Source organism: Panthera leo, chromosome F2, assembly GCF_018350215.1.
Source record: "Panthera leo isolate Ple1 chromosome F2, P.leo_Ple1_pat1.1, whole genome shotgun sequence".
Taxonomy (NCBI): Eukaryota; Metazoa; Chordata; class Mammalia; order Carnivora; family Felidae; genus Panthera; species Panthera leo.
Genome location: NC_056695.1, coordinates 8,757,341 through 8,829,429, shown reverse-complemented (window position 1 = coordinate 8,829,429; position 72,089 = coordinate 8,757,341). Strand labels below are relative to the sequence as shown.

Genomic DNA, 72,089 nt, shown 5'->3' with positions numbered 1-72,089 from the left:
GAAACTCATAGTTTTGTGGAGGAGAGAGACATGGAAACCAAAATCACAGTTTGATAAGTAATCTGTGAAAGATGAGGCAGAAAACTCTGAACTGTATAGTTATTTATACTTCAAAATATTTCTCTTCTGACATACTTAGTTCATACCGTTTTCTATTTTCTGAGATCTTGAAACTACATTGAGAATTTATTAACTATATCCGTAATAGCATTTGAAGATCATTGTTCAATTTAATTCAATCAAAAAAAGTTACTGAGTGCCTGTTATTTGCAAGGCATTGACGAGGTTATGGGGAAATACAAAAAATAAGGGAGTAACAGTCACACTTGTACTTTTCTGTGAGTCCCAGAGGGGCACAAAGCATGATACACCTGCAAGGCCAAGAGAGTCACTTTTCTTTAGAATTCCTCATAGTGAAAGATGTTTTCTTAAAAGCACGGCACAATGTTTCCTGTGACAGAAGAAGGTCAACTAATAAATATAGAAAAGAAGACAACGCTAAATTAGAAATCACCATTTTGCAATCTCCGGTGTAATCATCAATTCAGGCAAGGATCATGGGTGGATGTTAAAATCACTGAGTGTTCTACACACCTACTGGTAGGACTACAATGCACGGTATTGACAACACTCGGTCCTGGCCAGGATGCGTTGCGACAGGAGCTCTCATTCATAGCTGATGGCAGTGCAACTGGTCCAGCCATTCTGAGAGACAGTTTGGCGGTTTCTCATAGCACTGAACACACTCTTACCATACAACCTCGTGACCACTCTCCTCGCTACTTACCCAAAGGAGTTGAAAACTTACATCCACAGAAACACCTGCACACAGGTGTTTTCAGTAGCCTCACTCATAATTATCAACTAAGATACAAGCAAGATGGCCTTCGGTAGGTGAATGGGTAAATGCGATGTGGTACCACTAGCCAATGGAATATGATTTAGCTATGCCAAGACACGAGCTTTCAAGCCATGAAAAGACCTGGAGGAAACTTAAACGCGTATTACTGAGTGGAAAAAGCCAATCCAAAAAGGCTACATGCTGTAACCACACCATGGAGTCACCATATGATTCCAACTATAGGTCATTCTGGAAAAGGCAAAACTATAGGTACAGTGAAAAGATCGGGGATTGGGGGTGGGAGGGATGAATAATAGGTGGAACACAGAGGATTTTTAGGGCAATAAAACTACTCTTGTGGTGCTATAACTGTGGATACATGCCAAAACCCAAGAACAGAATGAGCCCTAATGTAAACTATGGACTTGGGGTGATAATGATGCGCCAGTGCAGGATCATCAGGTGTAACACATGCACCTCTCTGGTGCAGATGGTGATAGTGGGAGGGGCTGTGCAAGTGGGAGATGGGGGAGTATCCAGGAACTTTCTATGCTTTATGCTCAGTGTTGCTGTGAACCTAAAACTACTCTCAAAAATATAAATATAGATTATATAGATAGCTATAGATATAGCTACAGATAAGATATAGATATATAGATACAGATATAGATATAGATATAGATATAGATATATAATACATATATTTTTAAATCATTAGGGAAAAAGATTGTTGGAAGCAATATAGTCACATGGCACACAAGCACCATCCCATAGACCACTAGTACTTATGATTACTGTGCTTTTATATTTTTTAAGGTTTATTTATTTATTTATTTATTTATTTATTTATTTATTTATTTTGAGAGAGAGGGAGCATACATGCATGAGTGAGGAAGAGGGGCAAAGAGAGAGGGAGATAGAGAATCCCAAGCAGGCTCTGCACTGTCTGCAGAGGAGCTCTGTCAGCAGGGAGCCTGACATGTGGCTTGAACTCAAGAACCTGTGAGATCATGACCTTAGCTGAAATTAAGAGTCCGATGCTTAACCAACCAAGCCACCCAGATGGCCTATTACTGTGCTTTTACAATGGGGAAAGCTTGTAGTTGCCACCTTCTCCTGGGGGTTAAATTCAAGCATCTAATAGTGAACAGCCTAGATATTATGACAGGTTGCAGTATGAACTGTTCAATAGTATATATGACATTTCTTGCCAAAAATGTTTCATCTGAGTGTAAGCAAGTCCTTAAACTTAAATTGAAGTTCACAGAAAATACAGGGGATAGAGATCCGGTTAAACGACACCATGAGAACAGTCAGACAAACAGAGAATACGAGACATTCTACAAGACACCTGGTCTGTTCTTTTCAAAAAGTCAGTGACAGGGGTGCCTGGGTGGTTCAGCCAGTTGAGCCTCTGACTCTTGATTTCAGCTCAGGTCATGATCTCACAGTTCATAAGTTCGAGCCCCATGTGGGGGCTCTGCCCTGGTAGTACAGAGCCTGCTTTGAATTTTCTCTCTCTCTCTTTCTCTCTCTGCCCCTTCCCACCTCCCGCCTCTCTCAAAATAAATAAATAAGCTTTTTTAAAAAATGTATCAATGACATACATATTAAAAAATTTTTTTAAGATAGAGCTATTCTAGGCAGAAAGTTATTATAGGCAGCCAAATGCAATGCCTGAAACCTGATTGGATCTTTAGGACAAGTGGGGAAATATGAATATGGATTAATATTAGATGGTATTGTAGACTTAATGTTAGCTTTACTAGGTATGATCATTTCATCCTAGTTACATATGATAGCTTCCCGCTCCAGAAATAAGCACTGGGCACCTGCATTTGTGACTTAAATGCAACTTAACTTTGAAAGGGCTCACCAAAAGAGAGGAGATAAAAAGCAAATAGGGTAAAATTTTAACCACTGTTCGATCTAAGCGTAGGTTTTTGGAACACTCACGTACTATTTCTTTAAGTGGGAGGTGTGTTGGAAATTTTTCACAATAAAAATGTGAGGAAAATCGTGTGTCCTGATCGGCAAATTGTTTAGACAAATCAACAACTGAGTGTCACTTCCCTAGCTGAGCTAAGAAATAGTTCTGTCCTCTTACTGCAGAAGGAATGACTTCCGTGCACCTGTTGGAGGGCGGACCAGTTGGCGGTGTTGTGCCTGTACATTACTTTAGACATGCGCCTTCACAGGACACACCTTTACCCCAGGCCTCTGTGGGAATTGAAAACACTGGGTATATGCCACACATTGTCATTATGTAAACATAGCTTAGACACAGCTAAATTCTTATGGTTGACACTCCTCTATCTGACAGCCACAGAAATGGTGAACGGTGGAAAAGGACACATAAAACCAAAATCATTTACGAGACAGCTTCTAGCATCTAGCTTGCTTCAGCCCCTCTAAGGACTTGTGTCACCACAGTGCAGCATTTTTGCAGGTAAAATTTAGGTCCTGTGGCCACTCTGGCAGAAATGCTAGGTGCCCACTGCTGAGGCCATTCTTCTCTGGACACAGTATATAAAACGGTTCCCAAAGAGGGGCGTGTGGTAGTTCTACTGTCATCTCCAACATTCTTCTTTTATTCTTCTTTTCTAGCTGTTTTTGCTAATTTTGCTGACTTTCTGCAGTGTGAAGCTTAAGAGGTGGTGGAAGCTCAAAGGAGAACCAAAGAAGAAAGAGGGACATGTGCTTGGGGGCCCAGCAGTGCGCACTTGTGAGAGCATGTATTTGGCCTGGCGACAAAGCCCCGCATTCACCAACAGCCAACGTGAAGAATGTGGCTCCCATGAACCCTTATGCAAACCCCTCTCCCAAGCCCTCAGCAGCTTCACAGTAGAGGCACAGTATAAAAAGTCGAGGATCCTGGCACAAAAACAGACACATAGATCAATGGAACAGAATAGAAAACCCAGAAATGAACCCACAACTGTATGCTCAATTAACCTTTGACAAAGCAGGAAAAAAAAATATCCCATGGGAAAAAGACAGCCTCTTCAATAAATGGTGTTGGGAAAACTGGACAGCAACATGTGAAAGAATGAAACTGAACCACTTTCTTACACCACACACAAAGATAAATTCAAAGTGGATTCAAGACCTAAATGTGAGACAAGAAACCATTAAAATCCTAGTAGAGAACATAGGTTGTAACCTCTTCAAAATCAGCTGTAGCAACTTCTTACTAGATATGTCTCTGGAGGCAAGGGTAACAAAAGCAAAAATAAACTATTGGGACTTCATCGAATTAAAAAGCTTTAGCACAGGGAAGGAAACAATCAACAAAACTAAAAGGCAGCCCATGGAATGGGAGAAGATATTTGCAAATGACATATACGATAAAGGGTTAAAATCCAAAATATATAAAGAACTTGTAAAACTACACACACACACACACACACACACACACACACACACCCCAAATAACCCAATTTAAAAATGGGCAGAAGACATGAATAGACATTTTTCCAAGGAAGACATACAGATGGCTAACAGACATGTGAAAAGATGTTCAACATCAACTTATCATCAGAGAAATACAAATCTAAACCACAATGAGTTTACGTACCTGTCAGAGTGGCTAAAATTAACAACTCAGGAAACTACAGATGCTGGTGAGGATGTGGAGAAACGGGAACCCACTTCCTCAAAAAGTTAAAAATAGAACTACCCTATGACCCAGCAATTGTCCTACAACTGCACTACAATTACTAATTGTAATTGCAATACAAACAATACTAAACCGAAGGCATGCATGCACCCTGATGTTTATAACAGCATTATCTACAATAGCTTAATTACGGAAAGAGCCCAAATATTAATAGATTGATGAATGGATAAAGAAGATGTGGTGTGTGTGTGTGTGTGTGTGTGTGTATGTATACATATATACATATAATGTATATACATATATATACATATATACATATATACATATAATGTATATATTTAATATATATATATAATGTATATATATAACGTGAGTGTGTGTATAATATATATATATATAATGGGATATTACTCAACCATAAAAAAGAATGAAATCTTGCCATTTGCAATGATGTGGATGGGGCTAGAGTGTATTATGCTTAGTGAAGTCAGCCAGGGAAAGACAAATACCATATGATTTCACTCAGATGTGGAATTTAAAAGTTTAAAAAACAAAGCAAATGATCATAGGGGGAGGAAAGAAGCAAACCAAGAAACAGACTCTTAACTATAGAGAACAAACTGAGGGTTACCAGAGGGGAGGTGGGTGGGGAGATGGGGGAAATAGGTGATGGGGATTAAGGAGGGCACTTGTGATGAGCATTGGGGTGTTGTGTGTAAGTGCTGAATCACTAAATTGCGATTACCTGCGGGAACTAACATTTCACTGTATGTTGACTAACTGGAAGTTAAATAAACAGTTACAGAAAGAAACAAAACAAGGGAAGGAAAGCTTTCCATGTCTCGAAGATGGGGACCTTTGTGATGACTGTCCACAAACCGAGTGAATTATCAGAGTCTCTTGTGCAAATGATAAAAACGCACGGCATTCTATAAAATGCTTTGTTATGTTTGTTATTTCCATATTTTTAACATTCTTGAGAACCAAGGATGGAACCAAGTAAGGAATACTTACTCCATTCTCACAGCCGATCCTCTAACCCAAAGCACTCAGGAAGGGCCAGACAAAGGAAAGGACGCCTTGGGATTCAAAGCACAGTTTATTGCACGTTATTTAGGGAAGCTCCGTGTATAGCGGTTAGAGGAGCGGGAGCTTTGGAATCACAGTCTGGGCTCAAATCTCACTTCCACTTATGAGAGGTACACCCCTTGGCGAGTTATGTACCTACCTGAGTCCCATGCTTACCCCACAGGGCTGTTTGGAGAATTAAATAAAACAAGGCATGGGAAGCGCATAGTGTTTAGTACTTGGTAAGTGTTTGCTCATCAGAATGCTTCTCAAGTTTTTTTTTCTAGCTGCCTGGTTGCCACAGCTGCCCAAGGACCTTCCTGGGAGTCGTGTCTCCTCTGGTCAGAGCTTCCTGCACCCAGGCTTACATAAAGCTTTACCTCTGTCCCCAAACTGAATACTTTCAGATGCCTGAGAGTGTGGTCTCTTAGTCCAGGGAATATTTCGGCAATGAATGACTAGAGAAATGTCAGAACTCTTGTCCTCAGAATGGTCTCAAGGCATAACAGTATGTTATTGAAAATTAATAGTTTTTACAGAGAGCTACATGAAGTATCTACTTTGAGAGCAAACTTCCTCCTACAGAAAAACCAGAAAGAAAGTCACGATCTTTTCTTGTTCTCCACATAAAAATCCTGTGACCCAGAATGCTTTCTGCATCACACTTGGATTTGTTTGGGGGAGGTTCCCTCAGTTTTACTCACAAATAATTGACATATCACTGTATAAGTTTAAGGCATATAGGATGATGGTTTTATTTACATATATTGTGAAATGATTACCACAATATATTAAACTAACATTCATCTTCTCATAGATACAATTTGAAAAAAACAAAACAAAAAATCTCCTTGCGATGAGAACTCATAGGATTTTTTTATCTTTTAACTGAAGTTTGTATCTTTGACTACCTTCCTCCAATTCCCCTTCCTGCCACCCTCCTCCTCTGCTAACCACAAGTCTGACCTCTTTTTTCTATGAGTTTGCACTTTTTTTTTCTTTTCTAGTTTCCATATATAAATGAGATCATATAGTATTTGTCTTTCTCTGAGTTATTTCACTCAGTACAATGTCTTCAAGATCCATCCATGTCAGATATCCTGGGTGGCTCAGTCAGTTGTGTGTCCAGCTCTTGATTTTGGCTCAAGTCATGATCTCAGTGCTCATGAAGGTTCATGAGAGTTCATGAGATCGAGCCCCATGTTGGACTCTGTGCTGACAGTGCAGAGCCTGCTTGAGATTCTCTCTCTCTCTCTCTCTCTCTCTCTCTCTCTGTCTCTCTCTCCCTCTGTCTGCCCCTGCTCTGCTCACTCACTCTCTTAAAATAAATAAATAAACATTTAAAAAAAGATCCATCCATGCTGTTACAAATGGTAGGATTTCCTCATTTTTTATGGCTGAATAATATATACATACACAAAATGGAATACACACACACATATTTCAGCTTCATTCTCCGATTATCCATTGACGAACACTTAGGTTGATTCCACGTCTTGGCTATTGTAAATAATGCTGCAGTGAACATGGGGGAGCAGGTATCTTTTCGAATTAGGGTTTTTGTTCCCTTTGGATTTCTTCCCAGAAGTGGAATTGCTGGATCACATGGTATTTCTATTTTTAATTTTTTGAGGATCCTCCATACTCTTTTCCATAATGACTTCATCAATTTACATCCCCACCAACGTGCACAAGGGTTCCTTTTTCTCCCCATCCTTGCTATGTGAAAAACATGCAACTGGACCCATATTTTACACCACTTACAAAAATTAACTCAAAATGGACTAGAGATTTAAATGTAAGACCTGAAACTCCCAGAAGAAAACTGGAAAAAAGCTGTTTGACGTGGATCTGGGTGATGAGTTTTTGATTAGGACACCTTAAGTACCAGCAACAAAATAAAAAATAAATAAGGGAGACCGCATCAACGACAGGGCAACTGTGCAAGAGTTAAATGAATTGAGACGTGCAAAACACTCAGAACTTGCATAACATGGGGCGCCTGGGTGGCTCAGTCGGTTAAGCAGCTGACTTCAGCTCAGGTCACGATCTCGCGGTCCGTGAGTTCGAGCCCCGCCTCGGGCTCTGTTCTGACCGCTCAGAGCCTGGAGCCTGTTTCAGATTCTGTGTCTCCCTCTCTCTCTGACCCTCCCCCGTTCATGCTCTGTCTCTCTCTGTCTCAAAAATAAATAAACGTTAAAAAAAATTAAAAAAAAAAAAAAAAGAACCTGCATAACATGTAGGAAGATTCCAGAAGTGTTGTTGCTATTGCTGCTGCTGCTACTACTTACTATGCCAGTGGTTATTTCCTCAAGCAGCTGTGGTCTGTGTTAACATGGGTTTTCTAGGTGTGCACATCTGCATGAAATGGTTGCATGAGTGTTCAAGTATAACACAATATGATTATCAAAAATCAAGAAAGTGTCACCAAAACCAAAAATTCCTCTATTATTTTTTGTTTAAAGGCAGGTCTGGGAAAAGGACACATTAGCTCCAAGAAAAGTCTGCTCTGATGGTAAAGGCCTGGACTCCATTCAGGAGACCTCTGTCCTAATCCTGAAGTTACCTATTTTATTAGGTAGCTCTGGGACCTTGAATAAAGCTACTCAATCTCCCCCACACACACACCCCGCCGCCCTCCTAGTCCTCACTATACAGTAGAAATAACTACCTGGCTTGACTTTCAGAGGGATATTTTAAGAATCAGGTAAACATATGTCAAGGCTTTCTTTGTACTACAATAATATTTCTATTTTATTGAACAACTGCCTAATGAAAAGCAAATTTCCATTAGATAAGAGATCATCAGGAGGCTTCATATAATGACTGGACTGAGAATCCAAAGCCTTGGTTTACCAGTTACATAACATTGGGCGAGCCAAGGCTCAAAGACCTTATTTCGTTAGCTATAAAGCTGTCCTACGAATCTGTGACCTCCTTGCGGGTCAAATTAGATGATGTGTAGGAAAGTACCCTGTGAATTGGTAATATTCTTGTTAGCATAAAATATTTTCATACTCACTACTTACATAATTCAGGAATTCAGTGACTATAGCTGTTGTTGCTGAAATACATTATTTTGGAGAGTCCAAGTCTCAAGGATAAATTCCCTTGCACCAAATGCTTTACGTGCACCACGCCTATGCCTTCTCCCTTGCCTTCCTATAGGAACAAAGTGATCTTTTAAACACATTAATCAAACCATCACACTCCCTTGACCAGAAATGTTCAGACGGTTCCCAATGTCCTTGGAATAATGTACGGTTCCCTGTCAAGGCCAGGAAGCAGGTCCACGATGTGGCGATCTTCTTCATCTACCTCCCCCCTCTCATTTTCTCTACTCTCTGCTCACTTCCTGTACTCCAAGGATCTTGATAAGACACCAGAGTACATCAAGCTCTTTCCTACAGGAGGGTCTTTGCCCAAACAGTTCTCTCTGACAAGAATACATTCTTTCTCCTGACTTTCACATTGCTCCTGCCCATCCTTTAGGCCTTGTGTAGTCTCTGAACTTGGCCCTATGGCTCGTCCTATTCGGTTGGCTTGATTCAGTTACATAGTTACAGTAGCAGGTACCAGTTAAGCACACATAGCCTTCTCGTTAAATGTCAGCAAACCTTGGGAGAGATGATGCTGAACATCTAAAACCAGAGAATCAACTTCCACGTGAAGAGTAGGAAAGGAATCTTCATTTGCTTCTATAAAATTCCAAAGATTTTTTTTTTTTATTTTTTACTGCTGTTATTAACTCCTGTATTCCAGGATTAGGAAACCAAGGAATGTCTCCACTGTGGTTCCTGGGTGACTCCGTCAGTTGGATGTCCGACTTTGGCTCGGGTCATGATCTTGCGGTTTGTGGGTTCGTGGGTTCGAGTTCCGCGTAGGGCTCTGTGCTCACCTGGAGCCTGCTTGGGATTCTGTGTCTCCCTCTCTCTCTGCCCCTCCCCTGCTCGTGCTCTGTCTCTCAAAAATAAATAAGCACTAAAACTAAATTTTAAAAAATGTCTCCACCAAGGTTTGCCTGCAGTATTTCTAATTACGGTAGATTTCCTTTTCTTGAGGTCCTCCCATTCTTCCACGGTACCTGGTCTACCAGGAAATGACCTTCCTTGATACCTATGAGGCTGGGAGGAGTCCTGTAAGCCCCAGAACAGGTATCAGTCCAGCTTCCTGGGAAATAAGCTTGGAAGGCATTGGTTCCACATATGGGCTATAACCACTGTCCCTAAAAACGGGAGTTTATCATATATGATCAAATGACACTTTTTAATGACACTTAAAAATGACACACCTGTGCTGTGGTTACACTATCAATGTCTTCGATTATATCCTGGCAAAGAGAAAGAAGTGGTTCTTATTGAACCTATAAAAATAAGTCCATGGCCATAAAAGAGGAAGGATCTCAGAATCTCAGTAATAGTCACTGTGCTAGAATCTGTCTACTGCCCTAAATAGGTTCATGGACAAAGGAAATTAATATTTTTCATGTTACCAATACAATGGCTTGATCATTTATGGATATATGCTGGTTACAATAAATTTCATTCCATATATTTGTCTAAGCTTAACCCATTATCAAGACGTTCATCTGAAATCCACGTTCAGAACTAGAATTAGTCCTCTGAGCACTTGTTAGTTTATAATCTACACTAAGATTCCCCATAAGACATTTTCTAAAATTCTGAGGCTGTCGGTTGGAACGAGATATCTTTCAAAAAGAGTTTTGTGGCAGCTTATGCAAGCATAGCTTCCTTCACTGAGGATCAGACACATATCAAGAAGAAAGGAAAAGGACTTCACATGCCCATCAGAAAATAGAACGTTGGGAGGAGACAAGATGGCGGACCAGCATGGAAGTTTTTTGTGTGTCTCACGTCCACTAAATACAGCCAGACCAACACTAAACCATCCTACACACCTAGAAAACTGATCTGAGGATTAACACAACCATCTGCACAACCTGAACCACAGAATTCAGCAGGTAGGCGGTGTGGAGAGGTGAACTTGGGGAGTGAGAAGCCGTGAAAGGTAGGGAACCACTTTTGTGGGGGGAGAGAGGGCAGAGACTGGGGAGGGGGAGAGGATATGGGAAAAGCACCCCTCTCCAAAAGCAGCTGGAGAGAAAGTGGAAAATTGGAAACAGCCACAGGGAATAAATGAAAAAGGGAGAAAGGAGAGGGTTTAAGTTCCATTAAGACTGTAAACAAGGGGGGCGCAGAGACCGCAACTCCGCAGCTCCCTACCTGGCGGTGCTCTGGTGGGAAGGGCGAATCCCCAGGAGCAGAGTGGGGTCCGGGAGGTGCTCGGGCCACACGGGGAGAAGCGGCTCCACTGCTGGAAGGACATTTGGTGGAGACTGTTGAAGCCACCTGGTCCCGGCAGACCCCGGAAAACGGCCACAGTCGCTGGTGCTGGAACAAGGTCGTCGAGGGTGAAGCCTGCTGCCAGGCATGTGTTGTGATTTTCCATAATCCCTGAGACACTGCCGCTACACTACCTTTTTCTCATGACCTTTTTCTGGGGTGGGCTGGCGCCTGGCCACAGTCTCGGGGCTCCGGCAGCAGCAGGGTCCCACAAGCAGTCCTGGGTTCAGCTGACATTCGGCCGTTGCTCATTCGGCCAGTGCTCGGAGAGACCCTCCCACAGAGGGGCGGAACGGGTCAAAGCCACAGTCCTTCGGAAGTAAGGGGCGGGGAAAATAGCCGCATCTGAGACAAAACTCAGGAGAGAGGTACTGTCTGGGGCTTGGTCACGGACAGTGAAAGAGTGGGGAGTGGACAGAAGCTGAAGACAGAGGACAGGTGCGCGATTGCTGATCAGGGAGAACAGACAGGGTAGCTGGAGGACGCCATTTTCACGCTCCCGCGCACGCGCGTACTTACACGCGCCGCCACCATCCACCCCGGGAGGCTAGCAGCGCCATCTAGTGGAGAACGGAGCCGTTACACCGAGCCTCGCCCAACTGGGCCCACCTCGCTGTTCAAGAACATACGTCTCACCGACAGCTTAGTTTATGGACTATAAGTCTCTACATAGACTGACTTCTAGGGGAAAACGAAGTAATTTCAGTCTGATTTCAATCTGTTAGCAGGTCCATGTATTCAATTTTCTTTCTTTTTTTTTCTCTTTTACACTACTTTTCTTTTTCTTGAATACAGAAAGAGAAAAAATTCATTTTTATTTTCCCTTTTTATTAAAAATATTTTCCTTTAATTTTTTTATTATATTTTTTATTTTGTGTAATTTTTTCAATTCTATCTTACTTCCATAATTTTATTTTAGTCTACTTCAGTGTAGTCACCTTTTCAAATTTTAAAACAATTTTCTTTTTTTTCTTTCTTTTTTCTCTTTATCGTTTCTTTCCTTTTTCTGGAATGCAGAAAGAGAAAAACTTCATTTTTATTTTTAATTTTTATTAAAAATATCTTTCTTTAATTTTTTCTACTATATTCTTTACTTTTGTGTAAATTTTTTCAAATTCTATTTTACTCCCATCATTTCATTTTAGTCTACCTCCGTGTATTCATTTTTTCAATTCCCAAACGACTTCCTTTTTATTTTCCCTTCTTTTTCTCTAATCTGTCAAACCACTTTCAACACCAAAACCAAAACGCACCTAGGACCTAGCATCATCTATTCGATTTGTGTGTGTGTGTGTATGTGTTTTTAATTATTAATGTTAATATTTTTTAATTTTGATTTTTTATTTCAATTTTTCTACCTCATTAATTCATTAATGAAAAATACTTTTCAAAATATATTTTTCAAAATATATTTTTTCAAATTCTATTTTACCCCCATCATTTCATTTTAGTCTACCTCAGTGTATTCATTTTTTCAATTCCCAAACTTCCTTTTTTTCCCCCCTTCTTTTTCTCTAATCTGTCAAACCACTTTCAACACCCATACCAAAACACACCTAGGATCTAGCATCATTCATTAGATTTGTGTGTGTGTGTGTGTGTCTTTAATTTTTTAATTTTAATTTTTTTAATTTTAATTTTTCTACCTCATTAATTCCTTTTCTCCCTTCAAAATGACAAAACGAAAGAATTCACTCCAAAAGAAAGAGCACGAAGGAACGACAGCCAGGGATTTAACCAACACAGATACAAGCGAGATGTCTGAACCAGAATTTAGAATCATGATAATAAGAATACTAGCTGGAGATTAGAATCCCTTTCTGCAGAGATAAAAGAAGTAAAAAATAGAATGAAATTAAAAATGCTATAATTAAGTTGCAATCATGGATGGATGCAGCGGTGGCAAGGATGGATGAGGCAGAACAGAGAATCCGTGATATAGAGGACAAACTTATAGAAAATAATGAAGCAGAAAAAAAGAGGGAGATTAAACCAAAACAGCATGATTTAGGAATTAGAGAAATCAGTGACTCGCTTAAAAGAAACAACATCAGAATCATAGGGGTCCCAGAAGAGGAAGAGAGAGAAACAGGGGTAGAAGGGTTATGTGAGCAAATCATAGCAGAAAACTTCCCTAACCTGGGGAAAGACACAGACATCAAAATCCAGGAAGCACAGAGGACCCCCATTAGATTCAACAAAAACCAACCATCAACAAGGCATATCAGAGTCAAATTCACAAAATACTCAGGCAAGGAGAGAATCATGAAAGCAGCAAGGGAAAAAAGTCCCTAACCCACAAGGGAAGACAGACCAGGTTTGCCACACACCTATCCACAGAAACTTGGCAGGCCAGAAAGGAGTGGAGGGACATATTCAGTGTGCTGAATCAGAAAAATACACAGCCAAGAATTCTTTATCCAGCAAGTCTGTCATTCAAAATAGAAGGAGAGATAAAAAGTTTCCCAGACAAACAAAAATTAAAGGAGTTTGTGACCACTAAACCAGCCCTGCAAGAAATTTTAACGGGGAATATCTGAAGGGAGAAAAGATGGAAAAAAAAAAAGCAACAAAGATTAGAAAGGACCAGAGAACACTACCAGAAACTCCAACTCCACAAGAATCATAATAGCAATAAATCCATATTTCAGTACTCACTTTAAATGTCAGTGGACTCAATGCTCCAATGAAAAGACATAGGGTTACAGAATGGATAAGCAAACAAGATCCATCCATATGCTGTTTACAAGAGACCCACTTTAGACCTAAAGACACCTTCGGATTGAAAATATGGGGATGGAGAACCATCTATCATGCTAACGGTCAACAAAAGAAAGCTGGAGTAGCCACACTTATATCAGAAAATCTAGACATTAAAATAAAGACTGTATCAAGAGATTCAGAAGGGCATTATATCAGAATCAAGGGGTCTATTCACCAAGAAGACCTAACAGTTGTAAACATTTATGTGCCAAATGTGACTAAATCAATTAATCACAAACATAAAGAAACTCATCGATAGTAATACCATAATAGTAGGCGACTTCAACACCCCACACACAACAATGGACAGATTATCTGATCAAAAAATCAACAAGGAAACAATGACTTTGAATGACACACTGGACCAGATGGACTTAACAGATACATTCAGAACATTTTATCCTAAAGCAGCAGAATATACATTCTGCTCCACTGCACATGGAACGTTCTCCAGAATAGAACATATACTGGGACACAAATAAGCACTCAACAAGTACAAAAAGATCAAGATCATACCGTGCATATTTTCAGACCACAACACTCTGAAACTAAAAATCAACCACAAGAAAAAATTTGGAAAGGTAACAAATACTTGGAGACTGAAGAACATCCTACTAAAGAATGAATGGGCTAACCAAGCAGTTAAAGAGGAAATTAAAAAGTATATGGAAGCCAATAAAAATGATAACACCACAACCCAAAACCTCTGGGACACAGCAAAGGCGGTCATAAGAGGAGAGTATATAGCAATCCAGACCTTCCTAAAAACGGAAGAAAGATCTCAGATACACAACCTAACCTTATGCCTTAAAGATCTGGAAAAAGAACAGCAAATAAAACCCCAAACCAGCAGAAGACAGGAAATAATAAAGATTAGAGCAGAAATTAATGCTATAGAAACCAAGAAAACAGTAGAACAGATCAATGAAACCAGAAGCTGGTTCTTTGAAAGAATTAACAAAATTGATAAACCACTAGCCAATTTGCATCAAAAAGAAAAGGGAAAGGACCCAAATAAATAAAATCAAGAATGAAAGAGGAGAGATCACAACCAACACAGCAGAAATAAAAACAATAATAAGAGAATATTATGAGCAATTATATGCCAATAAATTGGGCAATCTGGAAGAAATGGACAAATTCCTATAAACATATAGACTACCAAAACTGAAACAGGAAGAAATAGAAAATTTGAACAGACCCACAACCAGTAAGGAAATCGAATTAGTAATCAAAAATCTGCCAAAAAACAAGAGCCCAAGGGCCAGATGGCTTTCCAGGGGAATTCTACCAAACATTTAAGGAAGAGTTAACACCTATTCTCTTGAAGCTGTTCCAAAAAATAGAAATGGAAGGAAATCTTCCAAACTCTTTCTATGAAGCCAACATTATCTTGATTCCAAAACCAGACAGAGACCCCACTAAAAAGGAGAACTATAGACTGATTTCCCTGATAAACATGGATGCAAAAATCCTCAACAAGATATTGTTGCCAGATCCAACAATACATTAAAAAAAAATTATTCACCATGACCAAGTGAGATTTATACCTGGGATGCAGGGCTGGTTCAATATCCACAAAACAACGTGATTCATCACATCAATAAAAGAAAGGACAAGAACCATATGATCCTCTCAATAGATGCAGAGAAAGCATTTGACAAAATACAGCATCCTTTCTTGATAAAAAGCCTCAAGAAAGTAGGGATAGAAGGAGCATACCTCTAGATCATAAAAGCCATATATGAACGACCCAACACTAATATCATCCTTAATGGGGAAAAACGGAGAGCTTTCCCCCTAAGGTCAGGAACAAGACAGGGATGTCCACTCTCGCCACTGTTATTTAACATAGTATTGGAAGTCCTAGCCTCTGCATTCAGACAACACAAAGAAATAAAAGGCATCCAAATTGGTCAGGAGGAGGTCAAACTTTGACTCTTTGACTCCTGAAATCATTGTTTCACTATATGCTAACGAATTTGGATGTAAATTTTAAAAAATAAAAAAAAAGAAGAAAAAAGAAAATAGAACACTGAACACATTTACATTTCTTTCATTGAGTCCACCATCCAGCCCTATGGCTTTATTTCTGTTCTGGTTGATCCCGATCTGAGTCTGCTTTCACACTGTCAACTGCTTCTGGACTGAAGAGGCCCAAGGGACCAGATTCTGCCTCTGCTGTGTCCTGACGAGAGCAAGAATGTCTGCGGCTCACAATGGGAAGCCCATACCTAGAGTCCACTTTTGGCCAATCCCTTTCCAGACTGACTTTTTAGTGTTTCGTGTTGCCCTGTCTTCCACCAGACATCATTTCTGGCTTGTAACACCAGAGCCTTTGGGCACATGAGAGGAGCCCACACACTTCCTACTGATGACAAAATTGAATGCACCTAATTCCATTATTTGGGTAACCAAAAGCATCAGTTGGAGAAAGGAGAAACGTCTATTTTGGCATAAGACATGACCACTTTACACGGATTTGGTTAATTATTACAACAATCGCCAGAATGTACCAACAATCCCCAGAACCCTTCTCTTCATCCCGGCGAAGATCTCTGATGACACATATTTGTAGTAATAAATTTTCATGGAAAAGGTTGAGTTTCTCTTTTTGACTTGACAGCTTTTCCCCACATTTCCTCGGGGCAAATCCTATAATGGGGCTAAACTAAGGAAGAAATAGAGAGCATACCAAATGTATCCCATCGTTCCCAGCATCCCAGTAGCCACTGATTGCCATGTCATGGGTTTCAGCTAAAAGAACGAGCCTTGGGTGGTTTGGTCAACTAAGAAGTGACTCCGAGCGCAGTGACATCTTCAGTTTTATTTGTCTAAACAAAAACATACAGCTGAATGGCTACCCTGGAAGCCTCAATAGCTAGAGTGACAATACAGTTGTTTTTAAAGGACGGAACAGAAGGCAACAATATTAATTAATGAGGGGATGATTAATAATAGACTTAAGAAGCTTCCAGCTATGACAAATTTTTATTCTTCGTTTGAACGATTCAATAGAATGACAAAAGTTAGAGAAAGGGCTCAGAGCATTCTGACAAGGTAAGAATCGTCAGTCTCCAGACAGATGACACTAAGGTAGAGAACAGTTCTTGTTTCCAGCGGACTGAATATTCTATGGCCAATTTTAAGCTACCAGGTCCCTCATGTTTATTATACAAACATTTATGTTGCTTATTACTTTTAATAGGCATTAGTATATGTGTATGATATTAAACCTATAGAATATGCATAGAGCTACATGACAGTATCATTTTTAGCTATAAACCTTAACTTTAAAATATAACTAACCTTAGCATCATCTTAGAAAATTAGGTATATGTCACACTGAACTTACTGTCTCAATTCAAGTTTTACAAAAAAAATAACTCAAAACCATATTAGGTGACTCTATACCTTTGCTCTATGAATTTTAATTTCTTTAAAAATTTTACGGTTAACCCAAAAAAAATTTTTTTAATGTTCATTTATTTTTTGAGAGAGATAGAGAGCATGAGTAGGGGAGGGGCAGAGAGAGAGGGAGACACTGAATCCAAAGCAGGCTCCAGGCTCTGAGCTGTCAGCACAGAGCCCAACACGGGGCTTGAACTCACAAGCCACGAGGCGCACCCAAAGATTTCTCATAAATGTACCCAACCTAATATTAATCCTAAAGTCTTCAAGTCACTTAATTGACAATGCAGAGTAACACAATCACTGGCGATACTAAAACGTTGTCAAAAAGATGACACCCAAAAATTATAAAAGGCAGGGCAAGTCCAAACAATTGTCAAAGCTATTTGAAGCTCAAAAACACTAATCCTTTTTATTTTCTTACAATAAAGTCATCATTTGTTGTAATTCAACATAACTGAACACACGTTTGCACTCTTCAGAACCTGAAACATCTTGTGGAAACTGAAAACGTTTCTGAACAGTAACCAGTGTGAACAAATTTAGGAAGTTTATTAATTAGGATTTTCCTTGAGAAAAAACAAGTCTTACATCAAATGCACTAAAATAAAATCAAGCACTTCTGATGCCTTTTTGCATTACCTCCCACACATGTTAAAATCAGGGAAAATAAATAGAGCTGTTTATCAAACAAGTCTCATTAGTTCACAGATTTGCCTTGATTAGGAGTAATGTGCAAATCTGGATCCGTACGTAATTCTCTACTGAGCCCCTGATTGAAAATGCTTCACAAAGGTTTTATTAATACATTTTTAATGGCTAATCGCTCACTCAATACTTCCTTACATTCCTTTTTCTTCCTTTTACTGGTGCATATCTATATAGTAAAAAAAAAAAAAAAAAAAAAAAAATGATGAGTCTGTAATTCATTCATCTTCTAGAATGTCCTGAAAGAGTCTGCCACTTGTATGCAAGGCCACAAACACAACAGATCCCTGAAGTCCCTAGTCACTTCCCCTCTGTGAAGGAAAACTTTTCTCGAGTGGAAGCACAGAAAACTGGTAGTGACTTTGGCCCCAGTTCGAAAGCAAATATACGTAAAGATACATTAAATAAATAAATAGTAACTTCTGTTCAGAAATAATCAGGTAAAAGAGCACGGTGTTGGGGGAAGAGAGACTGGGAAGGTTCCCTGACAGGACCTAAGAGATGCCGGGGTAAGGGGACTAGTAATTTTTCAGGGCATGAGGACTTTGAATTAATACCTTACTTGGGTGAACGAGTAAGTTTTACCAAAATAGCTAGGAATATATCTAAGTCATACTAGATCATTCCAAAGCACTTTGTTTACCAGAGCATGTTTTTCTTGCATTAACATCCATCTTTCCCTGAACAGTCTTTCCCAATTCTGCCAATTCGTTGATTTCACATCTGGTTTACAGTAAAGCCAGGCAGGTGAATGTGATTAAATTTTCATACAAATTGCTGAAAATCGCATGGAAGAACTAAGCATACTAGCTTTTAGGTTTTTAGGAAAATATAAATGTAAAATGTTGATTTCATTCCATTGGTATAGCATACTTAAAAGAAAAAAATAAGTCAAATAGTATCTCCTAGAAACACATAATAAATTTTCAGATGCTTGAGAAGTAACTACATGGTACCAGTCACTATTTTGTCCTGCTACACCATACGTGCTAAGTGAATATTGGTTACATGAATCTGTAAATTTATCAATACTTATTGAGGAAATAAAATGAGAAGTGAATGAAATATTAACACAGTGTGTTTGTATCTTCCAGACGTGTAAGTCCTTCTCTCCTGCCATGATTAAATCTAACCATGGTCACTTGGTCTGTATTTCAACTGCAGCAGAAATAGTTGATATAAATGAACTATCAGATGAATACTTTACTTCACCGTATGTCTTTGTATTCCCTAGTTCATGGCACCCTGAGATTAGGACTCTTCCAAGGTACAAAGAACTCTTCCTGTTCCAAGGGAAAATCCATGGTACATGTGGCTCTTTTTATAATGCAGGCATTCCTATTGAAAATGGCAGTGATAAGGGGAGATATTCCCTTCTCTAAAAACAAGACAAAACAAAACAAAAAGAAGAATGTGCCTTATACTAATGAGTAGTCTCGGGTTAAGAGAAATTGAAATAATTTCCATCCTGTTGCTGGGTAAATAGTGTAAAGATTTAGGAGCAGAGTGGCCACAAAAATGACTTTAACAGTGATACTTGGTCCCCAAGGATAAGCCAGAGAAAGGAAAGGGAGTTTCAATTTTTAAAATAAGTCCAAGAATTAACTTCTTGAATTCTACCATGAACAGCTTTTCCCTTTGTTTCAGATGATTGTGCAAGCAAATTCACAGCTTTTGCCTTTGCAGAGTTCTCTTTGAATTAAGAATACTTAAAAAAAAAAAAGTAAAATTAAAACCATCATCATTTACTCACAATTCATCAAAACTGGAATGTTTGATGACTGTACAACCAAGAATGTGAACTCTTCATAATAATCTTTGCTCTTCGGATAATCTTCTAATATATGTCAATTATCATCTTTTTATTTTGAAGTTTTGAAATATGGACAAACACCAGAAATAATTAGACTGCCTAATTTAGTAAAAACAGTTCAATATGTATTAAATTAATAAATTTACTCACTTTCAAGATAATAATATGGTTAGCAAGTTAATGGTATGGGGAAAACGTATAGCTAAATTACTAATTGAATATTACAATATAACAGAATAATTGGTAGTGAGAAGTTATTAAAGTAGTTAGCATTGTAATGTTGAGAAGATAATTTCTTTCCTAAAAATAATACAAAGTAAAAAAAAAAAAAAACAACTAAAAATATTTCACAAGATCGGTTAATATATATGGGGAAGTGTTAGGGGGTGATATAAAGTTTACATTTGGTAGAATGGTCCAAATAAGAATACAAATGAAATATGAGGGCTTTTACACAAAGGAGCTAATCAGAGTACAGTGGAATCATATAAATATGATTTAGGGCAAGCACAGTTATTACAATTGCTAGAAAGAGGATTGACTTGATCCAAATGACATTAATCAGCCATATTTGTAGGAAAGAGTCACAGCCAACAAAAAAGCTGACTGAAAAGCAATGAGGCTATTAAAAGTCTATTGAGACTGGAGCGCCTGGGTGGCTCAGTCAGTTAAGCATCTGACTTCAGCTCAGGTCATGATCTCGTGGTTTGTGAGTTTGAGCCCCATGTGGGGCTCTGTGCTGACAGCTTGGAGCCCGGAGCCTGCCTCGGATTCTGCATCTCCCTCTCTCTCTCTGCCCCTCCTCTGCTCACACTCTGTCTCTCTTTCTCTCAAAAACAAGTACATGCTTAAAAATTTTTTTTAATAAAAATAAAAAAAAATACAGGCTAGAGAGATGATAAAATTAAATAACAGTGCCAAAATAGGTGGTGAAGAGTTGACAGAGTGTAGAGGGGAAAAATGTCTCACAAAGAGATATGTATTAAGCTGGTCAAAATTTACAAAGACAATCATTCAAAATATTTGGAACTAGATCAAAGGGCATGTATTTTATTCAACAAAATCTATGGAAATTCAGTAAGAACACAAGGAGGCCATGGTTTTGGGGGTGGGGACTACACCTATCCACCCACAGCTCTGTCTGATAAAATAACGGTTCCAGTGGGCTTGGCAACCAACGTCAGTTCTCATCTCCCCCAGATCTCTGGGATGGAATTGCCATTATGGGTAGTCTGGCAGCAAGTGAACATCAGACCATCCCATTTTCTGTGGAAGACCTATAGCGAGTGGATGGACTCAACCCGACATTGTTCCTCCACCCCCAAATCCCACTAGGCAGGAAAGATCGGGAGAGAGGCTGTTGGTGAAGAGAGCAATTCTTTCAAGAACAACTCTTTGTTGTTGGAGAGCCATACTGGTATTTTAGCAGTTAAGTGGCAGGCCCCATCTCTTCCATCTTCTTAAGACAAAGATCTGTTTTACATAGACTCACCAGAGAGTAAATATTTACAGATCCCAACCTTCCAAGCTCTAGGGTGTGGAAGATCCACACGGAGTGGTGGCAGCAGCTGGGTGGCAACCCTACTTCCTGCCATCTTCCCAACCCTCATATCCTACTCAGTAGGGACAATTCAGGTGGGGCAGCCCGTGGAGAGTGAACTACTCATCACATCCAACTCTTGCTTCATAACAGAGGTTCTGCCAGGTGAAGGTCAAATTTAGCTTCAACGATTGGCATCTCTCTGTTCTGCTATGGGACCTAACTTCAATTGGATAAGACTATAGATCAGAGTATTGTCACAAAAAAAAAAAAAAAAAAATCAACCAGCAACAAGTTGTAGAAAAATCAACTGGCAACAAGTTGTAGTTGCCTGGCTAAATCCTAGCTATTCCTGACATCCAGGAAGACTATATGCATGCCAAAGACCGTATCTTTGAAGCAACGGTATCAAATGGCATCAGTGACACGTTGCAGGAGAAATAGACTTCACTGAACTAGTCCAGCCAAGCCACTGAATAAATAAGCAAACAACCATAAGAACAAGCCCCATGGAGGACTACTATCCAGAGCTGCTACAATATATTGCCTAAGATACCTAACACAAAAGTATAAGATACGCAAAGACACAACGAAGTGTAATCCATACATAGGGGAAAAAAATGTAGGCAATAGAAATTGCCTTGAAGGGGGTGCAGATGTTGAACTTAGCAGAAAAACTTCAAAGCAGCTATTATTAACATATTCAAAGAGCTAAAGGAATACATGTTTTAAAAACAGAAAAAAAAGGTGTGATGACAATGTGTCATCAAAAAATAAATAGAAATTAAAAAAAATCAAATTCAAATTTGGGAGGGAAAAAAAAAACAATGTAAATTTGGGAATGGAACAGAAAAATTACTGAAAAGAAAGAGTCACTAGAGCAGCTCAATAGTAGATTTAAGTTGGCAGTAGAAAGAATCAGTGACCTTGAAGATAGATGGGTAAAGACTATGCAATCAGAAGAAAAGAAAGAAAATAAAATGAAGAAAAATGAACAAAGTTTCAGAGAAGTCTGAGACACCATTAATCACATTAGCCTACACATGAGGACTGAGGACAGTAGGAAGAAATAAAAGAAAGAACCAGGATAAAATATTCGAAGAAATAATGGCTGAAATTTTCCCAAATTTAATGAAAAACATTACATATGCAAGAAGCTAAATGAACTCCAAGTAGGGTAAACATAGGGGTTACACACCCAGACATATCATATACTCAAAATGTTGAAAGAGGAAAACAAAAAAGAAAAGAATGACTCATCATGTACATAATGTACAAGAGGAAAAAAATGACTTATGTACATCATGTACATATACATATATAAGCTCTATCAAAATCAATTAACAGTATATTCTCAATAGGAAAAATGAAGGCCAGAAGCAGTAGGATAGCATATTCTAAGTGCTGAAAGGAAAATAATTTCCAATCAAGAATTTTACAGGTGCCTGGGTGGCTCAGTTGGTTAAGCATTGGACTTCAGCTCAGGTCATGATCTCATGATTTGTGGGTTCGAGCCCGGCATAGGGCTCTGTGCTGACAGCTCAGAGCCTAGACCCTGCTTTGGATTCTGTGTCTCCCTCTCTCTCTATGCCCCTTCCCCACTTGTGCTCTGTCTCTCTCTCTCAAAAATAAATAATAAAAAAAAATTTTTTTTAAATAAAGAAGATCATAGGTAATATAAACAACCTACAAAAAAAAGGAATTTTATACCAAGCAAAACTATCTTTCAAAAAACATGAAAGCAAAATAAAGTAAAACTGAATTCAAAATTAAGGCAAAACAAAAACTGAAAGAATTTGTTGCTAGCTCCCCATTTTGCAAGAAATGCTAAAGCTCTTCAGGCTGAAAGTAAGTGACACCAAAGTATAATTTGAATCCACCTGAAAAAAAAAATAAGAGTGCTAGTAAAGGTAATAAAGTAGGCAATTTTTTTCTTGAGAGAGACAGAGAGGGTCAAGTGAGTGAGGGGCAGAGAGAGAGGGAGAGAGAGAGAGAGAAAGAATCCCACAAAAGGCAGAGACAGAAAGAGAGAGAAGCGGGGTTCACCCAAAGTGGGGCTCATGACTTCACCCAAAGCAGGGCTTATGCTCACCTGAAGCAGGGCACAAGCTCACCCAATGTGAGACTTGAACTCATGAATGGTGAGATCATGACCTGAGCTTAACCAATTGAGCCACCCGGGCACCCATAAAATAGGCAATTTTTAAAAGACAGCATAAATGCACATTTCTTCCCTTAACAGATTCTAAATGTATAAACAATGTGGACATAATAGTATTGTTGGGCCTATCTGACATAAATATGTGATATTTTTGACAATAAGAGCACAAAGGAGGTGGGTGAGAAAATGACACAGATAGTAACTCAAACCTACAGGATGGAATGAAGAGAACTAAAAATGAGAAGACTGATGTAGCAAACTCTATAAACATATGCTTGTTCTTCTTTCTTCTTCCAGGTTCTTTAAAACATAAAATTCATAAGATAATAATTACAACAATGTATTCTTGGGTGTATAACATATAGACATCTAACATGCATAATGATAATAGCATAAAAATGGAAGAGATAATATAGCCATTTAGGAATAAAGTTTGTGTATTTCACTAGAATTAAAGTAGCATAAATCTGTTAGGTTAGGACATTGTATGTCCCAGAAACACCTTTAAGAAAAAAACTCAGGGGCGCCTGGGTGGCTCAGTCAGTTAAGCATCTGACTCTTGATTTCAGCTCAGGTCCTGATCTCATGATTAGTAAGTTGGAGCCCTGCATCAGGGCTCTGTGCTGAGAGCACAGAACCTGCTTGGGATTCTCTCTCTCCCCCTCTCAATCTGCCCCTCCCCCCCATGCTTGTGCTCTCTCTCAAAATAAATAAACAAACATTAAATGTATATTTAATATATATTAATATAAATATATATAGTTTAAAAATCATTAAAGGAATCCCCTATGATTAAAAGGGCATGGAACACCAGAACAATATAAACTAAATTGACCTAACAGAAATAGCTGTACATAAGTAAATTTTAAAAAAAGAAGAAAGATCTTAAATGAATAATCTTTCACCTTAAGAAACTATTAAAAAAAATAAGAGCACATTAAATTCAAAGCAAGCAGAAACGATAAAAAAAAATGTAGCAGAAATAAGTGAAATAGAGATTAGAAAAAAAACTAATGAAATCAAAAGTTGGTTCTTTAAAAAGATCAACAAAATAAAACCTTAGCTGGACTGACCAAGAAAAAAAGAGAGGGAGAGGGGACTCAAAGTACTAAAATTGGGAATAAGAAGAAACGTTACTACAGACAGAAAGATAAAGGATAATAAGAAAATACTATGAACAAACACATGTCAACAATTTAGATAACTTAGACGAAATAGACAAATTCCTAGAGACATAAACTAACAAAACCGACTCAAGAGGAAATAAGATAACTAAATAGACTGAAATAACATATTGAATTAGTAACCTAAAAAACTTCCCTCAAGGAAAATCCTGGGCCCAAATGGCTTCACTGGTAAGTCCTGTTAAATATATATTTTTTTCTTTTTAGAGAGAGAGAAAGAAATCGAATCTTAAGCAGGCTCCACACTCAGTGCAGAGCCTGATGTGGGGCTGGATCCCATGACCCTGGAATCATGACCTGAGCCAAATTCAAGAATCAGATGCTGAACGGACTGAGCCACCCAGGTGCCCTGAGTTCTATTAAATATTTAAAGAGTACTTAATGCCCATCTTTCAAAAACTCCTCCAAAAAATAAAAGAGAACTGAACACCTGCCAACTCACTTTATGACCCTCGATTACCTTGACACCAAAACCAGGCAAAGACACCACAAGAAAAATAAAACTAAGGATCAACAGCTCTTATGAATCTAAATACAAAAATTCTCAGTAAAATACTAGCAAGGACAAATAAATTTCCCCATAATCATCTCAATTGACACAGCAGAAGTGTTGACAAAATCTAACATCCTTTCACCATAAAAACACCCGAGGAACTACGAACAGCAGGGAACTTTTTTTTTTTCCATGACACCTAACGTGAGTCATTTATTATAATATTTTTCTTTTTTTAATTTTATTTTATTTTAATATATGAAATTTATTGTCAGATTGGTTTCCATACAACACCCAGTGCTCATCCCAAAAGATGCCCTCTTCAATGCCCATCACCTACCCTCCCCTCCCTCCCACCCCCCATCAACCCTCAGTTTGTTCTCAGTTTTTAAGAGTCTCTTATGCTTTGACTCTCTCCCACTCTAACCTCTTTTTTTTTTTTTTTCCTTCCCCTCCCCCATGGGTTTCTGTTAAGTTTCTCAGGATCCACATAAGAGTGAAAACATACGGTATCTGTCTTTCTCTGTATGGCTTATTTCACTTAGCATCACACTCTCCAGTTCCATCCACGTTGCTACAAAGGGCCATATTTCATTCTTTCTCATTGCCACGTAGTACTCCATTGTGTATATAAACCACAATTTCTTCTAAAAGCTAATAAGCAGCATCTATGAAAAACCTATAGCTAACATTTCATTTAAGAGTCAAAGATTGAATGCTTTTACCCAAAGATCAAGGCCAAGACAAGGATGTCTGCATCACTGCTCTGATTCAATTTCTGTTCAACAGGACAGTTAGGCAAGAATATGAAACAAAGGTATTCAGATTGGAAAGGAAGAAGTAAACCTATCTTCAATCTCAGATAACATGACCTTGTATATATGGAAAACCATAAAGAATATATGTACACATACACAGATTATTAGAGCTGAGAAATTAAGCAAGGTTATGGGATCAAAATACAAGATTAACACAAAAAAAATAATTGTGTTCCATACACTTGTAATGACTAACCCTGAATTAAATTATTAAACAATTCCACTTAAAGTAGCATCAAAAATAATAAAATATACAATAAATTCAGGAATAAATTTAACAAGAGGAGGGCAAAACAGACCCTGAAAGTTATAAAACATGTTTGAAAGAGATGTTAAAAGACTTTAAATAAATGGAAAGACATTCCAAGTTCATGGATTGGAAGACATACTATTGTTAAGATGCCAATACCCTCCAAATTGATCTAAAGATTCAATGATATTCCTATTAGAATCCCAGTTGCCTTTTTTACATGTATTGGTGAGCTAATTCTAAAATTTATGTGGAAATGCAAGGGATCCAGAAAGCCAAAACAATCTTGCAAAATAATAAAGTTGTAATGAATCACACTTCCCAATACCAAAATTTACTGGGGCACTTGGGTGGCTCAGTCAGTTAAGCATCCGACTTGAGCTCAGGTCATGGTCTCACTGTCCATGAGTTCAAGCCCCACATTGGGCTCTGTGCTGACAGCTCAGAGCCTGGAGCCTGCTTCGGATTCTGTGTCTCCCTCTCTCTATTCCTCCCCTGCTCATGCTCTGTCTTACTCTGTCGCTTAAAAATAAATGTTAAAAAAAATCTTTTTTAAACTTACTACAAAGCTATACTAATTAAGACAGTGTGATGCTAGCATAAAACTAGACATAGAGATCAATGGAACAGAATCGAGAAGTAAACCCTTAAAATTATGTTCAGTTGATTTTCAACAGATATTCCAAGACAATTCAATGAGGAAATGATAGTCTTTTCAACATATGGTACTGGCACAACTGGACAGCCATAAGTAAAAGAATAAAACTGGACCCCTACCTCCCACCATACACAAAAATTAACTTAAAATGAATCAAATACCTAAACGTAAAAGATAAAACCATATAATTCTTAGAAGAAGTGATATAAATATTCATGACCTTGGATTAGGCAATGATTTATTAGCTGTGACTCCAAAATCCCAAGCAACAATAGAAGTTAAATAAATGTGACTTGTTCAAAATTTGTACTTTGTACTTTGTACTTCAAAGTACAGGGAGAAAGTGAAAATACAACTCATACAGTAACAGGAAATTTTTGCAAACCATATGGCTGATAAGGGACTTGTATCCAGAATATATAAAGAAGTCTTTACAACTTAACAATAAAAAGATAAATAATTGGCAAAAGGTCTGAGTAGACATTTTTTTAAAGAAGACGTACAAATGATCAATATGCACATAAAAATATTTGCGTTAGAGAAATGCAAATCAAAGCCACAGCGAAAAACAACTTTGCACCCACTAGGATGGCTATGTTCAAATAGACAGATAAGTGTTTGTGAGGATGTGGAGAAATTGGAACCCTCATAAATTGTTGGTGGGATTATGAGGTGCCACCACTTTGGAAGACAGTTTGACATTTTATTAAAAATACAGAGTTACCGTATTTTTATTCCTAGATCTATAGCCAAGAGAAATGAAAACATCATCCACACAAAAACTTGTATACAAAAGTTCATAGCAGCATTATTCATAATATCCAAAAAGTGGAAACAACTCAACTGATGAATTTCCATCAAGCGATGAATGGATAAAGAAATGTGGTATATCCGTACAATGAAATATTACTCAGTCATAAAAAGGAATGGAGTACTGATACATGCTACCATATGTATGAACCTTGAAAACATAAGCTACTTAGTAAACACTAAACACGAAAAGCATGCATGGTATTATGCCATTTACATAAAGTGTCCAGAAGAGGCAAATAGAGAGAGACAGAAAGTAAATCATTGGTTGCCAGGGACTGGAGGAAGGATAAATGGAGACTGGTTGCTAATATATACAGAGTTTCTTTGGAGAAATTTCTTATTCAGGAATAAGGTAGCAATGAATGACTTCCTGAATATACTAAAAATCACTAAATTTTACATTTTGAAGAGTAAGAGAGGGAGAGAGAATCCCAAGCAGGCTCTCTGCTGTCAGTGCGGAGACCAATGCGAGGCTCGAACTCACAAATGGTGAGATCAGGACCTGAGCCAAAATCAAGAGTCAGACTGAGCCACCCAGCCACCCTGACAATATATTTCTCATAATTATTGAGCACTCATGACTTTCCAGAGATTGGACCAAGCACTTTCCAAGTATCCTCTCATTTAATTCTAAGAACCATGTGAAGTAAATACTTTTATTACCTCCCTTTTATGGGTGAGTGAACTGAGGCACAGAGCAATTCAGTAATTCACTCAAAGCCATATACTCCCTAAGAGCTGGATTCCAGATTCTCACCCAGGCATTCTAAATATACAGTCTGGGGACACCTGGGTGGCTCAGTCAGTTGAGTGTCAAGACTCTTGATTTCGGCACAGGTCACGATCCCAGGGTCATGGGATTGAGCCCTGCAGTGGGCTCCATGCATGGAACCTGCTTAAGATTCTCTCTCTCTCTCTCTCTTTCTCTCTCTCTCTCTCTCTCTCTCTCTGCCCATCTTCCCTGCTTGCACTCACTCTTTCCCTCCCTTTAAAATAAAACTAAAACAATAAAAATAAAAAAAATTTAAATGAATATATAGTCTGTACACTTAAATACTGTGCCAAATATGCAATATATTTAAAATGAAATAACAAATTGGGAGACAATATTTTTAATATATAGAACATAGAATTATCAGCTTAGTATGTAAAGAGATACAACAGATAGGAAGAGGCAATTCATGCCAGCATGATGAAAGCTAACAAACATATTAAAAAACTCCATCTAAATGACTAAAGAGACTTTATATACATAAAGAGACTATACACACACACACACACACACACATATATACATTTTACCAGGAATATTTGTAAACACGTGTTTTTATTTCTCTTGGATCAAATACCTAGAAGGGAATTGTTGGGTCACAGGGTAAGAAACAATCAGAACTTTTCCAAAGTTATTATACCATGTACATTCCCATTCTATATTCCACTTGCTCCCCAACCTGTCAAAGTATGTTGTTGGCAGTCTTTTTAATTTTAGTCCTTCTGGTAAATGTGTGCTGGTACAGAAGTAGATACATTTTTATACATTAAGAGACTTTTCTTATGCCGCTAAATATTGTTCTAAGGCATGATTTGGGTTGGCTATGTCCTGTTATTGGGATGAATGTACTATAATTCATTTAGTCACTTCCCCTCTTATCTTCTTGACAGATGAGTAGATAACCAAGTAAAGCAGATAAGAAAGTATGTCTGGTCCACGAGAACAGCCTTGAATGGGAGGAAGAGGTTCAAATGATGAAAGCAGAAATAAGACTTTCACATTTGCTAAGAAACTTTTTCTGATACCTGAATATAATGTTATATCTATAATACAATGTTAGCCTCCCCAGAATGAGGAGAACTAAAGCTACACTGTCAAACTCACAGAATGAATGTGGTCTGCCCAGAGAAGATGGCCTGATAGCAAAGAAGGCAGTGATGTTAAATGATGGCTTTTGTAAACTTGGAGTGCTTATGTACATAAAAGTTGAAAACAAAGTCTCCAGGAAAAGAAAGATTAATAATCCTAAAATGGTAGCGGGTGAAAGAAACAAGAATGAGTAGATAAATTTTTTCCCAGAGTTATTAAAATATAATTGACATACAATTTTGTGTAAGTATAAGATGTACATTTTGGGGGCACCTGGGTGGCTCAGTCGGGTTAAGTGTCTGACTTTTGATTTCTGCTCAGGTCATGATCTCACAATTTGTGAGATCGAGCCCCGCGTTGGGCTCCACACCGACAGCACGGGGCCTGCTTGGGATTCTCTCTCTCCTTCTCTCTCTGCCCCTCCCCAGCTCGCTCATGCTCTCTCACTTTCTCAACACAAATACATTTATTTTTTAATGTGCATTTGGTTATTTTTGAACAAAATGCCCCATCATTGCTACCTCTTTTGCTAGAAAGCAACTTTATATTTTTAAATGATAAGAGTTAGTATTTTCATAGCACAGGGACAATTTATTGGACTATTGTTACTCCAGACGCTGACAAAATTTAGCAACTATTCCTTATAGAGCACAAATGATTTCTTTCAACAGAAACAAATAAACACCCCTTTCCCTCATTTTTTTTTTTTTTTTTTGGTGAATTCTTTTAGTTCAACTCATGGGGAATTTTGTTTTGAAAGTGAAAGATTAAAAAAAAAAAACAAACTAAGTACATTGCCAGGAGAATATTAAGGATATTTAGCAATTTCCTCATTTCATTTAGTGAAAGAACACCTACACCTTCATGCAAGGCAACTAACTCTATGAGTTCCAGAGTATTTATTTGTAGATGGATTCGGCCCAGTTGCCCTCTCTTCTCTAGAGAGGATACAGGACAAAAACCTAACATTCAATCAGTTGCCTGTGTGTGCCATGAGCTAGGGGTACAGTTCGTCTGTCTTCAAGGAACTAAAGCAAGGGTGCCTGTTGGAGCCACTTGGGACATATTTAAAACTACTAATGCCCGGGCCCTGCCCCGCTGAGAAATCCCGCTTTCATCACTGTGGTTTTCAGACTAATTTTTGCCACCATTTGTTGGTCCCAGTTGCTAAGGGTGCACGAGTCTTTCCACAGACTATGTGAGTGTAATATACCGGAAAATTGTGGATTTTTCAAAGCTCCTTGGACCACACTTATCCCTGTAATTGAGCGACACATCCACAGTATGAATCACTGACAACTCACACCGGGTAATTTAAAAGCAATCTTTGTGCGGCACCTGGGTGGCTCAGTCGGTTGAGCATCCGACTTCGGCTCAGGTCATGATCTCTCGGTTTGTGGGTTGGAGCCCCACATCGGGCTCTGTGCTGTCATCCCGTCAGGGCACAGCCTGCTTCAGATCCTCTGTCCCCCTCTCTCTGCCCTTCCCTCACTTGCGCTCTCCCAAAAATAAATAAAAAATAAATAAATCTTAAAAAAGCAATCTTTGCAAAGACCTCTTTTTGACTCCTCTTCAAGGATTATGATATATTTTTTTGCTTTCATTTCTCCAGAAAAATACCTCCAAATATGATGACGGTCCTTGCTGAGTATGTTGGAGTGGATATTTGTGTGGCTTCTTTCAGAGGGAGAGAGAAAGCAAATGAAATTCAGCCTGAAACGTGGGACACCCAGAGCTGAAGCCCCAAATGTGGTAAAAAATAAACTGTTATGAGGATAGACTATCTAGAACTCCTCCCCATGCTACAGCATTCCTGTTCACCAACGGTTACTGAGGCTTTCAATGGTGCCAACCGTATTCCCGGCACATGGTTAGCACACTGATGATTTTTGTAGCTATTCACACTACGTATGCAGTTTTTCCTATCATTATTTAGTTCAGTACATGAGGACGTCACAGCCATTCCAATGAATTCAGTGAATATGATGTATTTACAAAAACATTGATGCAAATCGACCTGAATTTAATTTTTAAATAGACAATATATGACACTTTTTAAAAGGGGGGTGATTAAAAGTAATGATCCTGTAAATCAGTGTTTTAGGCTGATAATTTTTCGACACCAGATTTAAAGACACACATTAGTTTTGTAATGAAGAAAAACACCATTTACCTCACAAAGCGAAGACTTATTTGTGTTGCCTATTAATCCCTACTGGAGTTGGGTGATCACACCAACGTCCTTAGTGGGATTGAATCTGCTTATTCGATAAACTCGTAACTAATCATGTTTGTTTGCATCTAGATGTGTTGAAAAATTCCTAAGTTCTTTACTCCATAAGGAAAAAAAAAGGATACTTTAGACATCTATACACTACCAGTTTTTTTTTTTTTAACGTTTATTTATTTTTGAGACAGAGAGAGACAGAACATGAACAGGGGAGGGGCAGAGAGAGAGGGAGACACAGAATCTGAAACGGGCTCCAGGCTCTGAGCTGTTAGCACAGAGCCCGACGCGGGGCTCGAACTCATGGACCGTGAGATCATGACCTGAGCCGAAGTCGGCCGCTTAACCGACTGAGCCACCCAAGCGCCCCTGGCAAACACTCTTAACAACACCTTCTGGCTTTGGAATGGATCTTGAACCATGATCACCGACCATCAATCTACCAGGTACAAGAGCTAGTGAGTCATGTTAAAACCAAAACATGAAATTTCAAATAAAAGATGTATTGTGTTAACCAAAGAGGGGGCACTCAGTATAGAAGATTTATCCCATTATGTGAGACATAATATTTCTACATTTATACAAAGAAAGGAGTTTAACTTGATATGAACAAACTAGAGAAAAATTTTGGAATTAACAAAGGAATAAAAATTCCCAAATGCAAGATTTTCATGAAAATGAATGCTCTTTCAACTGTCTTTTAATTTACAATAATCTTAGTTATCTTTTAAAATGTTGACACCTCTCTGCCTTCTTGTTTTTAATTTTTTTAACGTTTATTTATTTTGACAAATAAATCCTGATCCGAAGTTGGATGTTCAACCGACTGAGCCACCCAGGCACCCCTCTACCTCTCTGTCTTCTTAAAACAAATATTCAAAGAATTATTTAACCCTTCTTTAATGCCTCAGGAGCATTAACATATTTTTGTCTAACTAGGTTGACACCCAGCAGTGGCTTTTGAAGGGCCATTTATCTCTAAGTAAATTGGGCCACACCTCCTCACTCAGGTGTCAGAAGGCCTGTTCTGTCAGCTTTGATTCATTCAGCCAAGAAAGAATCCTTGTGCTTCTAAGTTGAACCTATTCCTTTATGCACTCATTCAACACATATGTCCTGTGTATCTACATCTATGATAGTAGAAAAGTAGTGGCGAATAAGATAGTCACTAAATAAGATACAGGACCTTTTGACAGCTGTTAGCCACACAGAGGCTTTGGTGTGGCCGGGTTTTGCCTATTTCCTGGTTAATGTTGTTGGAAGTTCGCTCAGCCACTTATCTATTAGATTTCTAATATTGAGAAGCTGTATGGTCCACTCCTCTGTTACCTTTCATTTGTGTTTATGTATCATGGGGAGACGGTTAACAAAACCTTTGCTTTTCTGCAAGAGAATTTTCTCTTAGGTTAACTTCCTACCTCTGTTCCACTGGTGACCTGGTAAGAGTCAAATGTCAAATATGTTTCCAAGCAACATTGCTTATGATAAAAAGGACCACCAATTGGTAACTTGCATCAGATCGAGAGGAATTATAAATAAATTATAAGTACTTGATGGGGAAGGACGCCACACTTTGGGCTTTCCTAAACCAGGGGGTTCTGGTCACTGGGTTCATGGAGTTGGTCACTGGGTTCATGGCATCTAAGCCCATGAAGTTATGGGCCCTATGGAGCATGAAGCTTTAATGCCTGGGCAGGTCCCGCACTTGTCCTGTGTGAGTCTCCTTGCACTTGAGCTGGCATCTGAGAAGAAGGTCCCTGGACATGTGTGTTGAATGCTGTAAGGCCTACCCACCCCCCCGCCCCCCATTCAAACCAGAGGAATGCCTGTCACTACCCACTGGCTCCTGACGCTCCTTCTCATACCCTCTGAGTAGACTCCCACCCATGGCTGTCTTCTGAGTCTGAATGTTGAGTTGAACCTAAAAAGACTCCCTAGTGGGCATCGCACTTTTTCTTCCTATTTCAGTAACTTTGAACTTTCAGAATATATAATAGCTGTCTATGTAACTCTTCCAAATCTTCACATGTACTCATGAAATCTGTCCCCAAAAAGCCACAAAACTGAACTGATCATGTCTAAAGAATGTTTTCTTCACCAAGCTTGCCAAAAAAAAAAAAAAAAAAATCCTGGTTACTGCAACACTTTTCACATGAGGTCTCATGTCGCACGATCACGGTACTTAAAGCACTTCGTGGGTATGTCATCTGGGGGAAGCAAAGATTCGTTTGGACCTGTCCGTCTTTGAAAGAGAAGATTGATTTTTTCAGTATAATATTATAATTGGAAGTTACTCTTAAAGAAATGTTCCTAACCTAATGAAATAAAGAATAGTCAAAAAGTTTAAACATTAGGGGCACCTGGGTGGCTCAGTCGGTTGAGCGTCTGACTTTGACTCAGGTCATGATCTCGCGGTCCGTGAGTTTGAGCCCTGCGCCAGGCTCTGTGTTGACAGCTCAGAACCTGGAGCCTGCTTCGGATACTGTGTCTCCCTCTGTCTCTGCCCCCTTCCTCGCTCTCACTCTGTCTCTCTCTCTCCAAATAATAAATAAACATTAAAAAAATTTTTTTAATGTTAAACATTCTAAAAATATTGGGCAACAGTATTTAAGTAATGAATTACCCATTTTTAAACCAAATGCTTGAAAAAAATGTAAAGGCTGAGGAGATATGAGAAGTTTTTGATGATTCTGAAAGAGATATCTAGAATCTTCCATGGGCTTTAGGAAATGAGAGCACATTCTCTTACAAAAGTTCATTCTCAAAAGTGAGTCTTTCCTTTCCTTGATACTGGAAAAGACACAGATCTTGGCTTAACATAAGAAAGAACTTTCTAATAGCAACAGCTGTGCAGGATCAAATGACTCTTGCTTTGACTCGTGAAAATGGGCTTTCCCATTTCTGAAAATCAACAGTTAATGACTAAATTATCTAGATTCCTTCCTATCCTTAAAAATATCTATTTAGGGCTCATTCTTGCAATAAATCTTTATTGAAAACCTAAGTGTAAAGTATAAATATTTTTGAAATTAATGAATGCACTTTTGACTCACAAACAGAACGCAGCAAGAGAAAAAGGAAACAGGAGAGTTGGGAGAATTTGGAAGAAGAACAATGAAAAGTAAATGGAAAAGCCAGGAAGAAAATGGAGAATATCTTTTCTAAGAAGAATTATACCTAAGGCTGGAACATGCTTTTTCTGGAAGGAATATTAGAAACTTCTTGGAATAAGGAATGAGAGCACCTGAACAAAAAGGCAAGACTGAGAACAGCAGATTCTTCCAGCGAGGCTCTCTACTGGTCTTTGGGTCACTTGGGTATGCAAGTCTTAGTTGAGGCCTGAATGATCCAGGACATTGGGGTTCTTGAGCAATGATGTGGAGAAAGAAAACTATAATAAGCTAATTAGAGAGCAGAGGAAATTTTGGGCTGAGGACCAACTCCTGAAGTGGGGAATTTTTATTGTGTTTCTCTTGTAAGTTATGTGAGAAGGATTATCTTTCTTATCCATTCACACTGTTTCACTTGGCCTCCTGTGGAGACAGACTTGTCTTAGATAATGCTGTTAACATCAAATGCTAAGTATGGTCTTCAAGTGCATTCAGAATGAAAGCAGAGTTGGCCAAGGAAAGTCCCCCATACTAGGGGCATATGGATGGTAAGAAAAAAAAAAATACCGGGTTGGAGTTAATATGGCAGAGAAGTAGGGGGACCGGGATTTCCCTCCTCCCCCAAACAGTGGTATTGAGGTCAGAACACTGGGAACACCCAGGAATACAGGCTGCCTGGGTGGGATCAAGGTGCATGTATGCAAGTTGGAAAAGATAAAGAGGTGGGTAGCATATGCATGGAGGGGAGGGGATCCCTTCTGTGGAGAGACAAAAGGAAGAGAAAGAGAGGCGGTGCAAGTGTGGTATTGTGTTTGGACAAGAAGACCACGGACTGGGGAACGAGAAATACGGAGTTTCTACTTTGCAAACAGCCTCAGGAGCTGAAGGTAAGAGTTTTCAGGGGTGAGCGACTTTCAACCCAAGCCACTGCCATGTGCGTGCTCCTGGGGGTGGGGGTAGAATGAGGGGAGCCGACCGCTGGGAGTGGTAGTGATCTCAGGGGCAAACTGGGAGAGCAGCCCCCTTCCTTGAGTGCCGTGGGAAGAGGGTAGATTGCCCTCCCAAGGACCAAAGACTCCGCAGAGCCAGCCTGAGGCCCTTTGTCGGCTGAGCGAGTTGTGCTAGCCCAGAATCCGGTCCACACAGTGTGGGGTCCTTTAAGACATCGGGATTTGGATCCCAGCGAGTACCTAGGAGGCGCTGGAGACTGGAGCAGGACAAGCTGGCCGTCAGCGCTACTCTGTGAGGGCTGCCTGGACAGTGTGGTTTGAGACACCTGGTCCTGGAAGGAGACATCAGGGTGTCACCATTTTCTCCCCATCACCAACATGGTGGGGCTTCAGGGAGCAAGACAGCGGCCCCTAGTGGCGGCAGGACCTGCTTACGCCAAGCACCGCCCTTCTGTGCCTGGTAACTGCTTATCTACCCCGATGGGACTGACATTGACCAAACCAGATGGGCCTGTCCTCCAGACCTGCACAGCCACCGGTCCCTGGCACCAACAGGCAACTGTCCTTCGGTTTTGTATGTTAGTCTATTTTTTAAAATTATTTATTATTTTGGGGTTTTTTTCCCCCCTCTATTCTTTTCTTTCCTTCTCTTCTCTTTTCCCTTCTTTTTCTTTCTACCCTCTTTTTTTTTTTTTTTTTTCTTCCCTTTGGAATCAGGCTCATAGTTCCAGATTTGATTTTTGGTCAATTCTTACTATATATATATATATATATATATATATATATATATATATATATATAATTTTCTCTTTCTTTCTCTGTTCTGGTTGTTTAATCAGGCATTTTCCCTCTCCTCTTTTTACACCTTTTCTATATCTCTGTCTTCTTTATTTTCCTCTCTCTCTCTCCCTGGATTAAGTCTTATAGTTTCTTTGATTCTCTGCCTGGTCTTCTTTTTTCACCCTTTTCATTTTTCTCTTTGGATAGGATAAGTTCCCCCTGCCCTTTTTTCCTTTTTTCCAGGGTTACTTCAATGAACAAATCAAAGCACAGCTGGTACAAGGTCCAAACAATCCACCACTACGAGTACGGAGATAAAGCAACCAGAGTCACAGCAACAGAGAGCATGCAACACACTCCAAAAACACTTCCTGAAGGGCCAGGCCCCGGACAGCGTATGACCCCTTTTTAATATAGTAGTGCTCGCAGGTGCGAGACGCATAACAAGCTATTAAAACACATAAAAGACAGAAACCTAGCCAAAACGATGAAACAGAAGAATTCTCCTCAAAAGAACTTCCAGGAAGAAATGACAGCCAGAGAATTGCTCAAAACAGACATCAACATATCTGAACAAGAATTTAGAATAATAGTCCTAAGATTTGAAAAAAAGCATAGAAGGCAGCAGAGAATGTATTGCTTGAGAGATCAAAGACCTAAGAAACAGGATGAATTAAGAAATGTTGTAAATGGGGTGCAAAATAAACTAGATATGGTGACAACGAGGATGGAAGAAGCAGAGGAGAGAACAGGTGAATAGGAGATAAAATTATGAAGCTGAACAAAAGAGGGAAAAGAAATTACGAGACCATGAGGGGAGAATTAGAGACCTAACTGATTCAATGAAATGAAATAATATTTGGATCAGAGGAGTTTCAGGAGAGGAAGAGAGAAAGAAAGGGGCAAAAGGTTTATTCGGACAAATTATAGCTGAAAACTTCCCTAATCTGGGGAAGGAAAAGATATTCAGGTCCAGAAGATACAGAGAACTCCTTCCAAATCAACCAAAACAGGTCACCACCATGACATATCACCGGCCTAATACAAAGATAAAAAGAGAATTCTGAAAGCAGCTAGGGACAGGCTTTAACCTACAAAGGTAGACACATGAGGGTCGTAGCAGACTGTCCCCTGAAACTTGGCAGGCCAGAAGGGAGTGACGGGAAATATTCAATGTGCTGAATAGGAAAAATATACAGCCAAGAAGTCTTTATACAGCAAAGCTGTCATTCAGAATAGAAGGAGAGATAAAGGCTTTCCCAGACAAATAAAAACTGAAGGAGTTCATGACCACTAAACCAGCCCTGCAGGAGATCCTAAGGGGGACTCTGTGATTGGAAAGCAGCAAAGACTACAAAGGACCGGAGACATCACCACAAACAGGAAAGGTACAAATAATACAATGGCACTAAATTCACATCTTTCAATCATCACTCTGAATGTAAATGGACTATATGCCCCATTCCAAAGACATAGGGTATCACAATGGATAAAAGAAATGGTCCATTATATGCTGCCTCTAAGAGACTCATTTTAGATGGGAGAACACCTGCAGATTGAAAGTGAGGGGATGGAGAACCATCTATCATGCTAATAGATATCAAAAAAAAAAGAAGAAGTAGCCATATTTATATCAGACAAACTAAATTTTAAAACAAAGATGGTAACGAGATGAAGAAGGGCATTATATCATAACGAAGGGGTCTATCCATCCAGAAAAGCTAACAATTATAAATGCTTATGCCCCCAACGTGGAAACACAAATATATAAATCAATTAATCGCAAACATAAACAAATGTATAGATCATTTGTAATTGTAGGAGATCATTGTAATTGTAGGAGAATTTAGTACTCCACTTACAACAATGAACAGATCACGTAGGCAGAAAATCAGTCAGGAAACAATGGTTCTGAATGACACATTGGACCGGATGGATTTAATAGGTATATTCAGAACTTTTCATCCAAAAGCAGCAGAATACACATTCTTCTCAATGGAACATTCTCCAAAATACATCATATGCTGGGTCACAGACAGTCCTCAACAAATATAAAATAATTGAGATCATACAATGCATATTTTCAGATCACAACACTATGAAACTTGAAATCAACCACAAGAAAAACTATGGAAAGCCTCCAAATACATGGAGGTTAAAGAACACCCTACTAAAGAATGAATGAGGGGTGCCTGGGTGGCTTAGTCAGTTAAGCATCCGACTTCAGCTCAGGTCATGATCTCACGGTTCGGGAGTTCAAGCCCTGCATTGGGTTCTGTGCTGACAGCTCAGAGCCTGGAGCCTATTTCGGATTTTGTGTCTCCCTCTCCCTGCCCCTCCTCCACTCGTGCTCTCTCTCCCTCTCTCTCTCTCTCTCTCTCTCTCTCAAAAATAAATAAACATTAAAAATAATTTTTAAAAAAAGAATGAATGGGTCAACAGGGACATTAATAAAGATTAGAGCAGAAATAAACAACATAGACCTCAAAAAAAAAAAAAAAAGTAGAACAGATCAATGAATCTAAGACCTGGGTTGTTTTTTTTTTAAATAAACAAAATTGATAAACCCCTAGCCAGATGTCTCAAAAAAAAGAGGACCCAAATAGATAAAATCACAAATGAAAGAGGACAGATCACAACTAAACCACAGAAATACAAACAATTATTAGAGAGTACTATGCAAAATCATATGCCAATAAACTGGACAATCTGGAAGAAATGGACAAATTCCTAGACACCCACACACTACCAAAACTCAAATGGGAAGAAATAGAAAATTTGAACAGACCCATAACCAGTGAAGAAATTGAATCAGTTATAAAATATCTACCAACAAATAAGAGTCCTGGGCCAGATGGCTTCCAAGGAGAATTCTACCAGACATTTAAAGCAAAGTTAATACCTATTCTCAAGCTGCTCTAAAAAATAGAAACAGAAGTAAAGCTTCTAGACAAATTCTATGAAGCCAGCATTACCTTGATTCCCAAACTACACAAAGACCCCACTAAAAGGGAGAATTACAGGGCAATATCCCTGATGATCATGGATGCAAAAGTTCTCAACAAGATACTAGCAAATCTAATTCAACAGTATATTAAAAGAATTATTCACCATGATCAAGCAGTGTTCATTCTTGGGCTGCAGGGCCAGATCAATATTCACAAATCAATCAACATGATAGATCACATGAATAGAAGAAAGGATAAGAACCATATCCTGTCAATAGATGCAGAAAAAGCATTTGACATAATACAGCATCGTTTCTTAACAAAAACCCTCAAGAAAGTCAGGATAGAAGAAACATACTTTAATATCATAAAGGTCACATATAAATGTCCAGAGCTAATATCATCCTCAATGGGGTGAGAAAACTCCCATCAGAAAACTGAGAGCTTTCTTTCTGAGATCAGGAACATGACAGGGATGTCCACTCTCACCGCTGTTGTTTAACATAGTGTTGGAATTCCTAGCCTCAGCAATCAGACAACAAAATGAAATAAAAGGCATCCAAACTGGCAAAGTTAGGAAGTCAAACTTTCACTCTTCACAGATGACATGATACTCTACATGGAAAACCCAAAAGACTCCACCAAAAAATTGCTAGAACAGATACATGAATTCAGCAAAGTCACAGATACAAAATCAATGTACAGAAATCTATTGCATTTCTACACACCAATAATGAAGCAACAGAAAGAGATACCAAGGAATCGATCCCATTTACCATTGCACCAGGAACCAAAAAATAACTGCGAATAAACCCAACCAAAGAGGTAAAATACCTGTATGCTGAAAAGTCTAGAAAGCTTCTGAAAAAAATTGAAGTAGATGTAAAGAAATGGAAAAATATCCCATGCTCATGGATAGGAAGAACAAATATTGTTACAATGTCGATACTACCCAAAGCAATCTACACATTCAATGCAATCCCAATCAAAACGGCACCAGCACTCTTCACAGAGCTAGAACAAACAATCCTAAAATTTGTATGGAACCCCAAAAGACCCCGAATAGCCAAAGTAATGTTGAAAAAGAAAACCAAAGCAGGAGGCATCACAGTCCTGGACTTGAGCCTATATTACAAAGCTGGAATCATCAAGACAGTCTGGTATTGGCACAAAAACAGACCAATGGAATAGAACAGAGAATCCAGACAAACCAATGGAATAGAACAGAGAATCCAGAAATGGACTCACAAATATATGGCCAACTAATGATAATAGCACAAAAAATGGAAGAGATAATACAGCCATATAGGAATAAAGTTTGTGTCTTTCACTGGAATTAAAGTAGCATAAATCTTTTAGGTTAAGACATTGTATGTCCCAGAAAAAACCTTTAAGAAAGTAACTCTGGGCGCCTGGGTGGCTTAGTCAGGTAAGTGTTCACAAATGGATTTCGGCTCAGGTCACGATCTCGTGGTTTGTGAGTTCAATCCCCGAGTCAGGCTCTGTGCTGGCAGAGGGAGGGGGGATTCTCTCTCTCCCTCTCTCTCTGCTCCTCCCCTGCTCATGCTCTCTCTCTGAAAATAAATAAATAAATAAATAAATAAATAAATAAATAAATAAATAAAATTTTTAAAGTATATTATAGACTATAACAACACTAGAATACATTTTTTTTTGCTTTCATTAAGATACATTGCTGATAAATTATTTCTAAACACAGTTTTTAGTAACAAGCTGATAAACCTCCTGGAACGATTTGTCTAAAAACATTAACTCCTGATACAATCCAGATGCATGTAGGTCTATATTTAATTTTAAGTGCAAATGTGTACAATGCCATTTTAAGATTTTTCTCTGACATTTCCTATAACTTGTGGAGGTTGTACAAGGAACCAAACTGTCCTTCCTAATTTGTTCATACTTCAGAATGCCTGCTGGTGTATTCTGTTACTGTATCTTCAATTATAAGGGGCAAAATAATTTTTTTAAGTTTGTTTTTTTATTTTGAGAGAGACAGAAACAGCGTGAGCAGGAGAGGGGCAGAGAGAGAGCCAGAGAGAGAGAGAGAGAATCCCAAGCAGGCTCCACACTGTCATTGTAGTGCCCGACTTGGGGCTCGAACTGACAAACTGTGAGATCATGCCCTGAGCTGAAACCAAGAGTCAGACGCTTAACCGACTGAGCCACTGAGCCACCCAGGTGCCCCACAAATAATTTTTAAGTTGTTTTCCTCACTGATAATTGGTTCACATGAAACTGCGACTGAAACATGTTTTTTCCATCCAGTGCCAAAATATTTCATTTTTTTAAATGTTTATTTTATTTTTGAGAGAGAGAGAGAGAGAGAAAGTACGAGAGAAGGAATGGGAGAGGGGTGGAGAGAGAGGGAGACCGAGGATACCAAGCAGGCTCCGTGCTGACAGCAGAGAGCCCAAGGTAAGGTTTGAACTCACAAACCGGGAGATCATGACCTGAGCTGAAGTCAGACGCTTAACCACCTAAGCCACCCAGGCGCCCCTCCATCCAGTGCAACAATCTTTAAATTTAATTTCTGTTTCCAAGCCTGTGACTGTTGGCTCTGCAACACAAGAACAGCTTTCACAGCCAGCAGTTATAAATCTTTGAGGAATTCTAATAACTCTTTGATGTGCTTGGTTGCAACGGCGAGTGCACTTTGCCTAATGATTTGCTGACAAAGTTCACCGCCTGAGAACGGGCCATGTCTCTTCCGGTGCTCAGATGGGAGATTTACTATTTGTGCGGATGCCTCATGGCTGGGGACGATGAGAAAGACCACCTTCCACCCCTGGTCTTGACATTGCCCCCATGTGGGACTCTCTGTCTCCTGCAGCCGCCTCCACACCCAGGGCTGCTGCCAGGAATCTGGGCGTGGGTTCGGGCCTAGCCACCTCCTGGGGGCTTTGTGGTACCCCTAACTGCCCCAGGGCATGCATACGCACGCAGAGCCACCTGCTGTTTGCACACTGGCCCCTCTGGACGCGGGCAGCCACATGTGCACGCCACCCCCCAGCTTACTGTCCCTACTCACGCACATGCTGCATCGTGCTATCGAGCTCAACTTCCACAAGCCAAGTTCGAAGGTGAATGGTAACAAATTTTTAGGCAGCAAAGGCAGACGCTACACTGAGTACAAGGGCCTCCTGAGCTGCCTTACATGTCGAAGGTTCTCGAAGCGGCCCCCCGCAGCGCCAGATCTCCTGCAAGAGAGATCGCGCGACGGCTGGTTCAAATTCAGTTCCCAACTTACCACCGACCAGACCTTCACCAAGGTTACCGGCCCCGGTTTTCTAATCTGTAAAAGGAAAGTAGTAACATGCCACAACTCAGACAAATGAGGCCACGGACCAACATAGGATGGGGGGTGAGCGGCCTGCTTTACAATAATCCGTGTAAAGCTTTTAGCACAGTGCCTGCCATAGAGTAAATGCTCAATAAATTCTAGTTACTGATATTTTGCTGCCCATGATGAGAAGCAGGAGAGCACCGTGGTCGAGATGGTCGCCCCGGTGAGAATCCAGTCCTGGTGTCGCTGATGGCCCGCTGTGACTCTGGGCGAGTCAACCTCTCTGAGCTTCGGGCTTCTCTCTAACAAAACTCAGTGATTACTACAGGCAGAGAGCGTAGAAAAGTGCCAGGCACGTTGCAAGTACTGGGTTTCCGGCCATTCGTAGTTTTCATTACCATCGTCGATTTCTCCTAACAACCAGAACAGGCGTGTGGCCCCGCTCCCGTTGCGGATAAGAAACCGAAGCTCCGAGAGGTCAAGTAGCAGCTTACACAGCGTCACACGGACCTCCAGGTGTGGAACCAGCTCTGGAACCCAGGCTACGCCACCACATCCAGCCCCAGAGCCTGGATTCCTACACTTGCTCTCCCCCAGAACACAAGCCATTCACAGAACCGAGGCACCTGCCCGGGCAATGAGGGTCCCCACACGGCCCGGGTTATCCGGCAAGACCACGGTAGAAAACTTCTGGGCGTAACTGATTTCCAAAACCCTTCCTGCCCTAACATCCTATGAACGCCAGTCCGAATTGGATTTACATCGCTTTTTGACTTTTCCACGGTGCACTTCACTCACCCGCAGCGTCCACAGTATACGCAGACGTGCCTGAAGTGCCCGTGACGGACGGAGCATATCAACCGACAGACGCCCCGGGGCGGGATCAACCCTGACTGCAAGCCAGCCATTCGCTCACCTCCTCCGGTCCTGCTGAGCCAGGGCCCGGTGCAATTTTTATCACGCTTCCCCACCCGCCCCCTGGAACCGCTCTCCTCGGACACAGCCCTGTTTCTCCACGGGCCAGGCTGGGCTCCAGCCTCAACCTGGAGGGGCCCCTGGCTGGGAGCTGAGAGGGGACAAAGGCAGCCCCCCAGAGTGGGAGAAAGGTCAGGGGCGGTGCCTGCTGACGCCCACAGGGGGCAGGTGTTGGTCCCACCCCCCACAAGGCGCACCTCTTGTCCGGAAGGTTTTACTACCGTCGCACTTCACACTGTGAAGGTCAGATTGTGGCGTAGTATGTGCAAAACCCTTAATTATGAATTTGATGATGTGGAAGCTCTTGGTGAATTAATCCCTTAAAGAGCATGAGCAACTGCTCCACGTTGGAGGAATCAGTGAGCGTCTAAAAGGAAAGAGATTGGAGGCTCCTGCTGCACGTGCGGGGCTCACGGGGAGCACCGTGGGATGGGGGCACTGGGTGGAAGGACACGTGGGGGTAAGGATGGAGGACTGGGAGTGGGCGTGTGCACACTGGGGTGTGGGCACGGGAAAAGGCACCATGTGCTCAGTCGGGGAGCCCCCTGCACCTTCGCCTGCCGCCTCTGTCCTTTGCACCCACAGGTGCCTCTGGAAGGGTCGCTCTGTTCCCAGCAGGCACGAGCCTTCGCCATTTAAGGCTTCAATTCAAGGCTTCGCAATTCAACCCTCCTGCGGACCCAGCATTTCAAAATCCCACTTTGGGGGTGCCTTGGGGGGTTCAGTCGGTTAAGCATCCGGCTTGGGCTCAGGTCACGATCTCGCAGCCCCTGAATCCAAGCCCCGGGCACCAGGCTCTGTGCTGACAGCTCGGAGCCTGGAGCCTGCTTCGGATTCTGTTTCCCTCTCTCGGCCACCCCCCTGCGTTTGCTCTCTCTCCCTCTCAAAAAATAAATGAACGTTTGAAAAAACAAATCCCACTTTGGCCCTGCCAGAATGAGAGATGCCACAAGAAACCCAGCCCAAGCGAAAGCTGGTCACATAGGACTGGACTACACCTGCTCTGTGGGGACTGCATCAGCCAAAGGGGCTGCAGAAGGAAGGACAGGAGACCTAACAAGGTCGAACGGGCAAAGCACACCGTGTGGCACAACCAAGCTGCAGCCTGACAAAGGCTGAAAGATACTCTCAGTGACAAAATAGCACCCCCCCCCCATTGCATCACCATTCTGGGCGACGATAAAATATTGGTAAAACAAAGACTACTTAAAATAGTTGCCACGATTTTAATCTGCTGAAAACAAGCACAACGTGGTTGGTTTGTTTGTTTATTTTTTTTCAGTACACTTCTGATCGAAAGACAACATATATTCAGGAAAGTGCCAAGTGTACATCCAGCTTGATAGTTGCTCCGCAGGGAACACACCTGTGCAAACTTTGTCCAGATCATGGTGTTGAACAGGGCACCACCGGAGCCTCGCCTGAGCTCTCTGTGTCATTACTCCACCTACATAACCACTGGCCTGATAAACATCACTGGTTTTGAACTTTGGATAAGTGGTTCCATGCAGGATCTACTTATGTGTGTCATTTCTCTGCTCGACATTATGTTCGTGAGGTTCTTCCCCACATTGTGCATATAGCAATACTTTATTTACTCCTTGTTGTTGTCATAGAATATTCCGCTGTATGACCCTGCCACATGTTACCTGGATATTCGCGCCATTACAGATAACGCTAAAACGAGCACCTAGGTATGTCATTAAAATGAGGTTAACCTAAGTCACTAAGGGCCCTTCCAACTCGAAACTAATTTCTAACCGTAGAAATTTGTATTTGATAGCTGGATATTCTGTTCCCTTCTTTCCATTGTTTCTGGCTAGATGAAACAGGTTTTAAAAGCTTTGCAAATTAGTAACAAATGAATTATAAAATCTATTACTAAAATCACTAAAATGCTAAGAGGGTCATTGTAAAGGCAATTAAAAAAGCAATACAAAAACATGAAAGAAAGAAAACTTGGTATATGTCAGTGGTCTTAAAACCAGTTTGAAAAGCCCCTAAGACAACTTTTATCTTTCTTTGTTAAGTTTTTTAATGTTTATTTATTTTTGAAAGAGAGAGAGAGAGAGAGAGACAGAGCCACCCAGGCGCCCCTCTTTTTTTCCCTTTTGATTCTACTTTTGATCAGTGTGAATACTAGTGGCGAAGGGCATCAACTTCCTGTATTGGTTCTAGAAGAAGTTGTTGATGGTGGCTCTGTGATCGGGATGAGGAGCTAGGCAGGCGGTCCGCCCCCTCCTCCAACCTCCACCCTTGAAAGTTTTACTGAGGTGCAATTTGCACGCTAGAAAGCTCACTTATTTTAAGTGTACAGTTTAATTTTGGTAAATTTATACAGTTTTGCATTACTGGGGTGCTTCTCATCACCCCAATATATTCTGTCAGGAGCATTTTAAACCCACTATTTGGCTTAGATTTGTTGGGCAGTGGAGGTAACACAGAGGATATAAATCCTGGCCCCAACACACGGTGTCTAGGGTGCCCCCCTCCCTCTCCAGGCAGGATACACTTTCTGGGATTCTGGGCTTGTGCGGATGGTTCCCAGCCAACCCTCTTGCCTTTTACAGGCTTTGTGTTTTTGTCTATCCTCCCCAGTATATGAGCATACAGGACAGACAGATAGATCCTCTCCCCCACCTCCTGAGAAACACCAGCACAACATAGGCTTAACCCACAGCAATTTTACTTTCTTATTTCCTAGCTCCTTTTCCAGACTATTTTAAAGGAGTTAAAAAAGGGGCATCTGGGTGTCTCAGTTAAGCGTCCGACTTCGGCTCAGGTCATGATCTCACAGTTCGTGGGTTTGAGCCCTGCGTCGGGCTCTGTGCTGACAGCTCGGAGCCTGGAGCCTGCTTCGGATTCTGTGTCTCCCTCTCTCTCTGCCCCTCTGTCTCTGTCTCAAAAATACATAAACATTAAAAAAAAATTTTTAATGAAAAAAGGGAAAAAGAAATTCAAGATGCTCACGCTCTGTCTCTGTCTCAAAAATAAACATTAAAAAAATTTTTTAATAAAAAAAAGGGAAAAAGAAATTCAAGAAGAGAAAGGCAAGATAAAAAGAGGAGAAAATTTATGTGTGCCGTGAGACATCGGCTGTGTTTGAGTCGCCTTCCAACATGTTTAAGCAACCGAGGCATAACAAACCAGGTGAAATCTGCATAAACTCATTACCATAAATTCATGATCGCTCAGTGATGGGTTCTTTTGAAAGCTCTTCAGAGGTGATAATGACCTTGGAATAAATAGGGGAACAAAAATAAACATATAGCACTGCTTCTCTTTGTGTTTTTCCAGGAGGGGCAGATTGGGGAGGCTTTGGCTCTGAGCCGGACCCACCAGAGAAATGTCATTCACAGCGATATCCAATCGTGTCTCTCCGGAGCCGGACCTTTCTGAAACTTCTCAGTTTCCTTGAAATGTGGTTATTTCCCCAAGAAGGTGGCAGTACAAATGCCACACCCCCCTCCCCGCCTCTTTCAACGCTTGGATTAATTATTCTTCCTGTTTTTTGTTTTTGTTTTTTTTTTGGGGGGGGTGCCTTATTCCTGGGTGGTGTTCCTCTGCTCTTTCACGTGAGTCGCGTGTACCTGTTTCCTGCTTCTGGTCCAGCTTGCACTGCTCCTGTCTTGTCATGGGACAAACCAAATCTACCTTTAAGCTAGGTCTGTGCTGTTCTGAAAATGCTATAATCTCCTTCCACCAAAATCAAGACAGCATTCCCCAAATAATACATTTTGGTAAAACTACTATATTCTGAACATGTCATCAGGTGACTAGATTTCTTCCACTATTTTGCAAAGAAATCCCCAAGGACCATGTGTTCTTAAAATGAGTCCTTTTTAAACAGAAAATATGTACTTTTGTTTTTGAGAGAGAGAGAGCACGCAGGTGGGGGAGAGGGGCAGAGGGAGAGAGAGAAAGATCTTAAACAGGTTCCACACTCACTGCATACCCCAATGTGGGGCTCAATCCCATGACCCTGGGATCATGACTTGAGCTGAAATCAAGACTCAGAGGCTCAACCGACTGAGCTACCCAGGCTTCCTGGAAGTATGTACATGTTAATCATTATTTTGGTTTTTGATATTATAAAATAATGCATGGCATTTATAAAAAGTCTAATAATACGGGGGCGCCTGGGTGGCTCAGTCGGTTAAGCTGCCGACTTCGGCTCAGGTCATGATCTCGCGGTCCGTGAGTTCAAGTCCCGCGTCAGGCTCTGTGCCGACAGCTCAGAACCTGGAGCCTGTTTCAGATTCTGTGTCTCCCTCTCTCTGACCCTCCCCCATTCATGCTCTGTCTCTCTCCGTCTCAAAAATAAATAAACATTAAAAAAAAATTTAAAAAAAAAGTCTAATAATACGGAAACATCTATCATAACATGAGAAGCCTCCCTACATGCCTCTCACTCAATTCTGTTCCCCTCTGTGGTAACCACTGGGAATGGTTCTGTCTGTACTTACACACACACACACACACACACACACACACACACACACACAGAGTCACACGCTCACAATGTACTTCGGTTGTATACAATGTACACCATGTAACTTCAATGGAGTAATTCTGTACTTTTCGTTCACTTAACACACCCTGGAGATCTTTTCCTCATGGTAAAGATAGTTCTAACTTCATTGCCTCTGTCCACTTCCTAGAATTCTGTTAGGCGACTATACCATGAATAAGGGAATAGATGGGCATTGAAGTAGTTTCTAATTTTTTGCCATTGCAAATCAGCTTCGGTGATTCTTAGACTTGAAAGAGAAGCATCACAAGGCACGACACTCACGGCCCAGTTGCCTTCCACGAAGGGTGTGCCAGCCCATGAGAATGTCCGTGTTCTCACGTGCTCACCATTCCTGGCGCTTTAGCTAACTTTTTAATATCACAGGATCGATGAATGAATAAAAACACTATTCCTATTCAATTTGCATTTTCCTGAATATCAGGAAAATTTAGCACGTTTTCAGAGGTCTTCAGTCATTTGTATTTATTTGCCTATGAATTGCCTACGCATTTCTTTTTAAGTTTGTAACTTAACGCTAGTTAGTTGACACACAGTGTTATATTAGTTTCAGGTGTACGATGTAGTGATTCAACAATTCCATACATCACCCACTGCTCATCACGACCCATGCCCTCCTTCATTCCAATCTGTACTTAACCCATGCCCCCACCCGCCTCCCCTCTGGTAGCCCTCAGTTTGTTCTATAGTTAAGAGTCTGTCTCGTGGTTTGTCTCTCCCTCTCTCTTGAACCCCTTTGCTCATTTGTTTTGTTTCTTAAATTCCACTTTTGAGTGAAATCATACGGTGTTTGTCTTTCTCTGACAGCCTTATTTCACTTAGCACCATACTCTGTAGATCCAACCGTGTCACTGCAAATGGCAAGATTTCATTCTTTTTTCTGGCTGAATAATATTCCATCGTATATACTGCCTCTGCATTCCTCCACCCATTTTTCCGACTGCCTTAACTCCAATTGGCTTCAAGAAACGCTATCAAGTATGGCTAAGTATCAATTCTTTACGTGAAAATATTTTCTCCTACTCTATTGTGTGTCATTTTACTTTGCTCATGATATTTCTTTGCTGTGCAGAAGTTTACATTTTTTATGGAGTCAAAGGAACGATTGACGGGATTTCCTTGCCTAGCCCCAAATTACAAATCGATTGTCCTATATTGGATTCCAAGACTGTCGTCTTTTTGTTCTTACGTCAAGACTCTAATTCCATCTGGATGCCCCATGTTCTATTTCCATTGTCTGGGTTCGTTTACTGAATGCGAGTTATTCAGGAATTCCATTGAGAAGAAGGGCCCCTTTCTGCAATGCCTTCCCCAGGTGTGTTTTAGGTTAAGGTGTCTTTTGCTGTGGTTTCTGGAAATGGAATCCATCTGCTTACTAAGTTCTAGTTAGTCCTCACTGGTAGTCCCTTTCTTTCTTTAAGCACTATTATGCTTTTATTCACATTTTTATATCTTCCTTTTCATTTCAATGGAATCTTGGAAGAAAATAGGATGTAAGTGCATCTCTCAGTCTGCCATCTTGAATGGAAACGTCTGTGCATGTAGGCTCTAAACAACATTTTCATTGGGAAATACAAATATGTACATAATGGAAAATTCGGTAAGTACAAAAAAGACACAAAGGAAAAAAATTCACTATTTAAAAATGATACTATGCTTTGAAAGCTAACATTGTGTATTTTCCTATGCCCTTAAAAAAACATGATTTTATTTTTTCAAAAATGGCTGTGAGTACTCCATTTGCGCATATTTGCCAGAAACTAATGGTCAATTTGCTTTTTTAATGACATACTTATTTCCAGAAGAGTAATACAGTACAGTCAAAAGTCTCCTTTCCAACCCATGACTCCCTTCCTGGAGTTAACAAATGATACCTGATTATTTTGTAAAGATAAAGTCCCATTGGTAGAATTGGGTGAGAAGCTATTTACCTTTCCAGCTCTTGAGACATACAGGTTCTCCAGAAATGTATAAATCACATCACCCCTTTATGAAGGCTTGCTCTTTTTTCTAATATTTGTTATTTTGGGGGGTTTGGGGTTTTTTTTTAAGTTTATTTATTTATTTTGAGAGAGAGAAAGAGAGGCAAAGAAGGGAAGGGGCAGAGAGAGGGAGAGACAGAATCCCAAGCAGGCTCCATGCCGTCAGCAAGGAGCCCAATGCAGGGCTCGAACCCACGAACTGTGAGATCATGACCTGAGCTGAAATCGAGCGTCAGACGTTTGACCAACCGAGCCCCCAGGTGCCCCTAATATTTGTTATTTTGGAAGGCAAGAAACATTCTAATATTCATTTTGCTAAGGATGAAGTTAGAGCATGTTTTCATATATTCATTAGCCTAGTCTACATCTTTCAGCGTTAAATGGGCTTTTCCTAGCCTTTGCCGCAAAGAACCTTTTAAAAATACTTTCTCACCTCTCAGGCTTATCGTCAACGCACTGAGTTTTCCCCACATCAAGTAAAATTGGATTGGGGTCTTCTCCAAACACGAAGGTCTCCACTTCCTTTAATGAAGATACCATCAGTGAGACTGCCCAGTGCTTTCCATTCATATTTGTTTTAATGAGATTTCTAATAATGCTCGCGATTTCTTTCCTGAGGTCTACTCTGAACTTCTCACCAGAAAGTAAAGTAACAGCCCAGAATTTTGTCCAGAGAAAACACAGAGAGTACGTAGGCTGGTGTTTTCCATTGGCTGCCCATCTGATTTCTTACAGGCAGGAGGTGTGCTCTGAAGGCCGTGACCCATTCGTCTGGGCCAGAGTCCACTGCCACTCCCTGGTATCACTCACCTCCACATGTTGGCCCATTCTGTCTCCGAAGCCTGGAACCTCTCCTCATCCAGGCTGGCCCCTATCGTCCACACGCCAGGCACAAGGCGTATATGTCTATCATTAGAATAAAAAAACCATCAGAGACCAGCCTTGAAAACTCCCTGAGCAGACAATACCAGTGTCGTTATGAAAGCAAAACTGAATTTCAGCTTATTTTGTAAGACTCCCTTGACCTGGGTTCTTTCTTGCCTATACCTCTGACAAAACTCGAACTGTTTCCCAAGGTTGGTATGTGGTAACCACTGACCCAGTTTCCTATCATTTAAGAAGATTCTGACATTACAACCAATCGCAGCGAAGAATAAAGTCACTGCGTTCTCACTATACAAGCTGCTTTAGTATGACACTCATTCCACGTCTTGGTCTGTGTGTGTTTCCAGCGTGCAAACTTTCTGGTGTGTGCGCAATAAGCTTTGACTAATTGCTGGTTCGGTGATTCGCTGGTTTTATGCCTGTTATTTCTGAACTTTCGACACTATCATCCATACATGTGCGGTTCAGGAATGAGTCTCCCCATCGCTCCGAAAAGTTCTGCCGTTCTCCGGAGCCATACAGAGTCTTGCACGGCACATACCTTCATGCGATGATTACAGAGCTAAAACCAGGGCACCCCCGGCCTGCCCCGTTCACCTTCAGACAGCACAGCTAGGCAAATGCTTTCCCCAGCTCACCGCAGCCTACAGAACACAAGTAAGTAACCTCCTGCGTGCTGAAATGACATTCAAGGCTCTTCCCTGCACCTGCTTTTCCAGGCTCATACAACCTAGTGTTCCTTCGTAGGGAAAACTGTGCGGTTCTTTCCACACCCAACTGGCTAACCTGCTCTCCTTTTGAGCCTTCACCACTGACGTGTGTCCCACCCCATCCTGGGTGAATTCCAAATGCGGTCTTACCCTCACTCCCCGGTTTTCCTTCAACACCCCGTAACTCACTGATAATTCAGCTTCTTAGGCCACCCAACAAACTCCACCCTACATAATAAAGCCTTTCAGCAGTGATGTGTGCGGTATTAGAGGGTTATCTAATGTTAACTGAACATCTTTTTTTCTCCATGGTTGCAGCATTGCTCTATCTTCTAGATCTTTGTACACACAGGTGTTCAATAAACAATGGTTGGGCCAGAGTCCACTGTTGACTTTTTCTCAACCTCATCTCCTTACACTTGATCTTAGCCAAAAGGCCGAGAAGCCATCAACCTCATCTCCTTAGAACCAATTTCGCCCCCGCCTACTTCTTGGCCTCCTGCCAGCGCCGCACCCACTCCTGCCCAGCACCCCACTCCTTCCAAGCGTCTCTCCCACACCCACCTTCCTTACAGCCACAGGTCCAGAGAAGCTGTCGACCTTGACTGCAGGAGTCAGATTCTGCTGGAGAACTCCGCATCTGTGCCCCGTTCTGCGAGGCGCAGAGACCTGACCTGGCTCCCTTCGGGCAAACCGCGTCGCCCCCCCACCCGCCCCCCCCTCCAAGGACTCTGCACCTTGCCTCCTTTTTGTTCTCTAACACAACGGTTCCCACCCTCGGGACTGCTCTTTGGAAACACTTGGGGAACTTTTTCCGTGCTGATACCTAAGCCCTTTCCAACCCAGAAATTCTGACTTCATAATCCAGGAGGCAGCCTGGATATCGGAATTTTTCGACACCCTGGGATGATTCTTCTCTTCGAAATCCGCCGCGCGTCCGGCCACGGCGACCAAATAAATGTCCGGCCTGTACATCTGGCCGCCAGGGGGAAAAGGCAGGAAAGAAGGAGCGCGGGCCTACGTGGCCTGCGGGAGCCCCCGGCGGCTCCACCCACTGCGCGGGCGCGGCTGACCTACCCTTGGCCTCGGGCCAGCTGCGGGAATAAACCCCTGAGCCTCGCCCGCCGCGAGCCAGTGAGGCGGTGCGCGTAGCAGGGACTGCTTCTCCGCGGACAGCGAGGGCAGCGTGTCCCGGGTGAGTTACCCGAGTCCTGATCCGGGGCCAGGGCCGGGCAAGACCTCCACGGGGACGGGGCTCCGCGCCGCGCCAGCGCCAGCGCCCGCACCCGCACCCGCACCCGCGGGCGGGAACGCTGTGACACCGTGGCGGGAGGGGGGGGGGCGGGTAGGGTGGTCGGGTGGGGGAAGGGCGCGGGCAGGTGAGCCGGAGGGAGCGCCCCTTTGTCCCCGAGATTCAGACTCGCGAGACCCAGAAGGAAGGGCTGCTAGCGTCCCCTCCCCGTCCCGGAGCAGAGGGCGGGATCCGTCCCTGGTATCCTCTTCCGTCCACGCTGCCTTGGTCCCCAGCTCTCTGCTGCTCAGTGCGTCTGCCTCTCCCTCCCCGCCCCCCCCCCCCCCCCCCCATTCATCCCATACCTCTTACCGGAGCTCTTTGCTGCCTCCTGGGCTGGGAAGAAAAAGGCACCTGCTCACATTGCCCCCAAATAGTTAAGCCTACTGTGTTTTTGTTTTTTTTTTTTTTCTTTTTGAAAATAAGCTCTGGGGCGCCTGGGTGGCTCCGTCGGTTGGGCATCCGACTTCAGCTCAGGTCACGATCTCACGGGTTTGTGAGTTTGAGCCCCGTGTCAGGCTCTGTGCTGACAGCTCAGAGCCCGGAGCCTGCTTTGGATTCTGTGTCTCCCTGTCTCTCTCTGTCCCTCCCTTGCTCTCTCTCTCAAAAAGAAATAAACTTTTTAAGAAATTTAAAACAGTATATAAAATAAAATAAGCTGTCTATACCCAACGTGGGGCTTGAACCTGCGACTCTGAGATCAAGGGTCGCCGGCTCTAACCGAGCCAGGCTCCCCCAGTTAGTTCCGCTTTTGAACCAAGTGGTGAGAGGCCGTGGGATGGAGACACCAAAGAGGTGTCTATAACCTGATCACATTCAATATGCTCTGTAACTACATAAGGCACAGTCTTGACACTGAAACTGAACCCCGCGTTTACTTTTGTTGCTAAGGATACTTCCTATAACCATCCTTTGTTGTTATGACCAGGGATTATAATTCACATGCCAGCAGGAAGTCAGTCGGAGCTCTAGCTCAGGCACAGGCATTTTGCTGCTGTTACGTGCCTGGCTTTGTTCTAACAAGGCCCCCATGTGATGAGCTTTAGGAGTAGAACCGGAGATGATGAGTAACCTGCCGGCAGGTGCTGAAATCCAGCCCAATCCCTCTTGCCCCACCCCCACCCCATGCACCCTGGAGGGAGCCATGTGCAGAGCAACGAGGACCTTTTTTTCTTTCCAATTGGCTCGGAAATTTCATAAGAGATCATCGTGGCCATATTACACACCCTATTACTTTACCTGTATTAAGTCTTTTGACTTCCACACATGCCCCCATTGGTGCCTGCTGTGGAATCCCCTTATTTAGAAGAGGAAACTGAGGCACAAGAGATAAAATCATTTTTACCAAGGTTGCCGAGAAGTCAGTGGCAGATCCAGAATTCCAACACGCACTGTCATGTTTTTTTAATGTTTATTTACTTTTGTGAGAGACAGACAGAGTGCGAGCAGTGGAGGGGCAGAGAGAGAGGAAGACATAGAATTTGAAACAGGCTCCAGACGCTGAGCTGTCAGTACAGAGCCCGACGTGGGGCTCGAACTCACAAACTGGTGAGATCATGACCTGAGCCGAAGTCGGACGCTCACAACCGACTGAGCCCCCCCCGGACGCCCCCCAGTGCACACTTTAATCTCTACACCTCACTACCTGTGCAGATCCCCAGCAGACACCCTAAACCCCAGATGCCCGGGGCAGACCTCAGGATGCCAGGCTCTTAAGAACCTAGTAAGCATCTGCCGAGACAGCAATAAGTGGTAAGACCTTGCCCCGGGTCTTAGGTCATGCCCATGTGGAGATGGTAGAGTGCTGGAGTCTAGAGCCTGTGGCATTAAGAACCTTCCCCCAGGTCAGGGGTGAGACTTCTAAGCACCCAGATGGTGCTGGAGTCCCGTGAGGAGAGACGTGGACCTCTGGCCTTTGGGCGTGGGTTTACACAGTGGTTCTCCCAGAGGGGGCATTGATAAGCTGGTGTGGGTTTCCCCCGGAAGAAGTGTTAGTGGCGACCAGGCTGCACCCCGGGGGAGGGTGCCCGGGGTGCCCTATTACTGGGGGAAGTCTGACCCTCATTGTTGTAGCTCTCAAGCCACACGCCCCGCGAGTGAGCTTAAAATAAGAGCGTGCCAACCGCCGTCTGCCCTTCAAAGCACCTTCCTTCCAAACCGCGCAGGGCCTGAGACGCCCAGTCAGTCATCCAAAGGCGACTGTGTGAAAATAAATGTGAGCAAAGACGGCGGAGACTTTGAGGGCCATTTCATCCAAAGCCTGGTGAAACCAGCACCCCGCCACATCCATGCCCCCTACCGCCAGCGCTCTAATTCTTTGGGCCGTGTTGGACACACAGGCCAAACCTTCCTCGAGCCTCAGGCTCCTTCCTCCCTCTGTCGGTCAAGCTGCTTCCAGCTCTCTCTACCGCTGGCCATTCATCAGTTGACTACTTGCTCCAATGCCACCTTCCGGCAAATCCCTCCTGTTGCTTCTTCCCCAGCACCCGGTCTAAATCAGATCTCCTGTCTACTCTCCATAGCACCCTGTCATTCTTTATTTATTTGGCTCAATGTCTGTTTCTTCAACTAACCCTTTGCTCGTGAGGGCAGAGATCATGGGAGGCTACCCACCCCCTCAGCTCCAGTGCCCAGCATCAGACCTGCCCGGCATCGGTGCTCGGCGGACGTAATAAATGAACTCAGCAGGCCCTGCGCTAAACGGCAGCCAAGGCCTTGGGTGAACCACATCCCCATTCGTTGTGATCTCCAGCTCCATCCGTAGAATGAGACAAGAAACAGCAGTTGAGCCCCCAACAATTTCCTAAGGGTCCCACCATGCCCCAAGCCCTGCTGTCGATGAACCTCTCCACCCATCGTCATGAGCCGTGACTAGTCTGTCCTCCGCCAAACTGCAAAACAAGTGACCTCCTGCTGTTCTTTAATGAAGGACACCTCCTCACCTCTTCTGTGCCTCTCAGTCGGGCACCCCGTTCAGGGAAGCTTCCCACCCCCAGCACAGTAGCCCCCCTGCTACACATGTCTTCTCACACCGTAGGAAATAAGACCTACCCTTCTTTCCCAGCGGGTCTTTCGTAAAGCATCATGTAAACTCACTCTCACTAACGTGTGAGTAACTGATAACAGGATGTAAGCCATGGCCCTGTACGAGTGACAGGGCAGGCCTTCTATTCATTCAACAAACCTATCGGGTGACTTCTGGGGGAGCAGCACTCTGAACCCGAGTCACATGATGACGTTCCCAAAGCACATATCGTGGGCCAGCATTGCACTCAAGCACATGATGCAACCAACAGGGCTTTTGTGATTACTGTTAAGAAAGGTTAACTAGGAGAAATAATTTTCTTCTTCTTCGGGTCAAATGCTGACACGGTTACAGTGCCTGGGGAGTGAACATTTCTGTCCTGTACAGCACTCAGATGTGTGCCCCGCTTGGTGCTGCGAATGAAAGTTGGCCAAGACGCAGTCCCTGTGGGCCCCCTGCCCTTTCTAAGTTCAGAATCTGCTACCAAGAGAGAAGCTTCAATTACACAGCCAGTTTCTTCCACCATCTCAGAAAGCTTGCGCTCCACGTAGATGGCGCATTCAGAGGGAATGGTCCCCGAGGTCTTTACGTGGGTCTCTCTTTCTCTGTAGGTCTCAGCCACAGCATGGCTTCCAACCTGAAGTTCACCAAGGAATTGATCACCTTCTTAGGAAAAGCAGTGATTGCTCTTCTGGAGACCCTGATTTTCACCTTCATCCCCAGACCACGGAAGAACGTTGCCGGTGAAATCGTGCTCATCACCGGTGCTGGGAGAGGACTGGGAAGGCTCTTGGCCCTCAGATTTGCCCACCTCGGATCGGTGCTGGTCCTCTGGGATGTCAACAAGGAGGGGAACGAGGAAACATGCAGGATGGCTCGGGAAGCCGGAGCCACAAGAGTCTATGCCTACACTTGCGACTGCAGCCAAAAGGAAGAAATATACCGAGTGGCCGAGCAGGTAGGTGTTGCGTCTCGCCATCTCCCGTGGGCGGTGAGCTCTCTCTACAGATTCGCTCACGTGCATCCTTCTCTTTGTCTCAACCCCTTGCTCAGTGCGGATTTGCCTGTCTCCAGCATCCCTTTAATTTAAAAAGTATCGGGGAGTGGGAACGAGGATTTTTGAGAGGTCACTGTATACAATATACCATGCTAAGCAGCCCATCTATATTGTATCATAATCTTATAAAGTGAGGTCCAATATTATCTTCATTTGACAGATAAGGAAACCGAGGCTGAGGGAGGTAAGCAGCTCACCCAAGAAACAGCTAACAAGTGGCAAAGACCGAGCTTGGCCTTGAGTCTGTTGACTCCAGCCAGAATACACCCATTACACACCAGGCAATACGGGCTGTGCTTTCCCCTGTTACAGTAGAAGAGGCAGGGGGCAGCCCCTTTCTTGGAGGGAAAAGGGGGCACAGAGATCTTGAACAATCTGCTCAGGGTCCCGGAGCTAGCACGTGACTAAGCCAGGACTCGACCCCGTTTCCTGTCTGAGTTTAAACCCAGCTATTTCCACCACACCACAGTGCCTTTCACGTGAATGTATATTTCGCCTAAATAGTCATGAGAAAAACAGAATATTGTATTCATCCCAAAGACCCTTGACCACAGTTGCTCCTTAGGCGGTGATACCGCTGCCCGTGCAAAGAAGGCTGGCAGGACGTCACCACTCCAGCAGGCAACGGTAAGGGTTTCCTTAGTGCGTGGAGGCACATAGTCGCACGATGGCTGCCTCCTCTCCCTCATGAGGATTTCTGTCCCCTCGCGTCGGCATGAGTACTCCACACATCACTGTCCTGGGCCGCCCTTGTGGCAACACCCAGAATTCCCCAGTTTAGTGAGAAGGAAGGAACCCGCCACGTTGGAATGTTCTGGCACAATCTCTAGGCCCTGAGTCGAATCCCCTTTGCTGCTTCCCACCTCACTGTCTCCTGGTAAGGTTGGCAGGTCACCGGCTGGTGGGTGTGCTTTGAAGTTTTGTTTCAGTTTTCCGCATCGGTAACTGCAGCCTCCGTCGCAGGCAGCCCGGTACAATGCGGGGACCCAAACCTGACAAGCGCGTGCCTCCCTCGAAGCACAAGTATGTCTCTGCTATTGCTGAGCTCACAGCTTCACCCCTGGGCACTTAAAGCACCGATCCCCTGGCATGTTCACTCGCGCCAACTGCAAACAACTCCTCTCAGCACTCCTCATGTTTACTTATTTTTGAGAGAGCGAGAGAGACAGGATCCGAAGCGGGCGCCAGGCCCCGCGCTGTCGGCACAGAGCCCTACACGGGGTACGAACCCACGATCCCACAAACTGTGAGATCGTGACCTGAGCCAAAGTTCAGTGCTTAACTGACAGGCGGGCACAGCTTGTGTGGGAATGTCACTAGACCTGTCAGCCGGGGTCTGTGGCCACATTCTTACAGTGAGGAGCGTAGTGATTGCAGAAGAAGGAAACTAGTTAAAAACTAGAGTCGGTGGCCTTTACCTTAGATGCTACCCTCTGTTTCTTGTACACGATACTGACAAGCTTACTCTCATCCCATGGGTGAGCATTTTATTAGGCTGTCATTGGTCAGTAATAAATATGTAAGTCACATACAGTTAAACCTGGTCCCTTTGGCTCTAATGTGGCAGGGGCTGAATACTCATGATGTCTTTCCAAGTTTAATTTAAAGGGAGAAAGCAGACTTTGGAACAAGAGAGTCCTTTAAAAGAAAAAAAAAATAGATGAAGATCAACCTATATGCTAAATAGATAAATCAATAGGAAGGAAGGTTATTCACGTGAAAAATCTTATCACGGATGCTTAGCCCCGTACATTTAAAGTATGATTCATAGAGATATAATTTTCATATACTGCAAAGATACAAGCCTAAATGCCATTTAAGAAAAAAAATTTAATGTAATTAATTAATTAATTAATTTAATTTTTATTTAATTTATTTATTTTTGAGAGACAGAGAGAGACAGAGCATAAGTCACCGGTGGGGGAGGGGGGTGCAGAGAGAGAGGGAGACACAGAATCCGAGGCAGGCTCCAGGCTCTGAGCTGTCAGCACAGAGCCCAATGCGGGGCTCGAACTCATGGGCCATGAGATCATGACCTGAGCCGAAGTCGGAGGCTCAACAGACGCAGCCACCCAGGCGCCCCTGGAGGCCATTTTGAAATTAAAGTCGGATGTTTATTCGGTCAAGTGTTTGAGAGCACGCTTGATCTATGTGAGAGGCCACAGTGGACATACATGCCCCTGTTTATTTCCCTTGGATGTCACTTCTAGCCTTGCCAGCCCTGACTCTGAGCTAACGCGTCAGCCTCTAATGCTAGTACTGTCTTCCGGTCCACAGCCCGGACCAGCTTTTCTTTTTTTCTTTCTTTTTTTTTTTTTCAGTTGAGTGTAGCTGACACACAATGGCACACTGGCTTCAGGTGTCCAACATGGTGACGTGGTAACACTGTTATGGGTCACGGCCCACTCACCACAGGTGTGGTGTCACCGTGCAACACTACCACAGTACCATTGGCGACATTCCTCGCGCTGTGCCTTCCGTTCCTGTGGTTTACTCATTATTCCGTGACCGGAAGGCCGTACCTGACTCTGCCTCAGGTAGGGCTGGTTGTGGCTAGCCTTGACAGCCGTTCAGCTTGAACTTGGTGACGTATTTTAGCTACTCTCCAAATAAAACTCTAATTTAGATTGTTTTGGATGCTTTTATCTGAAAACTCTACCATGAAGCGTGAGCTTTTCTTAGTCTGTATTTCGTCCTAAGGTTTTTCCCTAGGCCACCCATCTAGTTGGGTAACAAATAAATACCCAACACATCAGCCTCGTTGCTAGGACCCACAACCTCAGATGACAGACAGCCTCAGGTGGTGTCAGTAATATGCCCCCCTCTGTGCCGACTGCACCCATATACACAGGTGCACACATGCGCACACACACACACACACACACACACACACACAGAGCTAGAGATGTGAGAGTACTGCGTGAGCTTCCTGTTGAGCATGGGGCACCTGCAGCCGGTGGCTGTCGCTGACCTGGGGACAGAGGCCCTGCTGTGTGATACAGATCACAGTGATGAAATTCAGAACACAGAAGGGAGCAGAGGGGCACCACCCTCTCGCGTGGCCAATCCTGGAAAATCCCGTGCTCACTTCTGCCAGTAGAGCCAAGATGACAAGCTAAAGATTCACCGTAAGCGGAAGGCCCCAGAGTCACACCCAGACATTTTATTTCTGAAATAAAAGTTACTGAGTGCCTACTCGGGCCGGCAAATGGAGCCCATTCAGATCCTCTCTTGACACATCTTAGCACCCAGAAGCCTGTGTCAGGGAGAAGAAAACCAGCCCACTAGCCCAAGCAGGACAGACAGGTTCTGCGCTGTGCCTCGAGTGTAAAACGTGTTTAGGAATTTTGTGCTTCCTCCACACCCTCCTGCTCCGCCCCCCTCTCAGTGTGGGCTGGGTCTTAATTTATATGTCATGCCTGTAATGCCTTATGTCCTGTCACAGTGATTGAACTCACCTGCTACATACACAGAGCCTGCAACAAAGCGACTGATCGCTTAAGTATGAGGATAGCTCTAACCGCTCTGTTAAGGCTGACGACCCTGCAGTGTTGGAACCGTCCTAAGAAGGGGGGCGTGGAGGGGGGAAGAAATGAGAAGAAAACCATCAGACTTGGATCTCTGATGCTCTGCAAACTCAGCAAGGGAAATGAAACGTGCTTTGTTTGCAAAAGACGTAAACCCCATCTGTGTTAACAAGGATAAGAAGCGTCTAAAAACTATGGGAAAATTAAACTTCGATCATGTAAGGAATTACTCTATGGGTGGTGTGGCTCTTGTTACTCAATTCAGGTTAAAAAAGAAGTCGGCGATGTCTCCATCCTGATCAACAATGCCGGAGTTGTGACAGGTGGCGATTTCCTCAACTGCCCAGATGACCTGATAGAAAAGTCTTTAGATGTGAATTTCAAAGCGCATTTATGGGTAATTATTTTTTCGTCTCATAACAAATATACAGTTACTCGGAATTTAGACGTACTTCCTCTTATTCTCTTACAATTGTATTCACGTGTAAATAAAGCACAGTCTTCTCGGTTTTAGACTCCTGATCCAAATTAGCCTGCACTTGCCTGAGACCCTGCTCAGGAATCTTGCAAAGACACAACTTTGCCCATGTCTTTACTATCATTTATCGATCGCCAGCCTATCCTAGGCACCTCCTGCGTAATCCTTGATACAGCTCAATGAAATAAGGGATCAGAGGAGTTAAAAGATTTGCTCAAATCTACACAGAAATGACACCACATACATGACCAGGCTGACCTTATCATTTGCCTAAGTTGGAACTCTTTTGAAAGTGGAGGAGGTAAAAAATCTAGAAATAACAAAAAATAAAATAAAATAAAGTGGAAGAGGGCATTATTAATAAGCAGGCATTAATCAGGTCTATTCTGGGCAAACCAAGAATGGCTCAGTATCCAATCCAACACCTGGCTCAGTATCCAATCAAGCAAAGGAAAGTTTCTTCCTGTAGCCTCGGTGACATTAAAGGGCACAGCACAGGTACCATGGACGTTAAGGGGCACAGCTCCTGATCTTCAGAGGTGATGGTCTTCCTTGCAGAAGTTGTGTTTTCCTGGTCTTTGCTGAAGCCCGTCTTGCCATGCCTCCGCACCCACTCACATGCCCCGGCTTGCCTCTCCCTGTTCCTGTTGCCCTGGGCGGCGTCTCTGCTGGGAGGGAGTATTTGCTGGAGACTCCTGAGCTCCCCTCTCCTCACGCTTTCCCACCTGACCCCCCACCCAACTCCCATGTGGTGGCCTTCAAATGTTATTTTTCTGTCCCCTAGTTTCACCAAAAAGCATCCTTGCGTGGTGGTATTTTTGGCATTCTGTATCGTTTCCAGGAGAAAGATGGAAACATCCAGAACTAAGCGGCCGCCACGTTCCTTCAGGAGCTACTGCAAGTGATTTATGTTGCCCTGTCCCAAATGTCCCTCTCCTTCTTTAGAATGAAATGAGATTATTCAGCCAGAATGAAGATAAAGCCATAATCTCATGTTGGGTTCTTTTTCCTCCTCTCTGTTGTCCTTGGTCTTTTCCTTCTCTCTCCCTCTTCCTTTAGTTGTCCCCACAATGCTGGCGTGTCCCTGCCCCACATTAGCCTCACTCTTGACACTCTGTCTGGGCAAGTCTGCATACATTCTTTGAGCCTCTGCACGGAGCAGGCACTTACTTGCTAGAGGGTCAGAGAGCTCATGGTGACCATGCTCCCAAGGGATGCGTCCCCAGGAAGAAGTGACTCACCTCAGACTGTCGGAACTCAGGGGGCTTTTTATTATGCTGCACTGTTGGCTCATTTTGTTTTTCCACCTCTCCCTACATGTTAGTTTCTTTCTGACACTCATTGCGATGCACGCAAACGTTCTTTGACTTTTATAAGAAATCCCTTTTCTCATATTTATCCGTATTACTCACATTTGAAAGTAAATATGAAACATAAATTCATGTAAGTATGCAGTTATTCCTGTTTAATGAATTACTTTTTTGTTGTAGAATATATCTTCTATCAAAGCTCATTTCTCTCTCCTTTACCTTCTTTCTTTCCAGGTCCCAAATCAAAAGTGAAGGTGTTCTGTAGTACTGAGACACAGCATAGGTCCTCTTTTTCTAGCATATTCTCTTTAATGACATGACATACAAATAAGAAACCATTATTCAAAGAAGTAGAGATGAATTTCAAGACGAAGTGATGTTTTTATTTAGTTTTTTAAGTTTATTTATTTTGAGAGAGAGAGCACACACTCACGCACACACACACGTGTGTGAGCAGGGGAGGGGCAGAGAGAGGGAGAGAGAGAATCCCAAGCAGGCTGTATGCTGTCAGTGCAGAGCCCGACTCGAGGCTCGATCCCGTGAACCATGAGATCACGACCTGAGCCAATATCACTTAACCAACTAAACCACCCAGGCACCCCGAAAGTGGAATTTTTAAACCAAAGCCAACAGCGGTGTGTCTGATGAACAATATTCAGAAAAATTTGAAATTCAAACATGACCGAAGTTGGGGGAGAAAGGCAATATTAATCTGAATAATCATGTCTCCGAGTACTCTTACTGGTTTATGGATTGTCCCCACCATAGTTCAGGCTGTCCTGTACAGCTTCAATTACTGTCTGAATAGTGTGTTTTTGAAAGTCAAATGTGAGCAAAATGTAAGTCTGAATAAATTATTTTTAATAATATTAGAACTGCCATCAGAAAAATATTGATTTAAAGGTTAAACAAGTTAAGAAGCTTACTTTCCAGATGTTTAAATTTTTATATCCCCGTGCCTTCAGGTATTTTTATGAACTTAAAAGACTTTCCTCGTCATACAGAAACGTCTGAAAAAAAGTATAAAAGGTTAACAGTCTTCTTTGCCTTTCTTAGACGTATAAATGCTTTCTACCTGCTATGATAGCTAATGATCATGGCCATTTGGTTTGCATTTCAAGTTCAGCTGGATTAATTGGAGTAAATAAACTGGCAGGTAAGAGAAATGTAATATTTTGCACTCACAAACTCTTTTATAACTTGTCTTACTCAGCTCTGAATAATCAACATTGACCTCAGGTACTAATGATAAAGGGGAATAAATCAAGAGATATATTCCACAAGGTAAGTGGTGGAGAACACTGTGCCTCAAAACTGCCCATCAGATATGCTTACACAAACTTGAACTCTGTACTTTGGGATCGTTGGGTCCACGCAATCCCCTGGAATGAAAAAAAAAAGAGAAAGAGGAGCGCCTGGGTGGCTCCGTCACTCAAGCGTCCGACTCTTGATTTCAACTCAGGTCATGATCTCACAGTTCACGAGATCGAGCCCTGCCTCAGGCTGTGTGCTCTGTGGAACCTGCTTGAGATTCTCTCTCTCCCTCTCTCTCTGCCCCTCCCCTGCTTGTGCCCCCTCTCTCTCTCTCTCTCAAAATAAATAAACATTTAAAAGAGAGAAAGAAAGAGAGAGAGACACCTGACTGCTAATTTTTTTATACAAGTGGTTAGCATAGTTCCCCCCCCCCCCCCCCGCCAAATCCCCCTGATACTGTTATCAGGATGGTGAGGAGAAGCACTGGGCCTTCGGAAGTTTCCATCGAGCGGTCCCCTTCGGCTGTGGGTCTGGAGAAAGTTTCTCCAGCCCAAGAAACCGAAAATCAACCTCTCTGCTTTTCCGCTGGTTGAAGACTCGCGGCTCAAGACGGTGCACAGCGGTCTTAACACAGTTCGAATCGGTTCCGCGAACCGGGTTTTCAGAACCACTGGCCACCCCAGATGCTACCCGTCTACACACACCTCCCTGAACGCAGGACCTCCTTTCCTCCAGCCTCCTTGGAATCCACCGCATTTTGTTATTACCTCACGGGTCTTTGGACTCACACGGGGCTGTTTGCAGCTTCTCTGAGTCCTTTCCCTGGCACATCTGTCTAAAGATGCAAGACCGTCCGGCGCCCTGTTCACCTTAGGAACGTGTGAGCTTTTTATAATCCCCACGGTGTTCTCTTGGCTCCCCGGCAGCAGAATCCCCAGGCGTGCCATTTAGGATCCAGGCTGCCCGAGTCCCGGGCCGTATGGGCTCATCTGAATCTCAGAGATCAAGGGGCTCAGTGAACCGCATTTACACCAAATGACTCAGAGGACCCTGGAAGCTGCTTGGGACTCCCCCTCTCCCCTCCCCTCCCCCCACCGGCTAACCCGTGGCCAATCTGGGGACCCGAGTCTTGCTGGTTGCGGTAGCTGCTTTCCCTCCAGAACAACGATGAACAACAGGTTTGCCCCTTCTGATTGTGTGAGGAAAAGGAAAGTCAAAGTCTACCGAAATGCCTTTTCTTCTCCAAACGTTTCCACGCCTCGAGTTCAAAATCTATGTTGTTTTAACGTTCCCTGGGTCTAGCTTGGCCATCTAGCACGATGAGTAATTCCATTCCTCTGGAGTGAGTGTAAACCAAAAGCCCACCAAGGACGTGAAGGCCACTTCCCATTCACCCTGCATCTGCAGGATGCGTAAGAGGTAGAGGTTGACGTTCTCCAGAAGAGTCGGAAGAAAGAGTCATAGTTAGGAAAAAACTTGATCTGAGGGTCGTGACCCACGTTGATCTCTTCAGCCTGGACTCTACCTCCTGTATTATTTTATTTATTCTTACGTGTGTCTCCCCGCCCTGATTGTGTTGAAATTCTTTGGGACGGGGACTAGTTGCACATGCTGTGCCCTGCGTAACAGCTAGCGGAGGGTCTGACGACCCGTCGAGGTGAAAGTGAAAGTGAAGTCTAGCATTGTGACCCTCCGGAGGCACCCCCGAGCCCCGCTTCTCCGGGAGGGCCCTTGGTCCTTGTCAACCAGCCTGGAAGTGACAGCGTTCCTTCCCACTCGCCCCTCGCTTGCTGCAGTGGGCACAGACCAAGGCCATACAAACTAACTCTGAACTTGTCCCATCCTTTGTTGGTATTAGTGTTGGGAGGAAACCTCGATGTAATGCCGTTTGAAAACTCCAGTATAGACATCAGTGTCGTTTGCCTTTTTCAGATTACTGTGCAAGTAAATTTGCAGCCTATGGATTTGCTGAATCTGTATTTATAGAAACAATAGTCCAGAAACTAAAGGGGGTCAAGACCACTATTGTGTGCCCATTTTTTATAAACACTGGAATGTTTGAAGGTTGTTCTACTGTGTAAGTACGTCCTTTGATTTTAAGAAAAACTACATTTTAGGGGGGGCGCCTGGGTGGCTCAGTCAGTTGAGTTTCCGACTTGGGCTCAGGTCATGATCTCACAGTTTGTGGGTTCGAGCCCCACATTGGGCTCTGTGCTCACAGCTCAGAGCCCGGGGCCTGCTTCGGATTCTGTGTCTCCCTCTTTCTCTGCCCCTCCCCCACTCATGCTCACTCTCTCTCTCTCTCTCTCAAAAATAAACACTGAAATTTTTAAAAAATAAATAAATAAATAAATAAAACTACATTTTTAAAAATGATGGACCACCTATTTTATTTTATTCTATTTGTTAATGTTCTTTAAAAAGGTATTCAGATTCAGCCTGATCTATAATTGGTTTCAGAATTTTTTTCTTTCTTCAGATGTCTTTGTGTTGAAGATATTGAGTTTACTGTGGATGCTTTCTCAAGGCTGGGTCCAGCTCCTACCACCCCTGGAACCGGACCTACCCCCCCCCCCCACACACACACACCCCCACCACCATTCCTGGCCTCACTCTCTGTCTGCCACCAAACTCTGTCCTGCCCCCTTCCCTGTCTCCATGGAAAGACTGAGAATCACTGAAGGGACACAGATGCCCAAATCTGCATCTCATGGAGATGACGGGCAGCTATTTAATATGGCTTCACCTCGCTGCATATTGTGACCTGAGTGTATGAGTTAGAATCCTCTTGTGCCATTTCAAATTAAAGTTGTTATTATCGTGTTGATAATAAAGCAGTAAATCTAGAAATAGGTCAAATTGGCAGGGAAAGAAGCAAGCAATAATGTCTTATAATCTTTCTTATCCCTGATTTGTGAGATTTATTATTATTAATTTATTAACTTGGGCTTTTTTGTTTTTGCTTTTTTTCACTCCCTAGCCGTCCTTTTCTGTTACCGATTCTGGAACCAGAATACGTGGTTGAAAAGATAGTCGATGCTATCCTGAAAGAGAAAGTGTACTTATATGTGCCAAGGTTTTTATACTTCGCAATGGTTCTTAAAAGGTAAGGATATCACCTTCCTATGACTTCTCTAATAAGCCAGTCAATAACTTATCCCATACCAGGAGGGGCCACTGAAAAACTGTCTGTTAAAGGACTGATCTTTGATCCCTTCATTGTGTCTATTTGCTGACATGATCTCAAATTCCCATAGTTGGCAGTGTTTCCCCGTGAGAGTCTAGAGAATGCAATTGGATTCTTCCCGCCCTCTTAGTATTGCATTATGGTCAAAAAGAAGTGTATTTCCTGAATGATCTGTGGACAGACTGAAGTGATTTTTTTTTTTTTTTTTTAAGGAGAGATGATTTTTCTTGTGGGCATCATAGAATAATCGTGTTGGAACAGATAGTGTGTCCATGCTTCCTCGAGGACAGAGCCCCAAAGTTAAGGCCAGATAATAAGCCAAACATTTCAGGAATCTGTGGTATGGGTAAAGCTGGCAGTTGAAGGATAAATTTGGAGTATAAGATGGTTAAAAAAAAAAATGGGGGGGGGGGCGGGAAACCTGAGAACATAACGACCTCTCGGATGCACAAGAGAGCATCCTTGCTTGTTCTCCCTGCCCCCCATTGGGTTTCGGTGCTGAGACTCCCCATTGGGTTTCGGTGCTGAGACTCCCCATTGGGTTTCAGCGCCGAGACCTTCAGCGGCACTTTGTGGGCACGGGACCCCAGTTACAGGAACTGTGATGCCATATTGCTGCAGCTACTGCCGATCCCCACTCTCTCCATTCATTTTCTGGACTGTAACAGGTCATCCAATTACACTCCCCCCCTCCCCCCCCCAGCCCCGCCCCCAGGGAATGTGCTTCCTGCTTTGCAAGGAAGCACATTCCATTACTGAACCACTCCCCCGCCGTGGCCTTGAAATCTGTGTTGTTTTAACGTTCCCTGGGTCTAGCTTGGCCATTTGGCACGATGAGCAATTCCAGTCCTCCGGGCAACGGTTGCTCATTATATGAACGTAGATATCATGGCTGGCAGCCATTGTCCCTCTTGCCTAAGGAAGCGCCTTTTTCTTTGCAGCTCATTGTATCTGCTTTGTGCAACACCCCGATATCATTCCTACATCCTTTTGCTGGCCAGGCTTCACTTAGCACAAGAGTGGTACTGTGCCTGTGCTATTTAGTGTACCTCCCCTAGCTCTGCGGTGTGCATGTCAGGGTTGACGGGGTCTGTGCTCTGCTAGGAAAGGTGAGCAGGGGTGGAGATGGTGAGTAGCCCTCCGCTGGATATTGCCAAAGGTCTGGAGACCTATTACATCTAATCCTCACAGGAGTCCCAAAAAAGAAAGATCGATGACTGGTTTCACACCTGTAGGAACAGGCTCCAGGGCTAAGTCATGTGCCTGAGCTGGCATATAAGTGACCGAGCTAGGACTCAAGGCAGGCTCGTCCAAATCCGCCAGATTTCCCTGCTTCCCAGCAATCATTACATAGCGCAGTGGAGCTTTGGACACTGACATGAGGGGGGAGACAAGTGAATGCAAATAAAGCGAGGAGAGGTAGAGAGACTCCGGGCAAGTGTCCTCCCACGTAGTAGACAAATCCTGGGTGGCCCTGAAGCATGCACACGAATGTGTGCCTATGCCAATGACTTCAGCTACAACAAGTCAGTGACACTGCACTTCAACTGAACTGGCAAAGGTGCTTTCATGGTAATAACCGAGGAACCTTCTCTTGTGTTCTCTTTAGTGTCTTGCCTGTCAAGATAGCGTTGCTTCTGTCTGACTTTATGGGCGTCTTTAACATAATGGATGGCTTCGTTTGCAAGAAAAAGAAACACTAAAGACCAGCTCCACAGCCAATACCATCCGATACCCAGTGGTGCATGATGCTTATTTCGATGGAGAACAGCATTTTTGTCCAACAGGATGTATCTGGAACCTACAAGTACCCTTCTTTTTCTGTTATCTAGACTCGTATTTTCAACTGATGCCTTTGCAAATAATGTTGCTATCTGCTTTTTGGCTAGGTTATTCTTTTTTTAATTAAAAAAAAATAGCCCGTTTTTGTCAAGTCTGCTTGCAACAGATGGGTAAGAAAAATAATCCTCTCTCTCACGAACTGCCCTTCACTTTGGTCACGGGGGGGAGGTGGCTCAAGTGAAGCAGGGAACTGGAGTGAGAGGTGAGGAGCATGAATGAGTACAGTAAAACCTTGCACTGCAAGTAACTTGTTCCGCAAATGTTCCACAAGATGAGCAAACATTCCTAATAAGTTTTGACGTGATAAAGGAACGATGTCTTGCAATACGCGTAGTATGTGACAGCGAATGTCACGCGATCACGACTTAGCCAGTGGTTCTGGAAATTCGCTTTGAGGTACAAGTGCTTTTGATTACAAGCACGCTTCCGGAACAAATTATGCTCGCAAACCAAGGTTTTACTGTAGATTGCTAGAATGCCCTCTTTACGGAGGACACAGGGCTCTGGGTTCTCTATCACCCTGCTCTCAGCCTTGGCCTTTTTGAGCCTATGCCACCAGGTGTAGGACAGGCCAGCCTGCCGTGTCCTTCTTCCCAACACAGTCACACCAACGCTGACTGCTTAATGCCCTGCGTGCTCACAGACTAAGTGCCAGTGCTGCTGAGTGTACATCAGGAGCCACTGTGTCAGGAAGCCTTCCTGCACATTCCCTGAATGAACTTGGGAGACAGTGACTCTAGCCCAAAGTCTACACAGGAGCACATTTTTTTCCCTCGAAGAGCTCAAAGAATGGTTGCTTCTGACTCTGAAAATGACATTGCTACTGAGCTAGTTTAACTGCTGCCTGTTAGTCCAGAAAACATATCCATGTGGTTAATTTCAAATGTTTAATTTAGCGCTTCAGGTTGGGGTTCGTGTTGTATTTTTCCACAGAACGGGCAATTCTACGCGTTGGTGTTCGTCGATGCTGCCTTTATCTCAAATCTGTTGTATTCTTGCAGCTTAATGGCCTGGCCAACTGCTCTCATGATTTGGATATTAACTATAAAAGCAAGGTTAAGAAAACTGTGTTCATTACCGTATCCCTGGAACTCCTTCGCAGCCTGGGAGGGGGCGCCTGCCTCGGGAGAAAAACAGCAGCCTTTGTCTCTTACCTTCCTTTGTACCGGGAGCAGGAAAGGATGAGAAGTGCTTTGGAAGACCCTGTGAGAGTCAAAATAAACAAGTCGTGAACGTCGTGGGGTAAGATGCTCTTAGAAAGGCAGTGGTCTCAGGCAGTGTGGAATCAGTGGAACCCACTGCGGACTGATTTATCTTGAGCCGCCTGCATGATTCTGACTCTGCCCCTGTATTTCCGTTTCATTCAGAAAGCCTTAAAGAAAGGGGGGAGGGGGGGAACCTTGTTTTAGAATAATAAAAGCAATAGCTAAGGTTTCATTGTGCCTGGCACGAAGCTATGCGCTTTGCACACATTGTTTCGCTAAACAAGCCTGTCACACCATTTCTCAAAGAATAATAAAGGTATTTGGGGTATGCCAAAGAATAAAAGGCATTTTATTTCACAAGAGGGACATCCTACTCAACTGCAGATGTGTACTGAGCGACTCAAAAGGCCCTCTTAGCCTAACCAGCTAATGTTCCAAATCCTTGCTTAACAAGGTTAATTAAGAGAGAGGCACAATATCGCTCCTATATTACGATTCCAAAAGCGTATATTCTAGGGGCCTGTCTATTTAGCTGAAGAATAAAGAAGAGACTCGAGGGATTTAGGAGAACAAAGGTCTGGGGTATAGCGGGCAGCCACCACATCGTAACAGCATTAACAGCAATTATTTCTAATTGGAGTGCATCTTGGCGGGACCTCTACAAAGGCCTGAAATTCAATTGTGGTTTTACAGTACCCATAAAATTGTCTAAACAAATTCAGATTTACTTGAAGAGCTCATATGAGAAGAGAGCGCATGTAAATGAGAGGGTTCCAGAGGGTAATGTGCACCAAGGTGACCTAATACAACGGGGAGCAAGTGTTCTCACTTGAACCGGGTTTCGCACCGGCCGTCGTTTGAAATGGAGTCCTAATGAAGCCATGATCAAGAGCCCAACACGGGCGCAACCCTTGAGAAAGGTTCAAGGACGAGAGCTGTACCCCAGGACCGGGCACTCTGCCCTCCAGGATGACGTCATCTAGCGTCCCATAGTCCCCACGCTGCTCAAGAACCGAGAAGAACTCGGTATTCTGAGCTTGGCTGGATAAAAATAGGTGACCGTGTCCTTTTCCTTGTTCATTTGGTGATGCAGTAGGAGTCAGCTCAGGCTGCCGCGCAAAATTCCACAGACTGGGTGGCTTCGACCACAGAAATTTATTCTCTCGTAGTGTTAGAGGCTGGGAAGTCCAAAATCGAGATGCCAGAGAACACTGTTTCTGGTGAGGACTCTCTTCCCGGCTTGCAGACGGCCTCTTTGCACTGTGTCTTCACACGGCCCTTCTTCCATGTGCGGGCACCGAGCGAGACCTGTAGCTGTTCCTCTTCCTATAAGGCTACTTATAGGTCACTACTCCCCTCACGAGGGCCCCCCTGCCTGATCGGATCTGTCCTTGATTGCCTCCCCAAATCTCCATCTCCAGGCACCCCCACACTGCGGGTTTGAATGAATTCGGAGAGATGTAAACAGTCCATGCCGACGCCAAGATAGAAAAGGAACTCCAGGCCATGAGCGATCTCTACGCTCCCACCGCGTCCTACCGCTGAGGGGGTCGCAGTTTGTCAAAGGAAAGCAGTTCGAATCTTGGAGGTGGAGTGAATTGGAGGTACCTGAAACACAAAGCAAAACTAAACCAATCCCAAGCTCTGAGAGTCAGCCCTCGAGAGAAACATGACCAAGAATTGGGGCCAGCAGACCACAGCCGAGGCGACGCAAGATGCCCCAGGCGGAATGGTTCTGTGAAGAGATCTTGGGGCGGCCTAGGCACCTTCATTTCCAGGATAGTGACCTGTCTGGGGTTGATCCAGACACCCCCAGCTCGCTCTCCACCCCCCCCGCCCATCACTCACTCTTCCCCAAGGGTAACCGCTCCTACCTCACCAAGAAAGTTGAATCCGACAAGTACAAACTCCCTCAGCGACCCAAACCAATATCTTCAGGGGCATTTCTTTCTGCCTCCACTTCCCCTCTTGTCCTTAGCCTCCAAGGAGGCAGTGAACCCGCTTGGGCTGACCCTGTGGCCTGTGCCCTCCACCCAGAGCCTTCCAGGGCTTTCTTGGAGGCACCTTCTTGCACACCCTCAACCTCTCCACCAAGAGTTGCCCCCCGCATCCCGTAGGCACACTAAACACCATGCAAAACTTCAAAA

General features: G+C 42.8%; 1 protein-coding gene across 2 annotated transcripts; it reads left to right on the top strand.

The window, feature by feature from the left end:
• Nucleotides 1-52,858: 52,858 nt before the first annotated feature.
• On the top strand, nucleotides 52,859-71,018 carry SDR16C5 (short chain dehydrogenase/reductase family 16C member 5). 2 transcript variants are annotated; one of them, XM_042924171.1, is made up of 7 exons: nucleotides 52,859-52,961; nucleotides 56,694-57,040; nucleotides 60,932-61,063; nucleotides 63,511-63,610; nucleotides 65,641-65,785; nucleotides 66,689-66,814; nucleotides 68,505-71,018. In XM_042924171.1, exons 2-7 carry the CDS (start codon nucleotides 56,708-56,710, stop codon nucleotides 68,596-68,598), a joined length of 930 nt encoding a protein of 309 aa, XP_042780105.1. In that variant the 5' UTR covers nucleotides 52,859-52,961; nucleotides 56,694-56,707; the 3' UTR covers nucleotides 68,599-71,018. The 2 variants fall into 2 exon arrangements, with proteins under 2 accessions (XP_042780105.1, XP_042780106.1); XM_042924172.1 differs by lacking the exon at nucleotides 60,932-61,063.
• Nucleotides 71,019-72,089: the final 1,071 nt, after the last annotated feature.

Bases quoted from the DNA above. Each gene is read 5' to 3' on its own strand.
- SDR16C5 (XM_042924171.1), top strand. From the start codon at position 56,708: ATGGCTTCCAACCTGAAGTTCACCAAGGAATTGATCACCTTCTTAGGA. The intron at 57,041-60,931 runs GTAGGTGTTGCG...TACTCAATTCAG, and splicing joins TATACCGAGTGGCCGAGCAG to GTTAAAAAAGAAGTCGGCGA. The intron at 63,611-65,640 runs GTAAGAGAAATG...TGCCTTTTTCAG, and splicing joins TGGAGTAAATAAACTGGCAG to ATTACTGTGCAAGTAAATTT.